This window comes from Rhipicephalus microplus, chromosome X (assembly GCF_043290135.1).
Source record: "Rhipicephalus microplus isolate Deutch F79 chromosome X, USDA_Rmic, whole genome shotgun sequence".
In the NCBI taxonomy this organism is placed as follows: Eukaryota; Metazoa; Arthropoda; class Arachnida; order Ixodida; family Ixodidae; genus Rhipicephalus; species Rhipicephalus microplus.
Window position 1 is genome coordinate 103,238,646 of NC_134710.1, and position 72,089 is coordinate 103,310,734.

The following is a 72,089-nucleotide window of genomic DNA, read 5'->3' on the forward strand; positions in this document are numbered from 1 at the left end:
ATTTATCAATGAGGCTCGCTCACAGAGGCAGCATTGTGGAGCCGAGCTCGTTGTCGCCGAGCCCCGCTGGAGCCAGCCGTCGTCATTAGGCCTCTGGCGACGAAGGACACGGTTCGAGCATCAAAAGAGCGCCGCCCGACGGCCGCCGCCGCCGACCCGGAACAGGCGACGGCGTCCGTTATCTCCTCGTCGGCGAGAGCCGCCGGTCCGATGGCCGAGCCCCAGGACTCAAGCGCGAACACTACGGCACTGCTCGACTGAGGGGGCGGGTTCGAATCGCACTCCACAGGGTGCCGTTGTCGTACTCGGTATAGCACCGCTAATCACCGAAGATATGATATACTGGTCTACTTATGCCCCTCCGCGGTGGTCTAGTAATTATGGTATACTGGATTGCTGGCCCGCAGGTAGCGAGATCGAATACCGGCCGCAGCGGCCACGTTTTCGATGGCGGCGAAAACGCTTCAGGCCCATGCACCTTATAGATTTAAGTGCACATTTAAGAACCCCAGGAGGTCAAAATTTCCGGTGAGCTTCACTACGGCGTCTTTTATAATTATATATCATGGTTTTGGGACGTTAAACCCCTGATATTGATTATTAACCGGTCTGCTCATGCATGCCTCGTCCCTTTCTCAAACGACTGACTTCAATCAGACAAGGCTGCTGTGGTGGTGGTGAAACCTTATAAGCAAGGCTGCAGTGCTCATGGATGTTTAATTAATGTGAAAGAGCATAATGGAAAACTTTGACATCGGTTCGAAAACGACAAGGAAGAGTCCGTGTTCAGAAATATATACATGCAACTCGCAATAAAGCACAAGCGCACGGCTCGGGGCAGTTGTTGGATGTCCGTGCACCGAAGATAATAAAGTGGTTGTGACGAAGTCCTCTGATTTACCTTGAGAAGAAAATGTCTTGCTGGAATGAAGTTACCTTGGAAACACCGAAGCTATTGCGCGTCATCACACATGCATCACTTTGTGCTACGAAATCACACATTGAATGAAAATTAGCGTCATCCACACATTTTAAGCGCTAAGCAACAGCCATAATTCATGCAGATTTCTCGCAAAGAAATCCAATACATTTGAAAGAAAGTTCGTCTGGACCCGGTAGACCAATGCTTTTCGGCGACGTTTTTTTTTTTTCCTTTCGTGGACGTTCCTTCCCCTCGCAGGCTGTGGTGATATAGAAACACCACGCGCGGCAAAGCAGCCTGTCTCAGTTCTTAAGTAGGCAGTATGATTTTGCTGGCAGCTTCGCTCAAGCAGAAAGTATGTTGCGCGGCATCAGATGCATTTGTCAACCTTTACAATGCAACTAAATAAAACATGTTGGGCTCGTTGGTTCATTCTGGGCAAAATGTAAAGGCGAGGATAACCAGAGCACAGGAAAAAGCTTTACCAGTCCCTCGCACAAGACACATGCTGTTTCCTGTCCTCTTGTTTTCTTTTTCTTCACCGTGAGTATATAGCATCAAGCAATTTGACCAATAAGATATATGGTTCCTCATCCACCGCAATGGTCTAGTCGATATGGTGCTTGAATGCGGAGCCGCTGGTCACAGGATCGAATCCCAGTCGCGGCGGCCACGCTTTCGGTGGAGGCGAAAATACCTCGGGCCCATGCACTCAAATTTAGCGGCAGGTTAAAGAAGTCCAGGTGGCTAAAATTCCCGGAACCCTCCACAGTGGCGTCTCTCATAATGATATGGTGATTTTGGGACGTTATAAGCCAACTATTATTTGACACATGCCACACGGCTCGGTTAATACGTGACTGTACAGCTGCGTACAATCTGTTTTGTCGAATTGCAGCTACAAAAATTACCACAGATACCTGACCACTGTAAGAATCACATTTTCATGGATATTTGGTGTGGTATTACTATCCAGTAATGGTAGACATCGGACATGAACCTGCTACAGATCTGTGGACGTATACTATATAGACTACACGCTCACGTATGAAACACAGACATCCCCACAGGATGCATTGTCATCAATACACGTTTTTACTAATCACACGTCATGTTTTTGCTTCGATGAGGTATGAGTAAACGGAAATTTCAGGCGTTTTCGCTCGCTCGACAATTTCGTAAGTTCCTATTTGCATAATTGAAAAAGAAAGCAAAAAAACTGCTGCGCAAGTAATAGCTGTCTGCATGGTTTGTTCCGGCATCGCCCTTTTCTCATTGTCTCTAATGGGATGCATGCTACTCAGTGTGTGCACTTTGGAAGCCACACACCATGCATGATCCAGGAAACGGGAAACTCACACTTGGTTAACATCTCTGCTTTTCTGGAATTTCAATATATTTTTCTCTTGTCTCATTAATTATTTATTACAGACTCGGTAGGAGAGGATATGCCAGTTTCTCATTAGGTGCAGTAGTAAAGCCTTTATCGAATAGCTTCCTTTATCGCTGGCTCTGCGCGCCGCACCGTCATGCCCAAGCATGGAAGGGGGAAGTGATTCTTAAATGAGAGAAAAGAAGATAAAAGTGAGCCCCGTAGCTGTCTGCATTATAGTGCGACACCTCAATAGTGGCTCACGACGAGAAGGAGATAAAGAGGGATTAAAAGGAATAGAGTGAGCACACCCACTTACGGAAGTAAAGATAAGATAGAGAAAGATGGGGACACGCTCGAAGGAGTCCGAGGATGAGGTACCACTCAGCAAGAGCTTCACGGTGTCATGAGATGGTGGAGGGCGAGCCGGTCAGCCAGAGTTCTGTCGTCGGAGATCGTGGGGGCACAACCGTTCAGCACGGAATCCAGCGAGCGAGTCATGTAGGGTTCCCACGTTTCGCCCATGCATACAAGTACATATATGCATTTTCAATTCGCCCATACATGAAAAAATAAATATACACTTGAAACCATCTGATAATACAAGATACCAATTATTTTTTCCAGCTGTTTTACACGGAGTATATGTCCTCAATTTCAATTATATTGATCAAGAAGCGTTTGATTAAAGGTGCTTCAAGCTGATGGAAAATATTAAACACAGTTCAGGCAGCGCAAGCCGCAGATGGGAAGGCAGCGATATTCGTATGGGACCACTTGAGGCACATACTTGGGTCTGGTACAAGCTTCTCACGCGAGCCTTCATTGCGAGCTAAGTGTCAATTGACCGTCAACCCGTGGCTGGCACTAGTCTCGAAACGGTGCCTCTATCTTAAAGCGGCGCTTCTCTGGAAGAGTCTTCAGTCCTTCTCATTCCCACACGAGATGATGCGCGCCTCTCTTGCACGTGTATGACATTTCGCTTGCGCATGTGAATGCTGGCTCTGGGGGCCATTGAGTTTTCGTCGCGACTGCCATATGGCGATTATGCGATGTCATATCATACGCTTCCCTGACCTCAGTTGAGAATAGTTTGACTTCTCTGCAGGGAAAACCATTCGGAAAGACAGCCGTCGGGATGGTCTTCGCAGTGAGAAATATTCACGGTCAATTTAGTATCTGGAGTCTGCACTAGTCTTCAGAGTCTTGATATAGAACACGGGTCCGCTTGCGACCCGGTTTCCCAGCATGGCCTACCATTCGTTATTATTACGGCCCGTCTCTCTTTAAATTCGCCCGCATGCACACTTGAAATTCGCCCGCAGCAATGGCACTGCTTCGCCTGCAGGTTTTTTAGGTCACACAAGGACTTGATATTTCCCGACTAAATAGTGACACCCCTCGTTCGAAGACACAAACAGTTCCGATGATTGTTCGAGCCTGATAAGCGTCAAACCGAATAGAACACAACTTTGCCAGCTTGTTTCGAATTCTTACGGTCGTTGCGAGATGTAGCGCTCCTGTGTGGTCATAAGTGCCACACTTTTCGGGTAATAAAAAAAACGAGTATAGTCGAAATTTAAAGAAATGCAAACGCTAGATATGTTAATGATGGATAAAGCCTTGACAAAAGCAAAAATTTAAAGCAGACAGGAATGAAATAGTACGTAGATTGAGAGCGAGAAAAAGAGAGGAAAGGCAGGGAAGTTAACCAAGCTTGGCTCGGTTGGCTACCCTTCACTTGAGGTGGGTAAAAGGGGGAATAATAGAAAGGAAAGAGATAGAAAAGAAGAGGAGTAAGAAAGAGATAGATATTAGTCAGCTCGAGACTACGCAGCATGGTCTCACGCTGTTCTTTCACAAGTGCTCATGAAGTCCGGTGGTCCTTAAGAAGCACAAGAGGGCTTTGTGGCTTTACGCGTATGTGAAACCATCGGCCAAGGTCCTAGAATATTTTCTGTAAGCGGTCGTGAATCCAACTGACGGAACTTGGCTTCCATAATACGTCGTTCAGACTGGTACGCTGGGAATTGGCATGGAATCCGCTCCAGCGTCCCCTCGCAGGCGCCAATGTTGCATGCCGAACTGCTCGCCGTTCCAAGGAGACAAGAATACGCATTCGTAAATTCCACGCCCAGCCTCATGCAACACAGCAAAGTTTCAGCGCGTCGTGGGAGCCCAGATGGCAAACTAAGTTGCAAGTTTGGGTCGATCGAATACAGGTGCGCGTGGGAGAAACCCGGCGTATTCCATCGTGGGAGATTTATACGGCGAGCAAGTGATTACAGTCGCGTTGCAGCGTCCGTTCTCAAGCGTGGTATGACCATCGGCAGGTCTTGATCTTGAGCTGATTGAGAAGCTTCATTGATATTGATAAGTACTTCATTGAGATTGATGAGGTCTATGGGGTATATAAGGTTGCTGGTAATTTCGAAAATTCGAATTTGGTTAGACACTGTGATTCGAACGAAAATTTACTCGTAGAGTATTCGTTTTGTTTTGTTTCTCTGGTAGACAATAAATGAAAAACGCTTCGAGCATACGACAGATTGGTGCAAGAGATTATTATTCTAAACTCAGGCGCCAAGCTTCACTATAAACTGATGGGAGAAACGCCTTCGTCTAGATATATTGCGGTCATTTTTTATAGATATATTGGGTAATTAGGCCGCGTATATAAAAATTCTTTTTTAAATCTGCTACGGCTACCGCGTTTTTAACTCTTTAAAGTACGTGTGAAGCTTTTGTACAAAACATTTTACTGTAAACGAAGCAACAATGCGCCTACTTTCAGTCAGGAATGCTTCCTTGATTAGTTAGTGTTCTTACAGCCGTGCTCCGGGTAGACTAATACAGGTGTTTGTTTGCCAAATAACACATTCAGATCAAATGGCTTTTACACATCATCTCATATTTATTTTTGGTAGAAGAATAAACATTTGCGATATTAATTTTGAAGTTCGGAATTCTCTTTCTCGAATATTCACATTTCATTCCACTCAGAAGCTACACTACACGAATATTCTCTCCTCAAAGCTAAAGCGTATTAGAAAACATCTGATCAAAACTTCGAACTTTCTTACATATGCCTAAAAATGCAAGTTATCTGTCACTCAAAAATACCGAATACCTATTTCAAAGCCTGCTATCACTCAAGGACTGCTATCATCCTCCATGTATTTGAACACGCTAAGATTACGTGTTATTCGCCATTGTTAATTACAGTGAACTAAGTGGTGATTCGCATTCACATTTTCTTCTATAGGAGTAACATTTAGTTTGAGTCATTCACACAGGTCCCCGAATCGTCTACGGCGAACCGTGCTCGAAAGATTGTAGGACCAGCGAGAAAAACATATGTACATATCGCATTCTTTTTTTTAAAAAGATAGGCGGAAAACCAGATAGCAGGTGGGAGGTGATGTGAAACCTGTCGCTGATGGGCTTTCGTTGCAGCTGTTTTTTTGTTTTTTGTTTCGCTTCATTGATTGATTGATTGATTTGTGGGGTTTAACGTCCCAAAACCACGATATGATTATGTTGAGACGCCGTAGTGGAGGGCTCCGGAAATTTTGACCACCTGGGGTTCTTTAACGTGCACCAAAATCTGAGCACACGGGCCTACAACATTTCTGCCTCCATCGGAAATGCAGCCGCCGCAGCCGGGATTCGAACCCGCGCCCTGCCGGTCAGCAGCCGAGTACCTTAGCCACTAGACCACCGCGGCGGGGCATTGTTTCGCTTCATTAGCACTGAAAAAAAAAAAGGTAGAGGATTCTCAGAGGCAACAGCATCAAACAGCCTATTCACTCGAAGCTGCTCACGATGACGGTTTTATGATCGCCGTGCCCCACCGTCCCGTATAGCCGTGCAATTTGGCAGGGGGCTCGTGCCGCAGTTCCCCAGGGCTCGTCGCACGCGACTGCTCGTGCCCCCCCGTCTGTTGGAGCCTCTGTCGGAGCGCGCCGCGGGCGGCGGTGCGCAAGGGTTGTGCCGTCGGCTGGCGGCAGGAATTTGCCTGCCCGGCGGCGTCCTGGCTGGCTGAGGAGGCCGCCGGCAGCCGATGCGCGCGCGCGCAGTGGTTTTTCTCCTTCGAGGTGGCTTCTTTACGAGCAACCGGGCCGCTTTCGGAGTCACGCATTCCAGCAACGGGTGGAGGCGCCAAGGGGCGCAATTGGCACCCCCGGCCGGCATTCAGGGATGACAAGCAGTCGTCGTAAATTCTGTCATAAGGAGCCTGGAGATTATAGAACGAGCCGCGCACTCGCATTGCCCGTTGTATAACGCGGCCGTCGGCAACTTCAAAGCCACCGCGCCTCAGCGCAGGGCTCCGAGTGAGGAGGAATGGGAGAGAGAAAGGGCGGCTTGAGAGGAGGGCGCCGCTTTCGCTTTTGCTGGCGGCAAACTTCTTTCTGTCGACCCCCCCCTCTTCCCCCATCCCGTCCTTCACCAGCCACTTCCACGTTTCGGCTATCTCCCTAGCGTTGAGTTCAAGAACAATGCTGACTTTTTGAGCTTTGCGCCGCGCACACACACGACTTGTGTGGACAGCCATGCGCGAATGTTCACCGCTGTTACGAGTGGCTCTCAAGTGCCCCTCGGCAGCACACACGGCTCGACAGGTGGCTCGGGAGGGTGCGCCGGCTAACTGCCTTGCAGGAGACTACTCGCGCGCCGCTCGGCTGCAGCGCCTCTTTTGGCTCGTTTCCTCGCACTTGCTTCACGTAATTTCACATGTCGCTTCAGCGTAGAAGACTTCACCTCGAACCATCTCTCGCTCCCATAAAGCGTTTGTGTTAAATCATTCCTGTCGTTAAAATGACGCCTCAACGTATTTTTTTTATGTTATGCTGACCACGCTAGGTTTCATTCTTCCGAAATATGGATGATCACTCACGCATGAAAGTGTTGGACCAGGTTAAGAATTACAGAGGCTTCCGACAGACAGGTTAGCAATACCTTCCAATAAACGCACATGCGTATAAAAAATTATTTTTCCTTTTCTTTTCCGCAGCGTTTTGAACGCGCGTAAAATTTCCAAGCGTACATCCAATTCCACTCTACAAGATGCCGGGATGATTTCCTTCTCGACTGGGGGAAACGGGTCTTCAAGTTTACTACCTTAGCATTCGAAAACCGCCCATATTTGGAAAGGGGCCCTGCCCAGAGCGAGGCACCTAAGTGGGGCCTCTTCCTGACAAGGAATCATAGCGGCCAGATCGCGCTCTCTGCCCAGAGAGCACCATCAACGTGAAAAGCTGAGAAAAGGCTGGCCGAACACTGGCGGAGATGTCAGGCGATCATGCTACTACAACGCTGGTCGGCGAAGACGCGGCGCGCGCCGCCGCATACTGATGGCGACGGGGCAGCCTAGGGAGGAGCAGGGGGCGCCTTTATGGATGGGCCCGGCGGCGCAGGAGCGACGTGCAGCACGCCCGAGCACTTCCGTTCCTGTCGTGGACAATCTTGACGACATTCGGAAGCCACCCTCTGTTTGCGGCGCTTGTACACGAGTGACATTTTCGGTGCCGCGCCGTTGAGCCAGCGCACAGGGCGGCGTTGTTCCCGAAGGAGCGACGCGGAATCCAGCGACGCCGCTATTTAGAGAAGTCGCGCGTTAGAAAAACGGCCGAGGTAAAAAATAAAATAGTAAAAGAGAGCAGGCGGAGCGCATGTGTGCCAGGCGGGTCATGGAAATGATACGGCGCGGCTGCCGTTATACGTGCCCGGACCGTCGGTGGCTACACGCGCCCGATGACACGATAAGCGTCGCATGCCTTGTTCAGCGCCACAAACTAGGCGTAATTCAAGGAGAATCCCAGCCGCGGTCGGCAACGTGCCTCTCATACCTGGCCTCTGCTTCGGATGGCGATGGAAATGCTTCCCTTAACTTTTCTCTCTTGTTTCTTTCAGCACGTTGTAAGCGATCTAGCGTTCACGGTAGGAATCCAAAGCTGCCATTCTGACGGAGGCAGAGCTTTTTTAACCCCGAGTCAGCGGAGATCTCAAAAGGGCGAAGATAGGATTGCACAGAAAGAGCCAGTAATCGAAAAAAAAATGAAGACAAAAGAAAGAGAAAAGGAGGGGGGACGCTGAGGAGAAGGCAGAGGAGCACTCGACGAGGGTAATAAATGCGTGCATTTAAAAGTTTATCTTAAGTTTCTGTTACGCATTCTACTGCAGATTTTTTTGTTTTTCGGATGTTCATACAACGAGTGAATGTTACGTAGTAAAAGACACTAATTCAACAAAAGCCTCTTCCACTTCTCTCTGTTTGAAAACAATACCGCTCCTTCAAGTTTTTCCATGTTCTTGAAATTTTTCCCACTTAAGATTATTTCATTAGTTATCGAATGAGTGAATGTTTGCCATAAAGTAGGTGAGACGTGTTCATGTTGGTCTTGTAGTTTTTTTTCTACCATTTGTTTTGTAGTTTAACCACTATGAGAAAAAGAAAGCCTATTCTTTTCAGCGCCTTCCCATCGGGCTCCTGTTACGATCGAAATATCCCTCACGCATTGTGCACAAATAATTATGGCAGAACACGATCAGTTGCATTGCGAGAACCGAAGAGGACAGGTAACAGAAAAATAAAGGAAGTGTTATGCGGTGCATGGAAAGACTGCAACGTGATCCTTTTTTATATATATAAACAGAAATAAATATAGCCATTTCGGTGAAAAACCTGTGGTGCTTTCTTTTGTTAACTGTTTTTCACTTTTGCTGTAGTTTTTCTTTTATTGGGCTTTTATCTGTAATCTTATGAAAAATAATTTCATGCTGTTTTCTGCGTTGTAGTGACCCGTTTTAATTATATTCTGAACAGCCTTGAAGAAGCAGAAAAAAAAATTGAATGTTACACCGGAATTCGTATAGGTTAGCTCCTTACATAAATGGCAAAACATATCAAAAGCTAGAAAACATCCGGTGCTACGCAATGCATGCAAGGATCAACTCTACTATTGAATACACAGCCATAATTTGAGTGCGGGGGTGGCTTACCATGAAGGAGCAATTTTTAAATAACTTAAAACGTATTGTGCCAACCTAAGATATCACTCTGGTTTCGCTTGACTTGGCGGCGAATCTGCGCCTAATTGTCCACTGAGAATATAAGACTGGCCGAAAACAATTTAGTTTGCTTTTTTAATGCACAAATTGTCACTTACAGCGGTGTTGACGTTATTATTATAGAGAAAAATGCGTTTTTCAGAAAAACTAAAAATAGGTCACTTTATTTCAATGCAAGTTGTTATAAAAATTAAAAATTGTCTGTATAGTACTTTTTCTGGCAATATCTTGCTTGTTGGACTAACAATACATGAAAAAAATAGACTGAAGAAGAATAGAAATCTAATGGTGTAGCTTCAAATATTAGAAGCGATTCCACACATTAAGCTGGCAAACTGTAAGTGATACAATTTTCTCCCGTGATTGAGGCTTGGAAATAGCGGACTCACAGTCCGGGGCCGACAGTAATCTACAACATAGCTCCGATATAGTCAGCAAAAAAAAAAAAAGGAGTATTACAACAGAGTTTCAATTTTCATTTTCTGTTATGTGTATTGAATGTTTCTGAACCTCCTGAACACGTTTATATATATTTAGTACTGTCAGAAACACAACATCCTACCTTGTTACCTGTGCTTGGTCATTTCAGAGCCAATATGAGTAATCCGGTCTACTTTCCTTAAGCTAACTTATTTATTTATTTATTTTATTTATTCAATACTGTGGGCCTTTTCAGGCCTATACAGGAGAGGGCATACAAAGCCAATAAGACTTCATATTTCGTAGATAAAAACAAAGTAAAAATATGCAACACAAAGGAACGATAACCACGATATAACGCATGAAAGCAATAAACGAACAATGCATTTGTTTCACTTGAAAGGAAAAAAGGGCTAGTTAGCATGATAATATTGTAACGGTAGGATGAAAACGACGAAGAAGACAAAGAGGAGGACGATGTTGTCAGATCTGTGAGCCAACTGGGCGCCATCTTGTCCACCACCGAGTTTATTCCTCGTTTTATAAAGTAAAGTTATTCTCCCGTAACATCATTGGTGGGAGGTGCGGGGTACTCACTTCACGCAAAACGGAGCTTCGTAGCGGGCGCCTAGTGGTCTCCCCCATGGCGACTGCAGTCAACAATGCCGACCCTTCCCCGTCTACCGTGCCTTCTCCAACTACGTCCGTGCTTTCTCCAACTGGACCGTCAACCCTCATCTTGGAGCCCCCGAGAGATCCAGGTACCTTTTCTGGCACTGATGGCATTGACGTAGAAGCCTGGCTGAAGTCATACGAACGAGTGGGTGTACGTATGCGATGGGATCCAACGCTCATGCTGGCCAACGTGATTTTTTATCTCAGAGGTACCGCAAAGGTCTGGTACGAGACGCACGAGGAAGAACTGACTAGCTGGGAGTTATGCAAGCAAAAGCTCCGGGAGCTATTTGGCAGGCCTGTGGGAAGTCAACGCGCCGCCCAAAACGAGCTCGCACGTCGAGTTCAGACGTGCACCGAATCATACCTCACGTACATTCAGGACGTGCTCGCTTTGTGCCGCAAGGTAGACTCGCAGATGTCCGAAGCCGATAAGGTTGGCCATATTATTAAGGGCATAGCAGATGACGCCTTTCACCTTCTTGTGTTCAAGAATTCATCTACGGTCCACGACATTATTTCTGAATGCCGGCGCTTTGAAGAAGCGAAGAGCCGCCGTGTTCTCCACCAGTTTGCCCGGCTTCCAAACACGGCTGCAACGTCCACATGCGAAGACCCTCGCCTGCCTTCTACGGAAAGTCCCGGTGACGTTGTCCGTATTGTCCGTCGGGAAATAGAAGCCGCAGCTCCACTCGTGTCAGCTTCCCCCAACTCCGAAAGCTATCACGCCACCGTCTCTCTCATACAGACCGTCGTGAGGCAAGAACTGGCCAACGCCGGCTTAAACGTCTGCTCCATTCATCGTCCAGACTACGCCACACCAAATCCACCCGTGACTGTCCCGCCCAACCGACGTTTTTCTGCCAGCCCACATTATCGCGACCCGGCGGTATGGCGCACCCCAGACGACCGGCCGATATGCTTCAATTGCGGTCGTATAGGCCACATTTCGCGTCACTGCCGTGCTTGGTCCAGCTCTGCTCCGTGGCCTCACCCTCCGCCCCATCGCCCACCTGTCTGGAATTCACGCTCATCACCGAAAACAGAGCCGCTAACGCCTGAGAATTCCTCGCGCCCCCGATCCAGCCGCTCCCCTTCGCCACAACGCCGTTTCTCCCGCTCGCCCCCATCTCGCCGATCGCCGTCCCCAAGCTCGTTCCGGCGTTCACCTCCGGAAAACTGACGGGAGCAGCTCTTGGAGGTGATGCTGCAGTACCGACCCGATCCCAAAATCCTCTACTGACCTTGCCCGCACATCAGAACCTTATCAATGTTGACGTCGACGGTGTACCTACTACAGCCCTCATTGACACTGGCGCACACGTGTCTATCATGAACGCTGACCTTAGAGCACGGCTGAAGAAAGTCCTTACTCCTGGCCCAACTCCTGTGGTCCGAACGGCCGATGGTGGAAAAGTCGCCGTAATTGGTGTGTGCTCAGCTCGCGTCAGCGTCGCCGGACACCACACATCAGTTCTGTTTTATGTTTTAGAACACTGCCCTAATGACATAATTTTGGGCCAAGACTTTTTGTCTGAACATTCGGCCTTGATAGACTGCTCTGCCGGTATAGTGCAACTCGCTCTACCTAATGTTGTTGATCCTCCAAGTTGCCCTCCAAGTCGGCTTTGTTCTACAGAACACCTGCGTCTCCCTCAACGAACAGTAGCTTACATAGGCGTCTCCCCTGTTCCACCTGTCCCAGACGGTGTTTATATTGTGTCCCCCAATGTTGACGTCCTGCTTTCGCACAACGTTGCGTTTCCTCACACCATCATCACTATTACGGCCAATGCATCCTGCCTACCCTTAGTGAATTTTTCACTATGTACACAAGTCCTCCCTCGTGGTATATCTCTAGCCGAGATCGTGCCGGCGGCAGAGTGCCATATTTGCACTCTAAGTTATGACAGCATCCCGAGTGCCGAAAAAACTTCGTCTACTCCTCCATCAGACCAAAGTGTGTTAACCAAGATGATTGCCCCCGACTTGCCGAAAGAACAAGCTAACGACCTGCGTTCCCTGCTTGCATCTTTTTGGGACATCTTCGACCTTGGCGACCGCCCACTCGGCCAGACGTCCGTTGTTAAGCACCGGATTGATACAGGCGATACGAGTCCAATCCATCGGAGACCCTACCGTGTTTCCCATGCAGAGCGGCGCATCATCCAACAGGAGGTCGACAAAATGCTTTCTCGGAATATCATCGAGCCTTCATGCAGTCCCTGGGCGTCCCCTGTTGTACTTGTAAAGAAGAAGGACAACAGCTGGAGATTTTGCGTCGATTATCGCCATTTAAACAAAATAACGAAGAAGGACGTCTACCCTTTACCACGCATAGACGATGCCCTGGATTGCCTTCACGGCGCAAAATATTTTTCCTCCATTGACCTCCGCTCTGGGTACTGGCAGATTGCCGTTGATGACATGGACCGTGAGAAAACGGCGTTTATCACTCCCGACGGCCTTTACGAGTTTAAAGTGATGCCATTCGGTTTATGTAATGCGCCCGCCACATTCGAACGTATGATGGACGCTCTGTTGCACGGCTTCAAGTGGTCCATCTGCCTGTGCTACCTGGACGACGTTATCGTTTTTTCGCCTTCTTTTGCGACGCACCTTGAAAGGCTATCGAAAATCTTATCTGTCTTTCGTAAGGCGGGCCTGCAACTCAATTCGGCAAAGTGCCACTTCGGCCGTCGTGAAATTTCTGTCCTCGGACACCTCGTTGATTCCGTGGGGGTTCGCCCTGATCAAGATAAAATACGCGCAGTAAGAGATTTCCCTGTACCAACCTGTACCAAAGACGTTCGCAGTTTCGTTGGCCTCTGTTCTTACTTCCGCCGCTTTGTTAAAAACTTCGCCGACGTAGCACGCCCTCTCACTCAACTTCTCAAAAAAGACGCTGGCTTCATTTGGGGCCCTGAGCAAGCAGATGCGTTTCAAAATCTAGTGTGTCTGCTTACGTCTCCGCCTATCCTCGCCCACTTTGATATTTCATCTCCAACAGAAGTTCGTACAGACGCAAGTGGCTATGGCATCGGTGCAGTCCTCGCCCAGAAACAACAAGGACGAGACCGTGTTGTTGCTTATGCCAGCCGCCTTCTTTCGCCTGCTGAAAGAAAATATTCAATAACCGAACGGGAATGTTTGGCACTTGTTTGGGCAGTCGGTAAATTTCGTCCCTATTTGTACGGCCGGCCATTCACAGTAATCACAGATCACCACGCCTTGTGCTGGCTTTCGTCCCTTAAAGACCCTTCAGGCCGTCTTGGCCGTTGGGCGCTGCGCCTTCAAGAATTTGATTACTCAGTCCTGTATAAAACCGGCCGCCTGCATCAAGATGCGGACTGCTTGTCCCGGTATCCTGTCGACCCTCCAGACGGCGACTCCTCTAAAACCACCCTTCCTATCGACGTTTTCTCTCTATCCGCGTTTCATGACATTGGAATCGAGCAGCGACGAGATACTTTCTTGGACGGTATTATCCGAAGGCTCACATCGGAGAGGCCCGACCCTTCCCTTCGAATGTTTGAAATACATGATGGTGTATTGTACCGTTGCAATATGCGTCCTGACGGCCCCGAAAGACTACTCGTCGTTCCCATTCAATTGCGTCACACTGTTCTCGCCCAGCTTCATGATGCACCTACAGCGGGTCACCTCGGCGTGTCACGGACCTACGACAGAGTTCGCCGGCGCTTCTTCTGGCCTGGCATGTACCGCGACGTCTGCCGTTATATTGCAGCCTGCGACCCTTGTCAACGACGGAAAAAACCAAATGCCCCTCCGGCCGGACGTCTTCAGCCACTGCACATCCCACAAGACCCATTCTACCGTGTTGGCGTGGACCTGCTTGGCCCTTTTCCTACGTCAGCTGCGGGTAATCGGTGGATTGCAGTAGCAACCGATTATGCTACCCGATACGCGATCACACGGGCCCTTCCAACCAGCTGTGCAACTGACGTGGCCGATTTCCTTTTGGAGGACGTCATCTTACATCATGGCGCCCCTCGACAACTCCTTACCGACCGAGGCAGCTACTTCCTTTCCAAAGTGGTTGATGACCTCCTCCGCTCCTGCGCCACTAAACACAAGCTCTCGACTGCTTACCATCCACAAACAAATGGTCTAACGGAGCGCCTCAATCGCACTCTCACCGACATGCTCTCCATGTATGTCTCCGCCGATCACCGCGACTGGGACACTACGTTACCGTTTGTAACATTCGCGTACAATTCTTCCAGACACGACACCGCTGGGTTCTCTCCTTTTTTTTCTGTTGTTCGGCCGTGACCCTGCGCTACCTTTCGACACCCTCCTGCCGGCCGGACTAAATGACAAGTCTCAGTACGCTCGTGATGCAATAATGAAGGCCCAAGCGGCACGCCAAGTTGCTCGACGACGCTTACTGGACTCCCAGGACAATCAGAAGAGCGTATACGACGCCCGCCATCGTGACGTCCACTTCACACCCGGAGATCTCGTTCTGTTATGGTTCCCCTCGCGCCGCGTTGGACTTTCGGAGAAGTTACTCCCACGCTATTCAGGTCCCTACCGTATCTTACGCCAAGTAACTGACGTCACATACGAAATCACCCCTACGGACCCCGCCATCCTTCACCCTCACACTGACGTAGTGCATGTTACGCGACTCAAACCGTATTACTCCAGTGCCTCCTGATTAGCACCGGGTCGGTGCTCCAGCCGCCGGGGAAATCATGTAACGGTAGGATGAAAACGACGAAGAAGACAAAGAGGAGGACGATGTTGTCAGATCTGTGAGCCAACTGGGCGCCATCTTGTCCACCACCGAGTTTATTCCTCGTTTTATAAAGTAAAGTTATTCTCCCGTAACAATATCAAATGAAAAAATAATTGATACACAGATGCAGACGTTAAGCACGCGTAGCAATGTGCGAGTACATGCTTGATGCATCGTTTCTACCTTTATTTTGCGCACAGATACCACAGAACCTATTGCAATCCCTCTCAGTGAACTTCCAGCAGCGATGAAAATGATTCAAGTGATTGAGCACTGGCGACGCCATTCGGCAAGTCATTTCACATTTCTATAACTGCGAGAAAAAAAGAATACTTAATACATTTAAACAATTGCATTGAAGACGACGAGTTTTTTTTTTCAATAGAATGAAATCATTCTTATTAGCACCTATTTTTACAGAACCCTTAAATTAATCTCAGAATACCTAAAAAACAAGACTTTTTATTGCAAACAGGTCACGGGATCGAATCCCAGCTGCGGCGGCTGCATTTTCGATGGAGGCGAAAATGCTGAGGCCCGTGTGCTCAGATTTGGGTGCAGGTAAAGAACCCCAGGTGGTCGAAATTTCGGAGCCCTCCACTATGGCGTCTCTCATAATCACATGCTGGTTTTGGGACGTTAAACCCCACATATCAATTAATGTTTTATTAGGAATAACAAGATTGTCTCTCCGATATGGTAATTTTGCTGACATACATTTTTTTATTCTTTTTTTCTCTTGCTTCAGGTCCATCCGAGGTCGATCCCCACAAAGTGGAATGAGCCATCCCACCAAAGCCTGACCAATCGGCCAACCAAAATGTATCCCATGTGCATGCCCTATTATCCTTGTTTCTTTTTTTAAACTAAAGGACTAATGAAAGAGCATGAACGATTTTATACCTACTTCCAGCTACTGTTAGAGTATAGAGGGGCTTCATCGGCCAGTCAAAGATGAAGACGAAGAAGCGTTGCGAGTGAGGTGTCGAGTGGGCTCGCAAGCAAGCAAGTGGGCTCCCATTGCAGGCTTCTCGGCGCCGAAAACGCCATGGACGTCTTCGCCCGGTTGTCTACCTGACGGACACGTCGGGGAATGAGCACCAAAGGAGCCGCCTCAAGCACTTCGTTCGGCGCAGGTAGGCGTTGGAGGGCCACTTTTCTTGCCATTTCTTTCGACTGCATCACGCTGAATGACATTTATATACGCTCGTCATGGACGACGCGCAGAGCTGCTTTTGCCTCAGTGATGGGGAAAATGTGAGTTCTTGGAATGGATTTCCGTTCAATTAATCTACGGCTAGGCTGGCAATCAGCGTGAAGGAGTCACTGACTCGCTGACGTCACGTGTCGCGGGCCCGATTCGTAAAGCTTTCGGTTCGTAACTGCTGTTCGAAATTGCACGGCCGCCTCAGCTAATATGAGGAACGACATAACGTTTTCAGAGCGCCCGCTTAGTATACCAGCGTAAGAAAAACTTTTGTGTGTGTGTGTGTGTGAATACTGGTACAGTTATTGTGGCTCAGTTGTTTTTCGTATGAAAACATGAGCCACATTACGGCGCCCCCGTGACCTGCATGTAAACGCGTTAAGGGGAAGATGCGGGACTTTAACTTATCTTTAGTTAATAAAGCGCACTGAATGAAATTTAACAAACGTATTCAATTTTTTCCTAGGACTCCAAGTGTCCTAGTAGATTTCTATTAGGTCCTTTGTAAAAAAATATATGCAATTTCCAACACATGATCAAGCATATTTCTTATGGGGATTTCTCACAACTTTGCTTTGTGACACACAAAACAAAGTATATGGCAAGCCTGCTAGAAAACTGGTCTAGCTGGGAACTCTGTTTATTTTTTTTTTTGAAACATTGTTGACCAAATTACAATTATCGAGTAACAAAAGTCGCAAAATGATTTCGTTTTTGTGTCTACTTTTTTGTGCATACAGAGTTCATTGAAAACAATGACATTAGCATTAGCAGCTAAAGCAGCTCTCACCATCTTGACATAGAATTTGTACATGTGTTTGACAAAGCCAAGTTACTGAAAAGCACCATAAAAATTGGGCTTCTTAAAAGCGAATATTTTTTGTCCTAATACAGCTACTAAAAATCTAATAGGTGACTTGGAATCCGCAAAAAAATGAACAAGTTTGTTCAAATTCATTCAGTGCGCCCAATCAAAATAGATGAAAGTCACAGGTCTCCCCTTAAATATACATATCCCTGTTGTACTTACCCGCGTACTCACACGCCACTTGCACCCCATCGCAGAATCCATTTTACAGGCCGAATTCAGAAATGTCTTATTTCAATAAATGGTCTTTACCATTCGCTTACACACCCTTGCAAATATTTTCGGCATCATAATAGCATGAAATGGGACTATGGTGCAGTGGTTCTTGCTTGCTTTGAAGGATCTATCTTTTTTCCCTTTTTAAGAAAATTGGCTTCATTTTAGTCTTCTGTTGGGACAGCATCGTTCAAGTTGGCGTTTTTTTTTCCCACAGTTACAGAGCCATGCAACATGAGTGAATACCAAACAGACGAGCGCAATGACGAACAAACTTACAGGGTCACGAAAAAGTAAGCCCCAGTTTACAGCCTCTCTGCATTCTCTATTCAACTACCTGGTAACAATCATATAGACAATTTCAAGGTCACGAGCGTTGTACCAAAAAAAAAATCTTCCGGTCACCTCATTTAGTAGCTCCTAACGTCAAAACTGAAAGCATGTGTTCAAGGTGTTTTCAAGGGAAAGGAATGTCTCTCATTAGTTTTTCACATAAAGGAACGCGCTTATCTATAGGTTCAACGGAATCTGCTATAGTGTTTATGTAGCTGAAAAGAACATCTGTTGGAATGTATTTTGCCAAATAGGGAAAGAAAGGTGTAGAAAGTGGGCGGGCGATTTTCTTAAGCTCTTCTTGCCCACCGATGCTATTAAGGCACATCAGTGGAAGAAACCGGATGTCATCAAGGGTCTCTGTTTGTAAACAGCGAAAGTGTCTATAGAGCTGTGACTCCCTATACGAGCCTCGGCTAACCCAAATCTTGGTACTCAGATGATCTTGTGAAACAACTGTCTGAAAAATTCTGAGAAAATGAAGAGCATGATTATTTGCAAAATATGTTTCACATAACGTCTACGGCAGACGGTCACATCGTTAATCGTACATGTTTCCTATATCACGAATTGCGTGCACGTGAGCGCCAGCCTTTCATGAAGCACTCTTGCGCAAAAAGCGAATAGCGGCTCCGAATATGTTGCTCACCAACGTAAAATTTAGCATTTTTTCGAGACTTTTCTTTTATTTCTTTTCAGTCGTAGTAAATACCGCAGCCACGGTGGCCATTCGAGCGGTAACTGTATAGTGACTAAGATTTCGCTTGTGAGCACAGAACTTGGTTAGAAATTTTGCTTACGTTTATGCCCGAGTTCCAGTAAGTTATACTGTAGGTCATTAGCTCGCTCAATACGTTAACAATCACTATGGTTATTTTGGTGCCTTTTTTTTCTCACTCTTTTTTCAGAGCGGACATTCGTTTTAACATGGTGACTTTCAGGTACAAAAAGCGGTAAGTTCGAGGAGCGCAAGCATATATGACATGCTCATGCTAACTTTGACCTTCTTGATACTGCAAATCGCGCAAGCATAGTCGTAAGATAGCTTCACATTGCGAGACTGGGGTAACAAACGTAGCTTCATTTCAACCACACTGCGAGAGTAAAAAGCAAACAATCTCCTTCAAGATGCTACTCAGAACGCTTCGTTTATGTGGCCGCGCATCGTTCAATACTTTTTTTTCTCCATATCAGCGTGGTGGTATACATGGCAAAGTTTCTGTAGTAGCTCTGCTAAATGTCTTTAGTGTGGTATGCGTATGAAACAAAATTACTCCTCCTCGTACGCACCCAGACAGCGCAGGAGGGGGGGGGGGGGGTCTCCTCGGAGTTGTTACTCTTTCTTGTTACTCTTTCCCATCATATAGAAGCACACACACATACACACACACGCAGCACAAACCTGAGAATATACGTGCATAAAAGGGCGCGGGGCCCTCCCCTTCCGTCGAGATAAAATCCTAGGCGCCGGTTCGTCGTAGTAACTCATTCTCTGAAGGAAGTAAAACTGAGTAGAAGTACAGGCACTAAATAAGTTGAATTTTAACGTACGTGACACACGTCAGCGTACTGGAAAGTCGTGCTATAGCACGACGACTTTCCAGAATAAAAGAATAAAAGAAAACAGTATACTGTTTTCTTTTATTCTTTGTGGAGCCCCCCACTGAGCTATGCTTTTCTGGAGGTTACCAGCCTTTACTTCTGTGTCATTTATGTTATAGCATTGTGTAACTAGCCTTGCTCTGTTGTGTATCGCACTATAGTGTTCTTCTGCCAACTGCTCGTTGCGGTCGCTTCGCGAAGCAACAACTCTGACAAAGCTCGTCAGTTCAGTAGACTCTTTGTGACATGGTCCTTCTCTCTACCAGAGACGAACATTAAATAGAAAACTTTAAACACAGTCGCTTTTCGTTGCAAGCGAAACCCAATAATGAGTAAGGTGTGCGCGTTGCCGGATGTTTTCAGGAACGAGGTGGAAGGCCCACCCAACCAAACGATACCCCCGGCCAGTCAGGTCCAGGCTCAGCTGGAGAATGACGCCGAACCATCGCGGTTCTCTTGGCTGCGGTCGCCGGCACAGCTGCTTCTCTTCCTCGTCTCAGGCCTGCTCCACTTCGCCATGGGACTCGTCGTGGCACGCTCGCTCCTCATGCCGCCCTTCGACGACGGTACGTGCCCTGCTCCGTCGCTCCGCAATTCCACCAGCATGTCTCCCTGGAACGGATGGTCAGCTTCTCGCCTCGGAGCGCTGCACTATAGCCATCTGCACCACTTCGTACCAGAATGAGTTCTTTGTAAGGTGCATGAAGACTCGCACATAAACTAAATGGACGCGAAGTCGTGTTATTTCCTCTTTAGAGCTACCACAACAAGAGTTACTGGATGCTACTTGTTCCCACTGGCATGCAAAAGGTTCTCCATTAGCGGGGGGGGGGGGGTCAAGTTTCATCGCACGGCACTACCCCCTCGCTCACTATATTAGCCTATATTATTCAAGTCCAAAAGAAAGTTTTTACACAATAAATGAAAAAAATGGAAATAAAACAGCCACGTGCTCCTCACAATGACCTGTCTTTGGTCCCCGCCTTTCGGATGTTAAAGGTGGCACGTATAAGCAGCTCTTGAATGCACAGAAGTCCTCGACTACCGTTATCTCCAAAAATCTACAAGATCTTGAACCAGAACGTTACTGGATAGCTCCGATTCAGTGTAGGTATGGGCACACTTGGCACCACTCTTGAGGATTACATAATGCAGTCGCCCCCTCCCCCTATGCTCCCCTCCTTGAGCACACATATGTGTGCCGAAGCCTTTCTAGAGATTAGGAGTCATAGATTAAAACAAAACATCAGACTGACGTTACTCTGCGCAGGTCAGGAATCCAGTGGGCCAGATTTTGAAGCAGGTGCCATGGTAGGAACTATATATGCCATGGTAGGAATTACATCGCGGTGTTTGGACGTTGAACTCCAACAGTCATGATTGATGTGCATATTCTTGAAATTAAAAGTTCGGGGCGTGAGGGATTGATAAGGAAATAAGTTTCGACTTGAACAAACTATCCCTCCTGCGAAACAAAAACGTCGCGAAGACAGACCAACCAGTTTAAATTGATGAAATTGTGATAAAGTTGGTAAAGATGCCGAATTATTCAATATATTCCTGGCTGTCCATCTGCTCCGTGCAGCGTCCTGTAAGGGTAACCTTAAAATTGTCTAGCTGCGGAAATACGATTGCAGCTCATTCATATGTTTCCGGAGCTAAATAAATGTGCTATTTTTCTCGCAGTGATAACTTGAAGTACCTTTTTTTTTGCGTTTCTGATTCTAGCTACATCGAAGCTGACTTCTTCACAAGACGGTCCGCCGCCTAACGGATGACACCTGAACGGGCGAGAGTGTGCCGAATGGCACCTTGCATGGTGCAAATTCTTCATATGACTGAAAAGGAAAAAAAAGACAGCTGCGAAGTCAGTATGAACAAATAAAGTAGCGCTCGCAGTCACTTCTTGAATAAGTCGTGTTCCAGCACGACATCGCGCAGAAGTTGCAAATGACATTAGTGTATGTAGAGATAAATTTAAATTAGTTTGTAGTTCTCATTATAGGCGTTATGTACGTTAGCTTCAGCTGCAGAGCCCCAATGCATAGGACGCTGTGCGCGGTAATTGCACCATGACACTCAGCTGCGTAGTTTGGATCGCGAGCATTTATCCATTTTCTCACGCGGAAGAGTTAGGTTTTGTGTTGTAACCAGAAAAAAATTTAGAAAACATCTTTAGTGCATATCACGTTCTCTAAGAAAACTGTTCATGCTACACTGTCAAGTGTGCTCTGGGAACTCGAGCGCAGATGCTTCCAGCGTCTGAAGCGTTTTATAGATAGAGCTAAAACTGCAGATATCTACTTCTACCGCCACACATTCTCAGTTTCCCTCAACATATTGTTGGAGGCATGACTACAAGATTTAAGTTAATAAGAAGAGGGGTAGGTCAAGGCCTCAGGACTATCTGGCGCGCAGTGTCCAGCATGCAAGACCACCAATATGAAGCGGGCTTAGAACATGTATAAGTATGCTCTTCGGCTTGTTATTACGCATTCTTCTACCCGACCCCGCTACCTGCAGATAGCAGGATCGAATCTCAGCCATGATAGCCGCATTTTCGATGGAGATGAGAATGATGAAGGCGTGTGTACTTTGATTTAGGTGCACGTTGAAAAGCCACAGGAAGATCGAAATTTTCGGAGCCCCTAGCTACGTACGGCGTCTTTCATAATGATGTCGTAGTTTTGGGACGTTAAACCTGAGCAGTAATCAGAATGAAAAAAAAAACGACTGTTTTGAGTGTCGTCTTTTCTATAACTAGATCATCATTCTTTGCGAATGCTAAATGCTGACGCAACGTAGGAAAAAAAAAAGGATGAGCACTACATGTTCATGCATCTCGAAGAACGTTGCAGTGAATGGTGCCTATAGGCAGCGCACAACCACTGCAGCGTTTGATTAGGATGAAAATGATGATATATTTCTTCATGGCCGCCCATCCACTTGGTGTTACCTGAAGAAGATCTTGGGTAAAGGTCTCTATTAGGGAAGTTATGTGAAGAATGAAGTAACGAAATCTATTTTGAGCAAATTAAAGGAGTCAATAAGAAAGGAACACGGCAATATTTTTGTTACATTCACGTAATATAACCCAAAGTAACAGACATCTCTGGGACTGTGACCTAATGTGATGACGCCAAATAACAAAATCACTGAAACACTGAAGTAAAGCTTCGAGATACCGTTTTTTCTGTCTGGAGTATCACTGACATAATATGAAGAAATTGTCTATAGTTTCACTTTCCTTGCGGGGTCGGCAAAAGGGGGACGCCTTGAGACGAGTTTAATGTCAGCAAAAATTTAGTTGTAGAAATTTACTGTGTAATCTGATGAGACTCCTATAGTTATCGAGGTGCACACGGCTGTCCGTTCCAAGAAAGCCTTAGGCGTAGGAAGTGCTCCTTTATTCAGTAATCGTTTGCTAGAGTCGCTTTGTAAACAAGCAATTGTATGCAAAGCTGTCATATAAGACATCGCTAAAGTAGCACTAGAAGTCAGTTTGGAGATAATGTGGCTAATGAGGTCACCATATTTTATTCAGAAACCATTCGCGGTGGCCACATAGCAATCTGATTTTTTGTAAGCTTCTAGGTATTAGATGACGAAACATAATAAGGAGTGTTGAGTTTGTTGCCGCACATGGTCCTGAACATAACGAGAGAGAATCTGTAAGTGTAACCGCTGAACTTCTGATTCATTTGCAAGACGTTAGCGTTTATAACTAAAACATCCAATAATTTTGCCATCAATATATAGGTGTATAGGGTCTATGTATATTAGTGTCCCTACGTAGGAGCGGCCCGTGGTGTCGCCCTAAGGGGTGGTAGTTCTCCGGATCTTTAAAAAAGTATTCGTACCGTAAGTGTATAAGTTGTCACTAGAACACAGTCAATTGAGTGGAGATAAAATGTCTTCACCAGCCTTCCCCTTACATACCGATGCATGCGCGTCTTTTATATTACTGACTGCCAGCTGGGCAAGGTAAACTTTAACTGTTCATTTCAATACAACATTTATTGTAATGGTGGTGTTAGAATACGTTCAAAAACGATGTTCCCTGTACGATACTTCAAAATATTATTTTTTTATTTTTCCTTCAATATTTGGTTGATTTCCCTAAACCAGAGCCGCTTAGCTTTATGTACGCAAGGGAAGATTTCAGGAGAAATTGTACTGAGTGGAGTTACGCTGTCTGATTTCAACTATATACTACTGTTCTGCTCAAGAAAGACTTGAGAAGAACCACGCCTAATTTCTTAATTCCCATGACAATACGCAAGACTCTCTTAGTGATATTTATTCAGCGCACTATTCCACCGGTCGTTATGTGAACTTCATCAACGTGTCTCGGAGATATTTCCGCTAAAACTACGCTGATAAGTTTTGCCTAATCAGTGAATTCGAGATATGCCCATATTAGGCCAGAGAGCTTGTATCGCTGTCACGAGGTGCTGATTAGGCTTTTGTGGACGTGTTATGCAGTCGGCGACGACTTTCTGAGGCTTTCATGTTTCACTCAATCGCTGATAGACTCAAAAGCAGGAGAGCGAGGCTGTTTGCCCACACAGTGGGCGCCCATGTTTTCTGCGCCTGATTGTGTTCTCGTCTGTCAGGTGATTTATTTGTCATAACAGAAACAAGAAAACAAATAATTAAATAGAGATTGTTCCACCATCACGAACAACCAAATGCTCTATAGCATACCGTGGCAACACAGCTTCCAAACAGACGTCACGACTACAGCCTGCACAGTGCCATAAGAGGTCATATTCGTTCGTATTTTTAAGAAGAGTTGTAAAATTCATTGTGGGAAGAACGAGTCCTCGAGAAAGCCTGGCTTCATACTTACGTTGCGTATATTTTTATTTATTTAATGAGTCCTTGCCGCGGAGTTTCACAATGCAAATAAAAAATTAATTTGTAGCATTGGATAAGCTTTTTTAGGCCGGCCACGCAGAAGTAACCTGCCGCACCATGCAAGTCCCTGAGAACGACTGGTCCTATAGAGGGATGAAACCGTACTGAATTTGGTGAAGAAATGTTTCTACCTGCCTAACGTTTAGAATTATTTATTGTGGCTATCTGTCCAACGTGTTGGATTGCGAGAAGTACCTCTCAGCAAACCGGATATATTAGAGCAATGAGAGTTTCATGTACATACATGTGTGTGCTATACGCGTGAAAATAAGACGCAGAAGTATGGAAAATGATGTCGAACCTAATACTAAGTTAAGAACGCAAGACAGACGCAGCTCAGGCATACGTGGTCCAACGTCGTGGTCGAACGTGGTCGAAGGTCGATACCTAAGCCCATGGTAAACAGTATTACTAAAAATCCCGAAGGAAGCAGCATGGCCCTCCGAGTCAGTGTTATGGCTTGTGCTTCAGGGTCACCGCAGCAAAATTTCTTCGAATGCACAAGTATGTGTGTCTGTGCATGTGAGGCAACTTCAGGGGGATTCACAAATGCGTGTAGCGTGCAGTGGTAAATCAAGTGGCGCTTTCTTTCTTTCTTTCTCTCTTTCTTTCTTTCTTTCTTTTTTGTTTTTGTCATTGCCACGTCCCTCAAGGAAAGTGGTGTCGTGAGAGCCAGTTAGCGTGGCAGTGGAGAATGTCGGCAGCTGCCCAAGCGAAATGCAGCCGTCGAAGAGGCGACGTGGTTGCCGGGTGGCGCGGCCTGCGGCGGCGTAGACACACCTGAGAGCGCGCGCGAGTTCGCCGAGCGCAATGTGAGCGCAGCCGGTTCGTGCAGGCGTACATTTCGCCCAGCAAGACAATTCCCGGGGCGTCTCAGCAGTCGGCTTGAAGGGGGGGAGCTCACGCTTTTGCTTCCACACGCGGGGCCCGGCGACTCGGGCCTCGTCTATTAATGCCCGTTTGCGGCTCCATTTAGGCTCACGGCGGCGGCGGCTTTTCAAAGCGCGCTTCGAGAGGGAGAAAGAGCGCGCCTCGGACCACCTAATTACTGACACGTGGTAAATATACCACACAAGACACGTCGGTGCCATTTGGAGAGCGCCATTCTCCTCCTCTTTTCAACACTCCGGGCGGAGCCTCGAACGGCACAAGTGGCCATTCAGGGAAATAGGCAATTCCGCCGCGCGATGCGCACCGACGCTGGCGCGGCGCGAGAAGCATGTGTGTCGCGGGCAATGGCTGCTGCGTCTTGCTTTGCTCGGCCTCTCCATTCTTGATGCTGCCGGTCGACCGAGCGGGCCACCGCCGACGCCACTCGTTTATGCAGCTTCAAGAGCCCATCGCTCCCACTTTCTCATTTTTCTTTCTTTCTCCGGACTTCCGAGTATCAACTTTCCGTGTGACAGACCTGGAAGTCTACACCAGCGTTGCGACAGTGTCGATCTGCCCCTTTCTCAGACACGCACCATAAACTGCCCGGCTATCCTAACTCGAAAGCATCTGCTGAAGCGTACTGGCACTAAACGAAAGCTAAGAGAAATATGCGCATCTTGGCTTTTTTTACTGCGACCACCAATTGTGGGATCTTGTCGCAGCGCTTTTGTTAGGGCAAGGCACGGCGCAATGATAAAGAAAAAGCAGAAAATGTATTCGACAAATGGTATGGTGCGACTTCCGAAGCATCGCGTAATCACTGGCTCACATGGGATATCGGCGGGCAATGATGGCAAATGATTTACCTTCAGGATCATCTCGCACACTATAACACAGAGTTAATGTATATACAATGTTCGTTCGATCACACTGTGACGCACTTTTTCTTACTGTTACGGTGTTAACGTTAATGTGCATGTTATTGCCAGAGAGGCTTTCTGGTTGATGAAACAACGTGTCCCTGGTAACCCTGTGTTTGTGGTAACAATAGCCATAGCTCTACACTAAACGAGAGTAAATGGTAGCTTTCGCAAGACTGAAAAATCGATCCGTGGCCATTTATAATGTACAGATATATAGCGCAGGCAGACAGACTGTCCTGTGCGCTAAAGATCTCGAACTACTATACGTAATGAGAGATAGCGCTCCTTTCGACGTGGTGTGGGACTTCGTTGACGCAAATTCTAAAAGTGGCTTCGTAACATTATTATGTAGGAACAAAGGACCGACAACAGATTGCGTTTCGTTAAACCCAGCGGCTTCGTGGACGCGCAGTTCAATGTTGCTTGTGTTGTGTTGTGTCACCTTCATTTCTCCGGCCTGTTTTTGCGCTGTCGCCTTCTGTTTATTATATATTTTAAATAGCTAAATAAAAATGTATAAAAATGGCTCACGCCGGCTGACACGTCCTCAACCAAGACAACAGCCAAGACAGCGATATTGCTATCGTACGCTTCAGAGCACTCTACAAAATAGCCAGAGAAGTGAAAACATGTAGGTGCGAGGCCACTATATGTTCATAAATTATAGGGTAATTGCAAGGAAACCAAATATGAATAAAATGTTAATACAATTATACGCTTTTGACGATGTTATGAGCATAGCTATAGACAACACTGGCACGTTGTCATTCTGTTAATTATGATTTAAATGGTGCTGCTATCTGAACGGCACACGTAAATGATTCCTAATATGTACAGTTTCGGAGAACGGGCTTCACACGTGGGTTGTCACTCACGCTGCTAAGTATCGCAGGCTTATTACAGTTACGCTTGATAAGTCTATAAAAAATAAAAAAGCAGATATGTCATTCAGAATTAATGTGTGCTTCCCGCTATAATGTCTTAATGCCAAAGCGTCACGACACAAGTCTATAGTAAATACAACAGTAGCGTATGTTGGAACTGCCTAGAGAAAGTAGCTGTAGCGGAGGACGATAACTTAGTAGACTTGAAACGGAGCGGCTGTCGCCTCGAAGCGTATCGCCATGCCTTTCCCGCTACCAAAACATGTTTGTGAGTGTTAGCGTCTTAAATTAAGTTCTAGAAACGGCCATCACGCGCTTTCCGGAAAGCCTAAATGGTATTTATTTCGGAAAAGAAGTGTGGCCACGGGAAGCGTGTTTTACATAATATACTGCTTTTACGCAAATCAGCACTGGTCATTACACCGTTATTTATTTACTAATATATGGTCAATATTACCGGCTGATTATCGACATATATGCTGCATCAAATGTAGATCGAGCTCATTTGTCTTATTTTCAGCTAACGTTGAGTGAACAGTGCCATTGAAGACGTGAGTGAGGGCCGACGTATATTATGAAAAAAAGCCCTATAGGTGCCTCATCAAGTGCGAAAACTGACCGCCGGTGGCAGTGGATTCCGGCAGCGTCCCGCGGCGTCAATACGAGTGATGCAAAAAGAAAAAAAAACACGCGATAGGACGTCATGACGACGTCACAGATAACCAACAATAGGGACGTCATTGTACAGTCTTTATGACGTCTCTATGGGTAATGACACTCCTCGTCGCCATCACACAAACAACGCTTGGTCAAATTTTTCAAAGGTGTGATCACGGAGGCAGTGCAAAACCAGGTGAAGAGCAGAAAGCTTGAAATGAATGCCTCCGAGCCTCAAGGCTCGGCAGGACTACGTCAGGCGCAGATATATCCTGGAGAAGGCGAGGCAGGATCAACAGATTGACAAAGAAGAAAAAGAAGGTGACTGCTGTCGCCTGGCAGTCGTCTTAGGTGGATTCATAAGGAACCCTGTGTGTGTTTTTTTCCTCGTTACCACACTGACAACCAGTGAAGATCGGAGACACTCCTCGCACCCTCATTTTTCCCAATCGAATTAACGCGCATTTCATATGAGGTCATGGAGGTCACCAACCCTGACGAGAGTAGTGAGTGCAGAATGGACCCTTGGTGCAAGGCAGAGAGAGAGAGCGTTGAGCATACGAAGCGTTTAAGTGCACCCTATGTTTATGCGTCTGACGTGAGACAGCCGAGCGCTTCCTTAGGAATTCATATGGTCGAGAAACTTGTGTTACCCACTTCGTCATTTTTCATCTCGACGACTAGTCTTCGCAAAGGGTTTGTTGGCCGCCCACCTTTCCGAATACCATGCAAGCGCAGTGGTAGAGGCGCCCACTCACCAGTATAAGTATTATACGCGCTCAGCGATGCGCACACGTCTGAGCCTGTGCTCGCCCTCACTTATTCGAGCACGTTAACGAGCCCTTCAGTGGCGAGACGGCACTACGCTGCGTAGGAAGACGCGTCCAGATGCGTCCAGGTCCGCAAAGTGAGCGTGCTGCTAAATCTTGCGCGGCGCACGCTAAGTGCTCCGTTACGAATGCTGCTCATGTAGAAGTCGCTGAGTGGTCGTCCCACGGGTGCCTTGAAGAATCACCGTCGCCAGAGAAAAGAGCCCTAAAAGAAGGAAGAGTGGCTGCCACACACTCCAAAGACACAGTACGTTATTCTGGCTGTTTAGAATTCGTCGGACGATGACGTGACGTCAGCAATGTCAGTCACCCGGGCGCTGCCTTCCTTCCTTACGTATGCTGATGGCAAGTAAAACTCTCTGCTGAGTTTGATTTTATCACCCTGCAAATTTCGCAAATCTCTAACGTGAGCCTTCTTCGATTTTTAATTTGGGACCCGCCATGGTGCTCCAGTTGGTAAAGCATTCATAAGCCTCAAATGCAAACGACAAAATAGAGCCAGTGGAGATTTCGAAGTCATTCAATAGGTGTAAGGTAGCCGACATCAGAAGGTATAACATGGAGAGAATTGAGCAAGCTGCGAAAATTGGCAGAAACCTATATCTGCGAAGGCAAACTTGTGCATAGGCAGAAATCGAATATATACATGAAGGTTGATAGATTGATTGATATGTGGGGTTTAACGTCCCAAAACCAACATAAGAGATTATGAGAGACGCCGTAGTGGAGGGCTCCGGAAATTTTGACCACCTGTGGTTTTTTAACGTGCACCCAAGTCTGAGCACACGGGCCTACAACATTTCTGCCTCCATAGCAAATACAGCCAACACAGCTGGGATTGGAACCCACGACCAGCGGGTCAGCAGGCGAGTACCTTAGCCACTAGACCACCGCGGCGGGGCTATATGCATGAAGGGACATTGAAAACAATGGCATATCCAATATGGGTAGGATAGTTGAGGTGGTAGAGGAGTTCTACGGAGAGCTATACAGAAGCCGAAACAACCAGGATGATATCGTAAGAGACAATAATAATTCAGAGGAATTCGACATCCTACCAGTAAGGCAAGCCCTAGATGGAATGCAAAGAGGCAAAGCCACTGGTAAGGATAAAGTGACAACGAATCGGCTGAAAGATGGCGGAGCGATTCTGTTATAAAAACTGGCCACCTTACTACGTGGTGTCTCTAGTCGCGAAGGGTACCGGAATCTTTAAATACCATCATTCAAATTTATAAAAAAAAGAAGGACTTAAAAAATTACAAACCGATCAGCTTACTGTCAGTTATGTACAAAATATTTACAAACTTAATAGCTAATAGAATTATGGCGACATTAGAGTTCAATCAACCAAGGGATGAAGCAGGATTTCATACAGGCAATACACAATACACCATATTCATACTATCATATAGGTAATGCAGAAATGCGCAGAATACCACCAATCCCAGTACATAGCTTTCATAGATTACGAGAAGGCGTTTCACTCAGTCGAGATATCAGCAGTAATGCAGGCTACGGAATCAGGCCATCGACAAACCCTATACATAAACACACTGGAGGAAATCCACAGGGAATTCAAAGGCACCATAGTTCTTCATAAAGAAAGCGCCAGAATCCCAATGAAGAAGGGTGTAAGGTCTCGCTATTCACCGCGTGTTTACAGCAGGTATTCAGATACTCTATACATTGGGAAGAGTTAGGAATAAGAGTTAATGGAGAGTATCTTAGTAACTCAGGGGACAAATTACAGCTCATGATTACTGAACTGGACACATAGAGCAGAAAAGAAGGTCTGAAAATTGCAGTAATGTGCTACAGTCTCGGCACAAAACAGCACTTTGCGATAGGTGGAGAGACGCTGGGTGTCGTAAAGAAATATGTCTGCTTAGGACAGGTAGTAACCACGGAGCCGCACCATGAAAGCGAAATAACTAGAAGAATAAGGATGGGGTGGATCACATTTGGCAACCATTTTCAAACTATTAATGTTAATTTGCTACTAAACCTCAAAAGAAAAGTATATAACAGCTGCATCTTGCCAGTACTTACGTATACGGAGCAGAAACTTGGAGGCTTACAAAGGGGGTTCAGCTTAAATTGAGGATGACGCAGCGAGCGATGAAAAAAAAATGGTAGGTGTAATTTTAAGCGACAAGAAGAGAAAGCAGAGTGGGTCAGGGAACAAACCGGAGTTAAGGACATCATAATTGAAATCAAGAAGAAATGGTCATGGGTCGCGCACGTAGCACGTATAGGCCGGATAACCGCTCGTCATTAAGGGTAACTGAGTGAATTCCAAGAGAAGGCAAATGCATGAAGGGGAGACAGAAAATTAGGTGGGCGGATGAAATTAAAAAGTTCGCAGGTATAACGTGGCAGCAGAAAGTACAGGACCGGTTTTGATTGGCATATCATAGAAGAGGCATTTCCCCTGCAGTGGGCGTATGGTCAGGCTGATGATGGGCTTTCTTTAAACGGCAGAAAAAAATTACCAAGCAGCATTTACGTATGTGAACACAAAAAAATGTATCGGTAAATTTATAATTTCTCCTACAATCATAACAAAACGCCTTTACAGCGCGTAACAAACGCAGTACAAAAACCGGGGAAGCTTGCAATAAGCCATGCAAGGCTTGAAACATCCAAAAATGAGCAAGTCTGAAGACTAATATAGTAAATTAATTTATTTATTTATATGCGGGGCTTAACGTCCCAAACCCACCATATGATTATGTGAGCCGCTGTGTGGAGAGCTCCGGAAATTTCGACCACCTGAGGTTCTTTAACGTGCACCCAAATCTGAGCACACGGGCCTACAACATTTCCGACCTCCAGACTAATCTAGTTGATTTTAGGTTGTTTCTAGTCCTTAGCTGGGTGATGCAGGCTTTGTCTATGTTGATTTTAGGGTGTTGCTAGCGTAGAGCTAGGAGATGCTATAAATTGTTCATGCATCGATTCTCAGCGCAGAGGGGTTTGAGTTAAACGACGGACAGTAAACGGAAAACGGCACGGACGTCCAATTTCGAGAGAGAGAAACTCGTGCTTACACCAAGCTTTCGCACCTCTCATTGACGTATGTGGCACGTCATCGTTGGTGTAGGCCTACCATTGCTTCGGTGTCTTCTCGGAGCCGCCGTCATTTTTCCTGTTTGTATTTTCTCGTTGTACGATAGTATTCATTCGGCTCACCGCCATCGCTTCGCAGCCGTTTGTGGTTCAGCTAACTGCTGAAAGTTTATTGCGATATCAATTTTATGAAAACTCTCTGCTGAACTTTGCCGCCGGCGTCGACGTCACTGTCATTCACCGTATATGTATACGTATCTATGTACATATATTAAAACGCAAGAAAGAAAAATAATCCAGAAAAAAGACTCCGGCGCGCGCAATTAAACGTCTGACCTCTGAATTGTGAGTGCGAGGCGTTAGCCACTGAGCCAGGAAGGAGCACCTGCTTCAACGTTCAAACGACAAGCTATTTATTTCTAACACTTACCGCTTCCAATGGGCCTCTTGGGGTCGCTATAGTGTTTTCAGCAAAACCAGCAAGATGGCGCTATGAGCGCGCGTCGCCAGATCGTCACGACGCAGCGGTGCGTGCTCTCATCTCCCATGCGTACTTGGGTCCGTGGAAAGGGAACGCTGACGTGTTCGCTCGCTTATCTCTCGGTGGGGACAATCATACGCCTTGTGCTATTACCCGGAACAACTGCGCTGTAGTCACCGGGCGCACAATGGTCACTGCACTCATTGCACAGTGTCCATTCGCGAAAAAAACGCACTTTTCAGACACAGCGAAATAACAACTCAGACGCTTATTTGCGTTCATCTGCACCTGTGAGTACATTTCGTGCGTCACTTGTGCACTCGCGGGGCACGTTTCGATCTGCTTGCCATTCTTCGTGTGACCTTCCAGTTCGTTGCTATCACGTTCTTTGCTTCGCCTTCGCGGCAAAGCTGTGACTTTTATTTGTACTGAACCAGAGGTGAGTAAAGTAATTTATCGAATTTATAGGGCACATACCCAATTATGATGGTGATAGTGATTTGGTTCGTCGTGCCTAGAACGATTCACTAAACAGCTTCTTTGTTCAAAACTTTGCTGTCAAGCGAACATGACGGCAAGCCGTATGTCACTGGTTCCATGCAGTTGCGGTTAGTCCCTTTATGTTTGATTCTAGTTACGTGAAACACCTGGTATATAAAGAAAAAAAGAAGTGGAAATTTAAGGGCCAGTTTTTTGTTAGACCCAATATTAATTAGATTTATTGATTGACTGATACGTGGGGCTTAACGTCCCGAAACCACCAATTGATTATGAAAGACGCCGTAGTGGAGGGCTCCGGAAATCGGAGTACACGGTTCTGAGTACCCAAATCTGAGTACCCAATCTGAGTACCCAAATCTGAGTAGACGGGCCTACAACATTTCCGCCTCAATTGGAAGTGCAGCCGCCGCAGCCGGGATTTCATCCCGCGACCTGCGGGTCAGCAGCCGAGTACCTTAGCCACTAGACCACCACGGCAGGGCCAATATTAATTAGAACTAAGAGACAATGCTGCCAAGAAAAGTATAGGTGATATTATTACAAGTAACCGTAAAGTAAATGCGAAACAAGAAACGTGCATGAAAGGTTGACGTCTACTTTTCTTTCTTCACGTTTACATTACAATTACTTGTAATATCATCCCCAATACTTTCTTAGGCATTGTTGTCTGTTAGTTCTCATTGATATTGGTATATACAGGGTGCTTCAAGAATTGTGTCTGAAAATCCTAAAAAAATGCAATATTTCCTCGCTACCTTCCTGATTATTTTGTCTTCGGTGGTGGATATATTATGACTAGAGGCATCAATTGCTGCTGTAACTAAATATTTATTTTTTTACTTAGAAGAAACCGGTGGTCTGATCAAATGTAAAAATTGAAGCCCTTTTTTGCGAGGAGCCCACTGCCGCTTAGATATTTAAAAAAAATGGACGCTGGTAATTATTAGGGGCCAATCAAGTTTGACTACGTTCACAGGTGAAACCAGAAGAAAAACTTCAATGATCGCAATCAGCAGAGGACCAGAAGGGTGTCGCTGTTCGTGACAACGATTGCGATACAGTTATTTCTTCTGGATTCGTGCCCCACGCGGGCTATAATACCAAGCTCATCCCACAATCAGTAATGATTCTTGCGGTTCAACGTCCCAACACTACCACATGATTCTGAGAGACGCCGCAGTGGAGGGCTCCGTAATTTTCGACCACCTCAGGTTTTTTAACGTGCACCTAATCTAAGCACAAGGGCCTCAATTATTTTTGCCTCCATCGAAAATGCGGCCGCCGCGGCCGGGATTCGGTCCCTTTGCCACTATATATAGGTGACCATGGCGCGTTATCTCCCAATCAGACGAAGCCAAGTCAAGCAGTGGTTAATATAATGACGCTAGTTCATGCCACACGTCTTGGAAGAATATCGCAACAGTGCTCTCTTGCATTTCGGTTTCGCCGGTGGAATCTGGACTGTACGAGCCTTTTTCTGCATGAACATTTTTGGCACACACAATGAATGTCACCCTTAAGGCGGTCAGACAGTTTCCGCCATATAATATAGTACTTCGAACGAAGAAAAAAAATTAAAACGACGCTTGATTGGAAAGATTATTCGTTGACCTTTGCACAACGCCCCCGGAACGTAAATATTAGGCACAACAACACTGATTTCTGTCCCTAGCAATAACATACACGAAAGACTAAGCAACGTGACAGCGCTGCAAACGACGTTTATAAAAAGCAAGAGGGCGATACTTTATTAGAGTTCTGCCACTGCCTTTTAACAAAAACAAAAAAAACGTTTGGTGATATTGCGTCACGGAAGCTTGAAACACTATATACTCAACAGAGTCGTAAGAATGTTTGAAGGCGCGAGTGCGAAAACAAAGCAGCCCGCTTGCCTTGGGCTGCCATCTTCTTTTAAAGGGAACTGTAGGTCAGTTGGAATGGGTGAAAACGACAGCGTCCAGCATCTCCTTATCGCATGGTATAGACAACGACCAACCAGCCCAATCAAGCATGCACTGTTGAAATCCTTATCGCATGCTTACTACCCGTTCGCTTTCGATCACTCCTTGCGTCGCTGAACTGGCTATTCCTGTGCGTGAAGACCGGGCTTACAGGTGATAACTGCCGCCAAAGTTATATGTGCTTGCTGCAAGCACGGGGGCGAGTTTGAAAAGAAATGTGGTCCGAGGAAGCTGAGAAAAACGCCCCAGTGTTTCTGCAGATTGACAGAAGATGACCGACCGCTTCACGGAACGTCCTGCCCTATGCGCTGGCAACCAGGAAAATTTACAAACAGAAGGTGCTGTACGAATAGTTAGTGGCGTCAACATTACGAAGTTATGCGTCGTAACCTGGAACTCGGTTCAAAACTGGCGTGATCTGGTGCTTCATGCATGCCGGACACCGTTGCTGTAATCCCTGCCATCTCACCATGTTGCTGAAAGCAGAACGAACACAGTGCCTAAAGGCCGTCGTCTCTACTGCTTCCCGACCAAAAAGATACGCTCAATGTTAAACCGATCCGGTGTAAAAACCGCAAGTGGAGCTATTTCTTTGCGGCAAAGGCGTGCAGTTGATTGAACCTTTTATGTGTTGTGTCCATTATAGCCAGTATAAAGCATCCAGCTGTCTGCGGAAGTATCTGTAAATTGTTGCGCAGCTAGCTCTATGGTCTGGTTGTAAAGTGCACCTTTATTTGAAATATCTAATTATGGTATGTGAATTTCTTACGAATCCACGCTATTTTAGTTCTATCATGATATACGTGGCATATTTTATTCTCTTCTACATGCATGGGCAGCTCACGACGTACTCCAAGAGATTGTATCAATGAGCTCAATGAAGCAGTCGTTTTTGTGAACATTAGCTTCGTAACAGCGATGGTTTTTAGAGCTCCTGAGCTCTAAAGAGCATTTACGCTACATTCATGACTCTTATTTTTGTTCGGGTGGAGAAGGTTGTGGCCCTTTCGACCACGTTAATGTAATCCAGATATTCAGGAAAAGTGCTTTAAACTTGTTTTTGCGCGCAAGCTTCCAAGAAACTATAGGTTGTGAGATTACTGAATTTTCGAATCGAATACAAATATAATTCGAGTACTATTAGGATAGTTTTCGAATAGCTAGGCAACTAATATCAACATAGTCTTGCAATTCCACAATATTTGACACAAGTATTCACAACTTTACAAAAGAGTAATGCGAACACCGTTAATCAATAACAAAAAATGCAATTATGAAAGTTATGAAATGAAATTATGATAACTTTTTTAATGCAATGTCTAGAGCATGTGAGGTATTTAATAAATTTAGGTTGAAATACAGGAGTGACTATCGCATTAAAGGTTTAACTTTGTCTATAGCTTCTACACGAAAATAACACATAAGCGTTAAGCAATGTTCAACCGAGCACCATTCATATAGCTAAATATATAATGAAGTAGATAAACCACCTATTTCATTTGCCTTCGAACCAAAGACAGCAAACCATCAGTGCTAAATACTATATTTTCAGGAACAATGTACACGGAGAAAACACCTGCACGCGTGCGAAAATTACACTTCTGAAGCGGAGTGCTGCCGTATCATATACCTTCAGTTACTGCATCAAATGATCACCACTCACTAGAACGTTTTGTTCCTTCAGGGTTTCCCTGTCGGTGATTCACAGTCAAAAATTATTCGAAAAACGTGCGACATTTTTATTATGCGTTATTCGATCTGAGTACCGAATAGAAAGAAACGCTATTCGATTCATTATTAGAAATTTTCGCGTATTCTCACACCGCTACAAAAAAACACTACAAAAGAACACGGTGTTGTCGCCGGAGACGACGTTTCGACCAATGAGCCATAGTCTTCTTCAAAGTTGCAGCGTTGAAGACAAGTCCACTTCCCAAACTTTAGCTCTGGCCATATTCCATGACCACGGATTTTTCATGTCTACGATTTCATCTTCTCGTAAACGTCTGCCAGAGGGCACTTTATTTTTATTCTGTTTCTATAGACATCACCTTCATTTCAATTGAGCTCACCTGTAATGTTCGTTCTATCGTTCTGAAAAATCACTCTTTAATAATTCGTCGGCTCCTTTTAGAATATTTTGACACCCATAGCAATACATTTCCTGCTTTACCGCACTCTCACCAAGTGTGCCGCAAAGTTTAACGACGCTGTAATACACATAAAAAACTTATAGCGCCCCGCGCATGCATGCTGCTTTATCTGCGTCTGATGGACTTATCAAAGAGATTACATCTCTTTAAGCTGTCGTAACATGAAAAAGGAGAAAAAAGGCAGTAACGAAAATGCAGTCATGCCATACGTTCTCGAGCTGTCTCATCGTTTCGCGAAAGGTATTGAAGCGGGCGTTTTCCTTTCGCTCGAACGAAAAGATTAAAAGGTTCGGACCTCAATTGAGAAGACGGTATATACTAAATATAGTTTCGCTTAGAAGTGGTCGGTTGCTCTGTAAGACATCGGGGCCTTCTTATTTGATTCATTTCTTTCTCTTGAGGGAGAGAAGCCTACGTTGGGCAGACGGGTAACTGTGTAAGCGAATTGTTGTTTCGGGGTTTGCTGTGGCCGCGACGCCGACGAAGAAGAAGAACGAAGGCCGCAGCAGACCGACACTGCCGGCGGCAACCACCCACGACTTCGGCGCGCAGTGCCGAGAGCAGAAGCACGTCCGCCTCCGAGAACAGCAAGTCACCAACTCCTTTATTTACAGACATATACATTTGACACAAGACACTGCCACACTAGGCGCCACATAACATTTGAAACAGAAACCGAAAATGAAACTGCGAGCTCGTTCGTCAGCGTAACAGTGCTTTTAAAGAATACGCCTGCCTCCCATTCCGAGTACACTGTTAAGCATGCGGCTGTTATATATAAGAGTTCTTTCAATTAAACCAACGACACTATCAATCACACCAATGAAAAGTGTCCGTGAGGTCAGTGAAGCCTTCGCCATGTAATAACTCTACACATATGAAAACCCATCGGATGCTGTCTAAACCCTACTTTATTTATTTATTGTTTTTGTGAAGTTATTTATTAACAAATATTGCCAGCCTCGAGCCGCTGGTGCTGTTTCAGAAGGGGGTATCACGCATCATACTTCAATTAAAAGCGAAATGTCCGGACGTAATGGTCGAAGAAAATGTCCAGGTAAAAAATTCCGATTTTCGATTGTCGAGAAAAAACAACAACAACGCATTGTGTCCGTTAGGTATCGCAAACTCCGCCTCATTTTTCTCTTTGTGTTCGTCATTTTCTGCGTTAATTAAATAGCGGTAAAAATGTGGTCTTGTTCAATAAACCAACATTTGGACTGCTATACTGTATAAGCTCGTTACCGTTTCTGTCACGAGACGGAACCCTTTCTTTAAACGCGTATTTACATCCAGTTTTCTCCATACCAATGTTCGCCAGTACGAAAAATAAGGGGACACTAAACCTTCGCCTCTAGAAGTTGAACGCGATAGCGACATCCCGTTCCTATAGTGCGTATTTCAAACACTTAGTGCATGAAACCTTTTCGAATTGGCTATGCACCTACTTTACGTGGAAGGGAATAGGCGCAGTAGCGTGTGTGCCTTTTGTAGGGGGGGGGGGGGGGGGGGGGGTACCGACTTTTAACCATGGAACCATTAAGATACTCACATACTCTGACGCCTGTTGGCAATGAATGCTTGTACCATGCTTTACGACAGCAATATTTCATGTTGAATTCTGAAAAATGTATACAAGACGAGTGTGTTTGTGAAACATGAACACTACTTTCGCTGCATTTCTAAGCAAATGGAGTTCATTTCATGGTTTGCACAAGCAGAGGTGTGCCCTCATCAAGTAGAAAGCCTTCTACAGCTGAAGGAATTTTAAAAAGCCTGTTCAGTTTGATGCTTTTTACCTCTTTTATTTTGTTCATCTTTGTTCTTTGTGTGATGTACATTTGTTTGTCAATGTTGTATGTACAAAGGCAATAAAGAAAAAAAAAGAGGCGTGGCCCTGTGGTAGAACATCCGCTTGCCACGCAAACAAACCGGGTTCAATCCTCACTTAGACTGAAATAACCCTGGTTCAGTCTCCACTCAGCTCCAGGTTTTCTCATAATTTATTTATTCTATTTGCATCGTTCTCGATTTTTCGGTCATGCATAAGATGGTGATCTTTCGCTCACAACCAACGACGCCGATGCCGACACCGGAATTTTTGCGAAACGAGCTCTTTAACGTTATCGCGTTCAAATTGCGGTGGGTGCGCCTTTAGCAATGTAACATACCTAAACACGGAACACTCTACGTGCGTAGGGTTGCCGGCAGAACGTCGCAGCAGCTATCAACATGGCGTAAAGGTTATGGTTATGTTTCAAGGTCGTGACATAACTCTGCGATGCACCGCCTCACGTGAGATCAAGGCACAGCCGCCACTTTCTCATAGTAAAGAGCACACGAGCACGGCCCTTAACATACTCGTTTATGGACTGTCGATGGCAGAGCTGCTCTCTCAACGAAAATGCGAGTGTCGACGAAACTGCGAGGCACAGCCACTTAAGTCCGGACGATTAGCGCCGTGAGATGGGGGTGGGTGCACCACGTTCTTTGTAGCGCCAGCATCGCGCCACTTGATGGGTGCATCAGAGCGCACTGCGGATTATTCGCCGCGGGATCAGTAGTGGAAGGCGATCCCGTTTTGGGGGCGAACCTTAATCGCGACGGCTGAGTGGAGGGTAGCGCTCATCGAGGCAGCATTCCTCCCTGCAGAGCATCCCGTTAGGAAGCAGGCGCTTCGCTCGAGCGCTGCGCACCTGGCTGGCAAGGCGCTGGCGGCGTCACGGCGGTCAACCAGACAATAGCTCCCCGATCCCTGGCCGCCGGTGCAAATCAAACAGCCGGGCTGCAGCAGCTGGGTCCCATTTCTCCCTCGCCGCCACCACCACAGCGGCTCTCCCCGAAGGCTTCCCCAAAAGAGCGCGCTTGATAGATGTGACCCGGCTCCCGGAGGCGTCCCTCGCCGGCTCCGCCACCAACGCCTATTTATTGCGCCCCGGGAAAGGTGGCTGCCGGCGCGCCTTCGGGCCTCCTCGTCGGCTGCCGGCAGAAGCTATCACGACTTCTTACGCTCCGCTGCGCACCGCCCACCTTTACCCTCCCCGCCGACTTGTGCTTCTTCTCGCGCAAGAGGAGGACACCTCCTCACTTTTTCCTGCCGCCTTTTCGGAAAGCGACAATAAAGATTCATCGTGCCATTCGCCAAATTTAATTATTTTTCTGGTCGGCTGAGCACGCGGCCTGTCATTTGGGACCTGCGCGCCGCTTGAGCAAAGCGCGTCTCGGAACGGTAGTCGGCGGCGCAGTTTTATTCGATTTCGAGTAAATTTACGACTCTTGCGCGGCGGCCGCCTGTTTGGCTTGTCAGCGAAGGACGGCTTGTGTCCGTGTGTTCTGCGAAGGCCACCGCTTATTAGGCGGCCGCCGCCCTCTCATCCAAAAGTTCACACGAGCGTCAAAACCTGCGGCTGTTTGGAACGCGCACGATATTAATTTGTTCGACGCCGTTTTTGCGCTCCCAATCGACACGACGCTACTGTATCCAGACAATAGCTGAAAACGTCTCAGGAGGAGTAGGGGGAAATGAAGCGTGTCATTACGCAGGGACTGCCCGCAGCCGTGTCTTATTCACAGCGCCTGCTTTTCTTTTTCTTCCTTCCTTTCCTCTGGCTATACAGACAGTGAAAGGAAGTGATGGTGGTGAAAACTGAGACTGACACCTGAATGAACGCTTTCTGCTTGTTTCGTAATGTATAGTGCGCCCCGCGCGTCAAGATCCCACTTCACACCGCTGGGGTCTCTGCCGGTAAAATTACAACGACGCTCTTCCTAGTTATCATTTCTTGGTACTTGTCTTCGCACCGGTGCTTGACCGTGTGCGTGATCAGTAGGAAATCACTCCGCGAAAGTCGTGACTGACCTGGCAGTAAGAGTTGGCGAATAGTGAAAATGACAAACCAATCGGAAGAGTTTCAAAAAAATATTGCTCCACGAGCAAGTAACGTTTTGCTCTTTCTGGCAAAACTCGGTGTTTTCGAGCTTGACGCGGACTATATATTAAAAGCAGAGTCTCGCATGTTCAGAGTAGTCAGCACGCACTAGTTCTGATAAATTATGCGTATTGGTAGTGTTTTCGTTACAGCAAATTATAAGCGTAACACTTGTCATCTTCCCGAACTTAACTGGGAGAACTGCTGTTCACTTTTTTAGAAGAAAGGAGCAAATGAACACACGAAAAGGGACACAAACATTTCAGGAGGCCGTCTCTATCTACTCTGAGAATTTGCTTCTAAGGTACAGCTTCTTAATCAGCCGTGCAAGATAAGCGCGCCTAAATAACAGCGCATGTATATCTAAGCTCCCGTCACCGCAGTTTAATAGACCATCATCGTTACCACTGGTTTACTTGATTACCCTGGAAAATATATGTGGCAAATGATATACATTCGGAGAAAGAGAGAGCGGTAAAAAGCGACCGGTTGATAAGAAATTGAAAATAAAGATACTTTGCTAGTTAACTCGGTAAGGAAGTCGCAGCACTTTTACATAAAAGTAGAAAGAAGCGGCAATAAACTCATTTGAACGAAGAATAAATGACTGAATGATGGGAGGCAATCAATATTAAAAAAAGAAATAAATCCTGTTGAGACTACTAACACTGCATTACAAAAGGAGCACTCTTTTTCGCTGACTCATTGCCCCTCCCTTCCGCTCCCTCGAAAAAGCATCCTTGTACGCTCTAATTTTTGAAAACAATATATATATATATATATACGGCTCTCAAGTTGCTCAAAAGCAAGACAGTAAATACGAAAAGATAATAGCTGCGAGACGTTCTATATAGTGTCTAGGTCACTTCGAACGTATGCAGTATCCAGCTTTCCTTCTGCAAGGCTACTAGTAATGGGGAAATCAACTACAGATGTGATGCCCATATTCAATTTCGGCAGGTGCACAATGCGTCTGTATGTATGGGCTTGTGTTTGGTATGTGTACGTGTCTTTGTACACATAATGAAACTGAAAAGTCTCAGACGAGCTGCGAGTTCCTCCCCCCCCAACCCCACCTTCGCTTCGCCTATGATGGGATCCAAATTCGCTCCGCTCATGACGATGCAAGGAAAGTTTGAAGGGTGCGGTAGAGGGGACACATAATGTGCAATTTTTGAGGAAGAAACATTTATTTTGAAGCAGTATATCAGGACAAGCCCCACTTCTACTTTTGGTGGCAGGCTTCAATCCAGGAACCCTATGGTCTTCGCTGCCTCCTCAGACCTGGCACAGACCTGGAAACACGAGAAATTTGCAAAAAATATTTAGCTTCCACATTTCCCTTACGAAAACCTGATAAAAAAAATCACCACCGTATCAACAAAATGATTGATGTTAGCGGAGCTTGCTCGGAGGTGCAAGGGGCGTTTCTTGGCGAGACCATTTCTGAGAAAGGCTCGTTAACGAGCCGGCGCATGATGTGTACGTCAAAGGCAGCGTTGTCGGGCATGTTCCGCAGCCGGCACTGCACAGTGTTGGCCACGTTGATCGGCACAATAACCACCTTCCCCTTAATGCCATACTGGCCGCTTCCGTGAGGCAAATGCCTAACGCTCATAAATGACAAACGCGGAGCTATCAGGCGTTTTTCAACGGCGTTGAAAGCAGGCAGGTGAGAGGGCTTGGGGAATATTGGTACCCGTGCGTAAGACTCATCGTAGGAACTTGTCCTGCGCTGCAGTGCCTACGAAGCGACAACAACGAAGTGGACGTAGTCGCGAGGGGGTAAGCGTGCGCGCCACTGAAAACCGACGCCTTGGCTGGTGGCGCACCATATAATGAGCAATGTTGGAATCTGCGTAGACACGACCGGAGCGTCGACCTTGAGCGCCGACCAGAGAAGTGTACACTGGCAGCACTGGTGTACACGCCGGCGACGCCAGACAGGGCGCGAGCATAAGAAGCTTTCCAAGCACGCTTCTAAAGAAATCCCTCAAGCAGTGTCAATATTTCGCACATTACCCCGTGAGAATCATTTTAGAAAGTGAAAGCCTGAGATGCCTCAGTAAACGCAACAATGGATCGGCGTCTCGCGTGGACTTTCCCCGTTGGTGGCTTCAACAAGTGATAAAAAATCAACACGTGATGATGCCACTATATGATGTCACCATGACGTCACTGATCACCAAAATTTGTGGAGTCATTATGATGGCACTGTGACGCCACGTGGCGACGTCATCACATATGATGTTGCTTGAATGAAGGTGGCTGATCACGGAGGCAGTGCAAAGGAAGGTGACGTGCAAAGATCCCACAATGCCTCCGATCCTGGAAGCATTTCAGAACCAGGGGCAGAAAGTTAGCGGAGGAGGGCACGCAAGGCTCAACACATTGACTTGCAGGAATAATAGTACGATGCTTTCGCCTTTGAAATGACTGAGACGGGGTATAGGACACCTTGTGAGTTTTTATTGGTTTTTTTTTTATTCCTTAGTCACAACCCATGCTTACAGAGTTGTTTGTCTTGTTATATCATATGTTTAAAGTTCGACAGCGTTCGTAAGGCAGTTATCACGCGATGTGCGTTTTGTTGCGTATCGGAATAGCACCCCAATAATTCATGACAGAGGTCTCCCGCATTTTGACTCCACAGCGCAGTGCATATACGGAAGCGGTTCATGCGTCTCACACACAAACATAAGCCAACGTGGAATGTATTGCACATAGTTCACGAAGCACGCAAGTTGCACCGTGAACGCTTGGGGGCAAACTTCGCGTCCCCCGTAAAGCACTTTCACTAAAGACTACGTGCGGTGCACAATAATTAAGTATATTATTAAGCACGTTAAGCATATTTTTACGAGAAGCGCCAGTCTATCTGCTTTGTCTTCTTCAACTCCATGCACTGGCACGTAGCAATATTAAGCAATAAGCAATCATATTAAGTATGCACACTATTTATCCTTGGATGATGTGTTATTAACCCGTGAGACTCACCTGAAGTGAGTTGAAACCTGAGAAGTAGTGCAGTGTATTACCAACTTGTGCACAGAAGGGTGTTACATTCTATAAGTGCAGAACGCTTTAGGGGCCCCTAGGCTACGTTCGTGTGATGTCGTCGTGGCTTGACGTAGCACCGCACATTAAATGGATAGCATTTCCCTATACCATAGCTTTAGTGCGAGTACAAGAAAGAAGTCTTCTTCCATTTTCCCCTTTGTTCTTCCAGCGTCTTGATGATGATAGTAAGGCAGGCAAAACCGCATACAATATATCCAATTTAGCGAGCACTCACGCTAAAGATTTTTTTTCCGCTTGTTCTTTGAGTGCCTTGATGATGCTACTAAGTATAGAGCACTTTAGGCCCGGGCTATCATTGCTTGGCGCAGCGTGGGCAATTAAACCACTTATGAAAGCTGATGAAAAAAACTAAGCAAGTGATAAATAAGAAGAAAGAGAAAGAAAGGATAAAAAATCACAGCTTTGCCGCAAAGACAAAGCAATGAACGTGATATCAACAAATTGGAAGGTTACGTGCGGATTTGCCAGCACATCGAAACGTGCCCCGCGTTTTTCACTCTCAAAGAACGCACAAAACGTACTCACAGGCTCAGATTAACACGAATAAGCGTCTCAGTTAATACTTCGCTGTGTCTGAAAAGCGTGACCTTCTTGCAAACGGAGGCTGTGCAACAACTGCGGTGACCTTTGTGCGGCCGGTAACTACAGCAGAATCTTTCCGACAAAATCAAAAGGTTAGCCAAGACGTACGATTCTCCCCACTGCAAGATAAGGGCGCTCGATCGAGCGTACACCCCGTTATTCTCTACGCGGGCCAAAGTACGCGTGAGAGATGAGAGCCACAACGCGCTCAATGCGCCATCTTGCTGATGATGCTGAAAACACGATAGCCCCCCCCCCCCCCTTAGAGATGCCCGCCAACAGTGGTAAGTGGTAGATTTGAATAGCTTGCCGTTTGAACGTTGAAGGAGGTACCTCTCAATGGCTCAGTGGTTAAAGAGGCCCTGCAACACTTTTTAGCATGGTCAGTAAACTCTGCTGATTCGTAGTAGAGGCTCCCGAAAACACTTGAGCCAAATATTATGGCGCAGCACACTACCTGGAATTCACAATCAATTACCGAAGTCGGCTCAAAATTGCTTTCTCTTTTCTCGACATATCACGGCATATACACGGAAATCACACGCAGCAAGCCCATATATCAGCCATTGGCTGATTTGAACATGGTGCGCTCGCTCGTTGAGAGATCGCCACGGGAGGCCGCTACTTGTCCGAGCATGCACGCGCGTTCATGACTGAAAAGCCGCGCATTCGAAGAAAAAAAAGTGCTCAAGGTCACGAAGCACGCGTGACGTTTTTCTGTGGCCCTGCCACCCCTCCCTGCTTAGCTTCCAGCGCTTTCGTAAGGACGAGAGAAGAGAGAATGCAACTGCAGCATGCGACTCGACACTCCCACTAGGCGGAATCACAAAATTTTTGAGGCTTTGAATTCGTAAGGCAATAAGCTGTTCCAGCGAATTCATTCCATGGTTACTTGAAAAAGTGTTCCAGGGCGCCTTTAACGCCCCGCATTCACGACGCGAAGGTCCCACGTTTGATTCCGCGCGCCGGAGTCTTTTTTCTAGAATTTTTTTCTTTGTTGCGTTTTCATATATATAGATACGTATACATATACGGTGCATGACATCGACGCCGACGCCCTCGTCGACGCCGGCGGCATAATCCAGCCGAAAGTGTCCATATAATTGATATCGCAATAAAGGGAAGGAAATCGCAATAAGTAGAAAAACATAAAAAACTGGAAAAGAGAACAACAAAGAAATAGAGGAGTAAATAAAGAGATTAGCGAAGAGAAAAGAAGACGGCTGCCCAGATCCACACTTCCTTCAGGCTTGGCTCCAATAGTGCGAAGCTGCCTCGTATTTCGTTTTATGACTCATTTGTTTAGATTTAACATTCACGCTATTGATTATTTCGGTCGTCTGTTATAGGGCTTTATGAAATTTTCAAACGTGATTAATCCGTGGCGCGTTCTACTCGGTTTTCTCTCTCTGCGTGAGAAGATAGCCTGGCATACTGGAAAATTATCTACCAGAACGTGCGTTTCGTACGTTGCCACAACCGTGCACTCAAGGTGAATACGCGAATAAAGGCAACCTGTTGCAATCATGCAAGTATATCCTACTGCAGGGCGTGCCACGTGACGCTGCAAAAGTAAGCGACGAGGATGCCATGGCCACAGGTATATTCAGTATGTCGGAATCAAGACGTTGTGAGGCATAGTGATTGTGGACTCGCGGAAACTAAGGGTTCCAAAACAACGTCTGAACATACAAAGTACGAGGGCGTTAAGGCCTGACCACACGCAAGTGTTGTAGTGCGTGAACGCGTGGTTTTTTGACTCGGCACCACTCCGTCTCCCTGTTGGGAGAGGGGGTGTGCGGCTACGCGGAGCTGCATGTCCTCTCATTCCAATGAAGAGAGAAGGCGCGGCGCCGAGCCATAAAGCCACACGCTGCAATGCGTAACCTTCATTCCATCTTGGCATCCCCCGTCTTTACGGCGGAATTCGCGACTCCAGCAGTCCGTTCACGTGGTGTCAAGAGGAGATAAGCTCTCGGTTGGTCCATATGCGAGGGATGTCAGTTTTGAATTGTATCTTACCCCGCTTTTTCATGGAGTAGCAGGACCGGTCTGCCTGCATGGTCTCGCATAAGAATTATACGAGGTGGAAAAGAGAAAAAGTAGCCGAATACGTAGAAAATTTAGTCAAAAAGCAACCAGCTTAACGGTGGGCAGAAAAAGTAGCTAAATGTTGCCATGCGTGTGGGAGATCACCTTCAGCAAGTTTTTATTTATATGGCTAAATTTACAAGCCATTTGGCTAAAGTGCAAATAGGCACCGGGCGAATACTTCAAAATTCAAGTTTCTGAGATTTCAGAATTAATTGTCAAGTCATTTTGTTCAGCATAATGAAGTGTCTTTTGCCGTATCAAAAGTTGCATTATTTTTTACGAATTTTTCCCGAGTTCTCTACACAGTGCTGGAAGTAACAGCCCTTTAGATACAATGAAAATGACTACATAAGCGTGATAAAAATCTGTTACTGTGATTTTATCATATACTGTAGTAATTTTTATGTGAAAACCACGCGCATTGACTAGGGCGCTGCCACTCACCAAAAGCTGCTGCTGCGGCGGCTCCTGGGCTTCGCAGCCCGGGTTCGCAGCGTCCAAACTTCGGGGAAGCCACAGAACCAGTACCTGGGACAGAACTCTGGCCGCCTCTTTTAAATCACACAAGTTGGCACCACGCACCGACAGAACGCGGTACTTTCTCAAGATATAGGCGACAAGTGGTTCGTACAATTAACTTTCATTTTCGTTTCTTGCCTGATGACAAAATCCGAGTAAGGCTTTCGATGGTCTCGTTCGCATACAACATCGGTTTAATGTCACGTTCAGCAATAGGCGGTGTGAAAACTTTGAGCCCATGGCAAGCAACAGTTTTCCTCGAATTACAGCCATGCATCCGAAAGCTTTCTCTTTTGTATACTGCAAGCGACAAATTTAATTTTAGGAGCAGGAAACGTATTGTACCCACAATGTCACCACATACTGGAATGCGTGCAGCTGTGGTGTCACTGCATATAAATAATTTGGCTCTACTGAAGGGAACAAAAATGTAGCCAAGAAGTAGCCAATCAGCCGGAGTTATTTTTTGTTTGTCCCACCACTGAACTTGAAAAGTAGTCATTGTTATTCAAAGTAGCCAGACCAGGCAATCCTGTCTCGCATGGGCACCGTCAGCGATCAACTTATTTCCCTTGGCTGTCTGCGTTTTCTACTGCGCAATCGGAGATACCAGCATACAACAGAAAAACGCGAAATTCTGGTGGGCTCAACGCTTGCTGATATTGTCTGTGTGTTTTATGAAGCAATAAGCGGGGATGCGGAAATAGCGCCTGGAAGAAGGGTAGTGACGACTAGAAAGAAACCACTCTCTTGCCTTTAAGCACCGAGTTGTTTAGGGGCCCTGTAAACGATGCAGAACTTCCAAGGCAGGGGCAGAATACAACACTGCAGCACAGTGATGTTCCGTGCAGAGAATTTTCCCTTTTAGAGACTTTTTGCCTGTAATTTTTAACAAAAGCGAGAAAGGAAATCTTCTTGATATTGCAGGGAATTTCGGGAATAGTGAATTCCCCTATGACAACCAATAATTAGCGATCCCAGTGCACTTTCATCTGCTGTAATTGGTTCGGACAAATGCAGCACGCAAGCATGGCCTTTGAGATTTGTTTCTGATATTTACGCGGAGCGATATTTAGTTCACTAGTGGTGTTAGATTTGAAGCCCACAATAACAGTATATAAATGAATAAAGTCATGCTTTTGTGAGGCAGTGTAGGGGCTAGTCATGATTTCAAAAGTCGTCAGTACGTGAGACACGTGTAATTATGGTATGTGTGCGTGGACGGGGGTGGAAATTAGCACTGTTGTTCAGTGAATTTTACTTAGAATTCTGTCAATGTTCGCAGAGAAAAATCTCTGAAATAGGGAATTTTTATGTCTCAGAATGAGAATTCTTCGGCGTATAGTACGTAACATCACTGCTGCAGCATGGCCTGCGCATGATAGAGGGGGGGGGGGGGGGCACCTTCCTAGTTATCAAAGAGGGTGGTGCAAAGTCACCCCTCTACATTGACGTAATAGGGAGGGGGCGCTGCGACAAATCTTCGCTTCCCCAGAGGGGTAACCCTGCACATGCCTACGCACTGCAATACGCATCGCAATCATCACAGATCGAACAGACCATCCCATGGATTATAAATTCATGGGTTGTAAAGATCTAGAAGGACCGGTTGCGTCTCCTGGAACATGTGAAAATGGGAATCAAGAAACCTGATAGATACAGTGCATGTTTGATATGTTACTGACAATTAATCAGGCCAGGCTGGGTCAGGCCTGCAATTACTTTTTTTTATTGGAGGCCTTCAGAAGACTTACCAGCCCGAACTACATGATTTATCTTAACCGAAATAAGAATTCTTACTCAAGCATTTCACTGCCCTTGTAACGCTGCTAGAGTTCTGAAACATACATGAAAGGTATTTATCGCAAGCTACTCAGTGTTGCACGAAAAAAAAAACATTTACAATGAAACGGTGTAGTCCGAAGGAAAGCTTTATTGGCCGCAAGATGAACTGCCTCTCGAAGTTCTCGTGTGAGAGTATGCGCTTGTGTTTTACTTGAGAACATGGCGTCAAATGCTAACAAGGCGATGATTGGAACGGCTACATCATACCCCAGAAAAAGTGTGTGAAGCACAGCGTGTGCTATTTCAATACAGATGAAACTTCATTTGTCTTGTTTATTCAATGGTACAGAGGTAGTAAATGCTTCCACTCCCCTTTTTCAGCAAAGGGAATCGTTCAACTCTGCTCACATACCATGTCAAGCGTCAATCATATGCAGCCCAATAACCCCAAAGGGATATACATCCGATGTTCCTGACAGGGACAGTGTGCCCGATGGTGCAGCTTTTCAACCCTATCCAGAATGATTACCCTGTCTTAATCTGTCTTAATCAGCAAACGCGGCAGTCTTAGTAGCACACGACACTGCAGCTGTCCTCATCCTTCGTGCTGCATCCGTTATTGCGGCGCATCGTGAGTACACAGCGAGCCACAATTGGTGACGGCAAGAACAGGCCCATCTTGGGCACGCCCTGCAGCTTATGAATCACCAGCAATGACATTGTAAGAGCGGCCCGATATACGAGCACGGCCCTTTCCGAGAAAAGGCGGGCGGCAAAACGTTGCCCGGGACGCGTACAGCTGAGCGGTCGGACGGCGGTAGACGCCGTTCCCAGGAATGAATTCGGCTCACTCGGCGGCGCCGCGGCTCACTGTCGGGCCCAGGAATCGTGATTCCAGGGGCGATACCTCGCGGAAGACATGTGTGCTCTTCGCGGAGTGAGGATGGCAGGGGCGAGCCGCCGGCTGCCGCCGCGCGAAACTCGAGCCGGCCGCGCACAGCCGCTCTTGTGTCAGCGGAGGAAGGAGCCGCAGAAGTGGTGACAAGCGGCCGCAGCCGGGACATCCATTTTGCCACGCTTCGCGGGGTGAACCTATGGCGTAGGGGGTGAGGAGAAGGAGAGTACTCCGCCAAAAGCGAGCGGCCAGCGCACCACATACGCACACTTACGGCGTTCACACACGCACACATACACGGGCGAGTTGCCGCCGTAACGTTGACTCGACAAATGGCCGCTCGTCGCGCTCCCAGCGGAAGCGGAGCGCGCCCGAAGACAATGTCATCTCGGCGGGCCGCCTGCGACGACTACCTGACACCAGGATGCGCCGCCACTCGGGAACTGCGGGGCTGGCCCTGTACACGAAGTTGTTTTGGTTCTCTGCACTAGCCCTCCTACACCCCCCCTTCCTCCATCCAGTTCCCTCGCCGTATCGTCTAGCGTCCCTAATTGGGGAAATGAAGACGGCTGTGTAAACGACGATCTGGCAAAAAGCGCCGCACGCCCTCTTCGCTAACCGAAAAAGGCCGCCGCTTTTACTTTCCAAGATCACCGAGCTTCCAGGCGAAGATTTAGCAGATGGAGCAGTTTCCTTCAGGCTGTCTTTGCCGCCTTTTCAAGGAATCAACCATGAATCGCAGTGTGGAGGTAATTACGTGGTCATGGCTCGTTTTCGGAGGGTTGCTGTCTAGGTGCTTGAGCTTTTGACGTGTAAAACATTGTTCTACCAACACGCAAATGAAGGGTTATTGTGAAATGGAACAATTGAAGATGTGGCCCTGGTTAAAACATGTAATCCATGCACAGGTATGCACGCACCCCCTCCCCCCACCCCCTTACACACACACACTGATCTGTCGAGTTACTCGGCAAACTTATTTACCTAGACTTCAATTATTAGTTTGGTCCCCTTAACAAACTTGGTTTGCCATTGTGAAACACTAGAAAATTGACTTCACACCACACCACGCTGTATCACACAAATCTTTTCTTTATTGTCAGGTCAATTTAAACCGGCGCACCTTACAGGTACAGGCCATGTCTGCTACAGCACTATCTAACTAGCACACAATCAAGTTGCGAATCGACTTACCGGCCATATTTTCGAGGATTGGTATAATTATTCACTAAAGCAAAGCACGACAGTACCGCTATACAACTAAGTGGTGGTTGTAGAAACCTGCTATGGTTATTACCTAGATAGTAATGATTATATCATCCAAAAAAAGTGTTCAGCTGAGATAAATGACTATTTTTTGCAATTACAAGCAGTTCACTCATCCGCATTTGTTAGCAGGATTATCGACTACAATTCCATCATTAACATTTATCTGGTTCATTTCATAACATACAATGGTTTTGTTTATCCCTGTATGATTTTATTGATCTTTTCAAGACTTTCCGGCCGCTACTCGATACCATAGCACCTTGATCTCTTGCACGAGCATGCTCAATGAGTCACCTAGTAATGCTGGGAAGCTTGTCGTAATTACTGAATTGAAATAGAGCATAAGAAAAGGCAAGCAGTAATTAAAGATGACTTTAAATTACTTTAAATCACTTTAAAGTTGCACATAGAGACCTGATATATCAGCAGTGCCTGCGATCACTGTCATTTGAAACAAATATAGTGTTCGAGAGGTGAAGAAGCTATAGTCCCACCACTTAACAAATACTGTAACGCGGCTTGCTGAATAGTCAGGCCATAAGTACGGCAATCTTGGTGGCAGTGGCCTTTTCTTTCTTTGTCGCTCTCAATAGCAGGCCCATGTGCTCAGCTTTGGGCCCGCGTTAAAGAACCCCAGATGGCGGAAATGTCCGGAGCCCTTCACTACGGCATCTGTCTGAATCATATGGCGGTTTTGGGACGTTAAACCCTACATGTCAATCAATCATCGATAGCAGAAATATTGACCTTATTTTTAGGTCTAGTTTTGAACTCGACGCTTAACAAATGAGACAACTAAATTGACGTGTTTGCTGCCAAATAAGGATTTTGCGCACATCAAGCAGTGTTGTTTGCACATACACTTTGTCATGTATAGTATATGAATTGTATGCTGAAAAGAAACTCGCATGCTACGTGGTGGCTTGCACGAGTACCCTTTTTTATTTGAGCAACAGCAATGTGAATTCTCACATTAACAGAACTGGTGTATAAGTACGCCTTTTCATCATTACTTACACCTTCCCGGTGTTTCAAGCTTGAGGTTTAAAATCATGTCTTCAGCTTTCAAATCTGTCGCGTCAAGAAGATAACATATATCAAAATGACGCGAACTATTCCTATCGGCATGTTCACAAGGGGTGGTATTATCATGACATCTTTTAAAAGGGCCCTGAAACACTTTTTGAGTATAGTCAGAAAACGCTGCCGATCGTAGAGGCTGCCGACAACACGCGAGCCAAATATTATAGCGCAGCATGTGGGCTGGAATGCACAATAAATTGTCAAAGTCAACTGAAAATTGCTTTCTCTTCTCTCGACAAATTACGCAATAAGCATAAAAATCACTCGTAGCAAGCCCATCTATCAGCCATTGGCTGATTTGAACATGGTGTACTCGTAGTCGTTACAAGGATCGCCGCGGGAGGCCATCACTTGTCCACGCGTGCGCGCGCGATGGCATTAAAAAAGCCACGTATTCGAAAAAAAGAAAAAAAATGCTCAAGGTCATAAGGTGTGCGTGACGTTTTTTGTTTGCTCCTCCCATCCCTTCCTGCTTAGCTTCCAGCGCTTTCGTCGGGACGAGAGAAGAGAGAATGCGATTGCAGCGTGCGGCAAATCTTTGTAACTCTGCTCGTACTGGACGGATTCTTAAAATGTTTGCGGTGGTGAATTTGTGAGGCAATACGCTTTTGCAGTGAATTAATTTCATCATTACCAAAAAAAAGTGTTTTAGGACCTCTCCACAGGTGTAATATATCTGCCGCTAGGGCACGTTGATGGTTACAGTGATCGGCTAGGGAGCCTTTATGTGCGCGCGTCTTCGTGTTTTAGGGCAGTGACTACTTCGATCATGGTTACTTACCACTAGATAAAACGGCCACCATACGTGACGGGCAGCCATGTTGGTTCTGAGCAGTCGCTTATTTACATTGAAGGCAGTATGAGTTTCAACGAAAAGGGGGTAGTTCATATATATATATATATATATATATATATATATATATATATATATATATATATATATATATATATATATATATATATATATATATATATATATATATATATATATATATATATATATATATATATATATATATGTGTGTGTGTGTGTGTGTGTGTGCGTGTAGCAAGTTCAGAGAGCTGAGAGGTTGTTTTCTGTAGTTAGCCGCGGTATCGTAGAACAGAAAGGACATGTTCATCACTCGAGCTTGTATAAAATATTGTTAAAACAGTTCGTTCCTCCCACCTGGAAGACCCACCACATTGGCGGAGGATGTTTAGGGAGCCTATATTTGCGAGGGGGAGAACGTCGATGTCACTGTGAATGGACTTCAATGTCTGTGCGGCATTCCTGAAGCAAATTCACCTTAGCACTGCAGACACCTCAAAGGCCTTCTAATGCAAGGCTCGAAATTGTGCTGTTTATATGATGGTACCCGTAACAACAGGGAAGGCAGATCAAACAACCGGGTAGCTTGAAATGTTTTCTGTAAACCGCATAACTCCACTATCCTGTTTCTCATAGCCTAAATATTGCTTTTGTTCGTAATATAATTTTCTGCGGCAAGTTTAGTTCCTGCAAACGAATCTGTACAATGAACTGCTTAAAAACCTTACAAGCTGTAAGCATCGCCAAAAATTAGTAGGGCACTCAGTCATATTACACCAATCCTCCCCCTCCCTCAACAAGCCTGTATATTGGGCTAGAAGAAAAGCAAAGGGGGACAACAAGGGACAAACGAAGTTTTTCGAGGTTCGCTTTATTGCAAACAGCATCCAAACGGTATCTGGTCCTAATTTCTTCAGACCGCCGTGCCACCTTTGCTGGAAGCCTGTGTCCTCGCAGTGGGCCTACAATAAAGCAATAAGACGAAAAGTCATACACGGCGCCGACCACATATACGAAGTCCATACACATTTTCTCTACAAGCACTAAATAAAAACTGAGTTTACGATATCAAATCATCTGTGTGGCCAGTTATGAAACAAAAGGACGACAAAGGAGACATAAATAAATAAAAGGAAGCGAGAGAGAGAGTAACAAAAATAACGATGCAGCACGTATGGCATATTTGAGTTATGGGCCAACAACTAACTTGCTTAGTGCACTTACACTGCACCGTTCAGGACCGATAGAAAAGACAGGACGGATGGCCACGAACAGTAAATCTGTAGCATTCTGTGCTATTAAAGAGAAATCTTTTTTGCTGTTATTGAGCGAATTTCGGTGTGGTTGTGCGTGTCATTGAAGGGAAGAACGAATGCCTCATGACAAGCCGCATAAAATTCAGTTGTGTTGCAACTATGCCATACTCCAAGAGTTTACAGGGAACGCGTTCTTCGGCTCGTCTGTCTACCTTTCCAATTGACCTTCATCTGCGACCGAGGTGAAACTGCATGAACGCGAACATCTGCCAGCAAAGGAAGACGCGAACGCGAGCGTATATGTGGTTTACGGGCCTGGCGTTTTCCGCGACGAATACGGCGACAGCTTCCGAAACCGATAAAGCGCAGATGGTGAATTCATGCAACCACACATTCGACTAGTCATATCATTCGATTGGTGAACTGCGCTTCGGCTACGAGGATGAACAAGCTTACTCATCAAGCTTTCGCTCGCATAGCCCGGCGTAGCCGAACAAAGCCCAGTTCATTTTTATACTGTGCACGTTGTCAAGTTTACTTTGCTCAAACTGCTTTTCGTAACATGGCTAAGTAAGCCATTTTACGAACTGTGCGGCGATATACTCAACCCACTCGCAATACAACGGGTTCTCACCCCACAAACACGAGGAGAAGTAGTCGGCTCCAAGCTATCTCACTTCACTTGTGTAATCCAGCGTTTCCATTGGCTAGAGCAAGTCGGGAAGCGGGAAGGTCTCCAGATGGTTTTGCATTGCTTCACGCAGCATCCTGGCATTTACACTTCAAAGTTATTGTAGGTGCGCTTAGCGCGAGGATGGTGTCGTAGCGGAAGCTACGTCTACGGTGTAGTCAAACGCAGCTCATACCGAAGAATTGCGCACCTGCGCCAACATGCAGCTGGTGAAGTACGGCGGAGCAGCAACGCCTGGCCTCAAAACCAACATGGCGCTTGTTGCCATGGAAACCGGGACTGGTAACATTGTGTTCTAGCGGGCGGCGGCAAGTGGTGGGTCAAAGGCTGACACAACGTAAAACACGAAGACGCGCGCACATGAAAGCTCTCTATGCTCGGCTATAGACTGAGCCGAACGGCGCGGGTTCAATCGTGGCCACGGCGGACGCAAATCGAGCAAGGCGAAATGCTAGAGGATACGTTGCGATTTCAGTGCACTCCTTGTGAGGCTGAAATCACGCGGATCCCTCGCGTATACCGCTTTCGAACGTTGAACCCGTGTTCAGGGAATAACGGTTAGTATTGCCACTTGTCGTCGCAATGTCATCATGTCAAGCGTTATGACGATGCTAAATTATTAAATTTTTTTGTACAGAGGACCTATAAGGTGTAATGGGAAATTTCAGGGAGATTCTGGAACTGCCTCCCAATCTGAGTATCCTTGTTGAGATCCAAGAGCCAGTCGAGCATAACATTGTCAGCAACCTCGGAGGCCAGCCTACATAATTTATAGCTCGTAAACAAGGTTCGCACCGCTTCGATGGAGCACTCCAGGCGCTACCAGGAAACCCCGATGGTACTTCCAGAAGAGTCTGACTTCAGTTGGCCTGAAAAATAAACAGTGCCCGTTTATTTCTCGAAGAGAGTAAAACTTTAATAACTCCTCAATCTTTGCGATAAAGCGTAACAAAACTGAAGTATTAGAGAAATCTCGTGACACAATGGGGGCCCTATATATAGACATCGCAGCACACAGCTCAACGAATATTGCAACAGGAGAACGAAGTAAGAGCAACGAAGCGCACGATCATCTATAACACGAGTGTGGCGTTTTTGTTCCTCCTGGTCGATGCCTCTTGTATACCTTGGCAACATACGGGATGCTCGTTAAATTCGCTCCACGAGAACCAGCAATAATAATAATGTTACGCCACATAATGGCCGAAAAATAACATGGCATTTCATCCCCGAGCACTTTCCCGGGCAACAGCAGCGTTATGGGGAACGAACACGCCAGCGATGTCGCTCGGTCAACTCATGAAGGCACGGCATAGTAACGAATTCATTTGTCTATAGCGCTATGTTCACCTTGCCAAGTTTTCAAAATAGCCAACTACTTCATTTCAGCCATTCGAGTCCCGTATAAACTTTCCGGACCGGGATGATACCTATCATTAGTCAACTGTGGCTATAAGATAATGTTAAGGATAGTTCTAAGTAACGTATCCAGATATTTTTTCGTGGCTTTTAAACCATGATTTATGTATGTATGTGTGTGCATTTATATGTGCGCGTGTATATATACAGACGCAAATTTAAAAAAAATTGAGGGCAGGGGCTGACCCCCCCCCCCTCCCCTTTAAGCTACGCCACTGGATACTCGCTGACAAGCGAATGCTTAAAGTACATACAGCCATCAGCCACTTTCGCTGCGCATCATAACAAGGCAATATAAAAAATATGCGCTTAAAGGCCGACCATAAAAGTGGTCATATTGTGAAACTGGTCAAACCAATTGTCCCATTTGATTTGTTTAGTTTCAGTGAACGTGTGTATATGTGCATTGCGCACAGTGGCATCTAATTCTTTTTTTCTGCAGTATCCTCTCCCCCTCTTCTATAGATAACCGCATATCCTTCCACTTGGCATACTAAAGTGTCTTTTCGTATCGCCAACTTCCACAATGAACGAAATACAATTCTCTCTTTAGAGAACAACATTAGCTGATTCTCTTAACCTTTACGTCACCTTTACTAGATGTAATATTCGGCTCAAGGTATTCATTTCGACTCCTGCAGTATGATGGCAGGTCGGCGCAGTGAACGTTATGCATGTCAACGCAAAAAGTATCTCTCTGCAGGTGGGGCCAAGCGGAGCATCTGCTTCATTGCTGCTCTATTTAGGGCTCGCGTATCACTCCCGAAGCCGGGCGCACTGCAGGGGCCTGTTTAGCGGTACGCCGAGTGTTTAACAGGCCTCTCGAGCGTGGGCGCTTCAAAAGCCAGGGCTCGGGTTTCGCGTTCCTTTTATAAACGCGCCTGTCTCATATTTTTCTACCTCTCTCTCTCTCTCACCATGGTTCTTCAAAAAGCCTGGCGTTGTCATGTGGCTGCTTGAGCGTGGAGTGCGGCTTCCCATTTGACAGCGCACCGAAGGCCGGGAGAGAAACGTAGGAGTGAGTGCGCTCGTCTTATTAGTAAACGGGCATAAAAAAAAGCGTCCTAATTGGCGCAACCGGATACGCACGTCAAGCGAAGACACGCGGCTCGCGTGCTCGGCACGGTCGGTTAGTCGCCCCGGTAGTTAGCTTCCGTCTAATGAGGCCGCTTGCGTTACCTGGCCGTAATCGGAAGCTCACCTGTTCGCCCGATCGACTGCCCAATAATTGGGGAGGCCTGGCTGGGCTGCCGCCGCCAGTTCCATGCTACAGGCTCGCTACACACAATCGATGCTGACGAGCGCTGGTCCACCGCAGCTCGTGTGCCGGCACCAATGGTGGACCATTCGTGGAGGTGCCGGCGATTGATCGGCGCAGATGTGATGCCACGGGAACGTCGCGCCTCGGAGGCAACGTCGTCGACACGTCGCGTGAAATAACACCCTTGACCGTGTCTAACTCCACTTGCCGGGAGTTCTGCATACCACGGTGGAAACCGTTGCGCTCTCGGAACCGACAAGTGTGAGGCTCAGCAGGCTCCCGTAAATTTGGAGTTGATGTAGCTTCAGAGTACCTACCTGTAAAACTGCTACATGTTATATGCCATCCGGTGAATGCTGTGCTGCGTTTTTATTACCAACCATGAACCACCTTGTGCACCTATATACGTGGTCGACTTTGCGATTGTTGGCAATCTGAGCATAAGCTCTCGACAAGATGCTGACACTGCTTATGCAAAACGTCGCTGTGGTAGAGTTCACTTATACAATTATGCGAAGATGCGTGAACAATGCACACGTTGCACATTTTATTGCCATAATAATTGATTTCGTTTATGGGGATTTAGACTGATCTTATTCACCGACTTTCTTGCGATACAGTGAAGTTGCTTACCATATTTGTTTTCCAACATGTCGGTTTTCAGCATGAATGCAATTCTATGCCCTGCAGCACATTTTAATAGTTTTCAAAGAAACCGAGCATCTATATCCTTGTTGCCTAAAGTGTTATGTCCTACGTAGCGCTTTGTCGTCCAGCAGCTTGCATATTGTCAAATGAAACTCGCGTGCACTCACTTCCAGGTTGCAGGGACAGTTTCGCGCAACTTACACCATGGTTTTCACTTAAGCGCAGAAAAGTAAAAAAAAACGCATTTATTCTTAGCTGTTCGTGTGCAGTATAGCTATATTAGAAAGTTTGAATCGGAGCTTTGAAAGCACGCACTATTTTCTGAAGTTGGACCACGTCATTTACTTGATTCGTAAGGCCCATTTTGCAACTTAGTTTCACGCTGCACGCGTCACATTACAAATACTCTACCGGGAATCAACACGCCCTTGTTTACCACGGATTTTCTTCCTGGAGGCCATGGCTTCTAAAGCTGTCGCCCTTCGCCCAGTGCGCACCTCCGCCCTTTTAATGGGAAGTGTTTGCAAAAGGTAGCTCTTGCACCTCTGTGACCGACTTTGACGCAACCTATCCGTCGTTTTAACTTGTTCATGTGTCCCACAATTACACTTGACACCTGGGCGCCAGAATGTTGTTTACGTCGCGGCGTTTAGTGACGAAGCTAAAATCATTTGTGACTCCTTGCAAAGCATATTCCGCATTTGCTTATAAAAGAGGTGCAGTAACTCAGCTTAAGCAACTTTACGTTATTTCACCTCCCACAGCTGAACTTAAACAATCGAAGCTTACTTTGGGTGACACACACACACACACACACACACACATACATACACACACGCACACGCACACACGCACACACGCACACACATACACACATACACACATACATACATACATACATACATACATACATACATACATACATACATACATATATACATACATACATACATACATACATACATACATACATACATACATACATACATACATACATACATACATACATACATACATACATACATACATACATACATACATACATACATACATACATACATACATACATACATACATACATACATACATACATATATACATACATATATATATTGTCACGTTACAGCGTAACTGTAAGCTGCAGATAATGGCACACAAAGACGTGAAACTGATTCGAACAACGGCAGTATGACTATTGTTTTTCTCTGCACGCGCATCTTTGTCCTCTTCTCAACAGCGGCACATGCAAGCATGCCAGCATCTGTGTAAATAATACTTGTAGAACTTGTACTAGTGGCATTACCCCCCTTCCCAAAGGACATCGTCCCGATGTCATAACATAATTGCCAGATGAAAAGACGTACGATAAGCAGTACAGAAGGGGGTGTTCACAATCACTGTAAGTCTACTCAAGGGAGTGTGACGAATAGTCAGCGTTGGTAAAATGGTTTCATCCTCGAAACATGGACGACGTGTCGCTGTTGTGAACGGCGGGATTGACGAGCGATGTCCTCGTCAAGAACCTCGTAGTTCACTTCGCTGAGACGACGGAGAACTCTATAGGGACCAAAATAGCGGCGTAACAACTTTTCCGACCGGCCCCGTTGTCAAATAGGAGTCCACAACCATACTCGTTCTCCGGGTTGGTAAGAGACATCGCGACGACGAGCGTTGTACCGCAGCGAGTCGATGCATTGTTGCTTATGGATTCGTTCGACTGCAAGCTTACGAGCCGCGTCTGCCAGTCTGATAAATTCGTTCGTCTTGACACTAATCTGGTGTCTGTCTGGTAGAAGTATGGCATCCAGCATTGTAGTGACCTCCCTGCCGTGAAGCGACCGGAATGGTGTGAATCCAGTTGTTTCTTGCACAGCGGTATTGTAAGCGAACGTGACGTAAGGGAGGATGTCATCCCAGTTTTTGTGGACTTGGTCAACGTACATGGATAGCATGTCGGCGATCGTCTTGTTTAGTCGCTCTGTAAGGCCGTTGCTTTGTGGGTGGTATGCAGTAGTTTTTTGATGTATTGTGTCGCTAAGCTGCATGACGTCTTGTATCATCCGGGCGGTAAAAGCTGTGCCACGATCAGTTATGACAACTGCTGGTGCTCCATGTCGGAGGACGATGTTTCTCATAAAAAAGTGGGCAGTCTCAATGGCGGTGCCACGTTGTAATGCCTTCGTTTCGCAGTAGCGCGTCATGTAATCAGTAGCGACTACAATCCAGCGGTTGCCGTCACAAGACTTGGGAAAAGGTCCGAGTAGATCCATGCCAATTTGTTGGAACGGTTGTGTCGGAGGAGCAACGGGCTTCAAAAAGCCGGCTGGGCGCGGATGTGGTGCTTTACGACGCTGGCACTCATGACACGTCTTCACGTAATGCTTCACGTCTCGACTGAGCTTAGGCCAGTAGTAGTGTTGGCGAATCCGGGCCAAGGTACGTGTGAATCCCAAGTGACCTGACGAAGGCTCATCGTGACAAGCGGACAAGACATCGGCTCGTAACGCTGGCGGGACAACGAGCAGGTACTCAGTCGCGTAAGGGTCGAAGTTTCTTTTATAGAGGATATTTCTGTAGACGCAGAACGATGATGACGAGCGGGCGAATGCTGGTGGTGGATGCAGCGTACGGCCTTCGAGATATTCGATGAATTGTCGAAGCTCGGAATCGTTCTTCTGCTGTTCGGCCAAGTCGGATACACTAACGGCGCAGAGAAAACGGCCGTCGAGATTGTGATCCCCTGACGCTGTCTTAAGAGGAGCTCGGGAAAGGCAGTCCGCGTCAGTATGCTTCCGGCCAGACTTGTACACGACTGTCAAATCGAACTCCTGAAGGCGTAAGCTCCACCTGGCCAGACGTCCGGAAGGGTCTTTAAGGTTCGCCAACCAGCAGAGCGCATGATGATCGGTAACAACTCTGAACGGGCGACCATACAGGTACGGTCTGAATTTAGCTATTGCCCAGACAACAGCTAGGCACTCCTTTTCAGTTGTTGTGTAATTCACCTCCGCAGATGATAAAATCCGACTCGCATAAGCAATCGTGATGCATAAGCAATCGTGGGCGTTCGACACCGCCTTGCCACTGGACGAGGACTGCACCAAGGCCGATGTTACTGGCGTCTGTGTGTAGTTCAGTGTCGGCATATTCGTCGTAGTGTCCGAGTAAGGGCTCAGACGGGAGACGCTGCTGGAGCTCGGAGAAAGCGCGTGTTTGCTCAAGGCCCCACACGAAGGGAACGTCGTCTTTTGTCAAACGAGTGAGGGGTTCGGCAATGTTTGCGAAATTTTGCACAAAGCGTCTGTAGTATGCGCAGATGCCTAAAAATCGACGCACATCACGTTTGTTGGTAGGTGGTGGAAAATCTGCGACAGCCAATGTTTTGTCTGGGTCAGGCCGAATACCATCAGGGCTAACAAGGTGACCGAGGAACTTTAATTCGTTGTAACCAAAATGACATTTTTCTGGTTTCAGTGATAGGCCTGCCGTGCGAATTGCAGCAAACACAGACCTAAGTCGCTGCAAATGCTGCTCAAACGTTTGGGAGAAGACAATGACGTCGTCTAAATAAACAAGGCATGCTTCCCACTTGAGACCGGAGAGCACTGTATCCATCATCCTCTGGAATGTCGCAGGGGCAGAACACAGACCGAAGGGCAGCACCTTGAATTCATACAGACCATCAGGCGTTATGAATGCTGTTTTCTCTCTGTCGCGTTCATCAACTTCGATCTGCCAGTAGCCACTGCGTAAATCCATAAAGGAGAAGTATAGGGCGCGTCGGAGGCGGTCTAGTGAGTCGTCGATGCGCGGAAGCGGATAAACGTCTTTCTTTGTGATTTTGTTGAGTTTGCGGTAATCGACGCAAAATCGGAGATTGCCATCCTTGTTTTTTACTAATACGACGGGGGACGACCATGGACTGTTCAAGGGTTTGATTACGCCATCTTCGAGCATCTGCTTCACTTGAGAACGTATAGCCTCTTGTTCCTTTTGTGATACTCGGCAGGCGTGCTAACGTATGGGTCGCTCAGCATGGTCAGTGACAATGCGGTGCTTTACGGTTGGCGTTTGTTTTATCTTGGATGTAGACGCGAAACAGTCGCTAAACATGCGGAGGATACAGCGGATTTGCTCTTTCTGCGCACATGACAGGTTCGGATTGACATCGACTGCATCGGCTACCGCGGTGTAACTTTCAACGGCTGCAGAAATTGGGGCTATCGTCGCACACGCTTCATCGTGAATAGATTCGAAATGAGCGACAGTTGTTCGCTTGGTCAAATATTGGTATGCTCCACTAAAATTGGTTACCAACAACTCAGTCATCTCACGTTTAAATTGAATTATTCCGCGGGCAACGCAGATTTGCTGAGACAAGAGCACCGAAAGGTTGGCTTCAGCAATACCACTACTGTCATGGTCTTTGTCGCCCTGTACTGTAACGAATATACTGGTGCGTGGCGGAAGTGTGACGGTGTCGTCGACAACGCGAAGCGCAGTCTTCTGCGGATTAGTATCTCTAGGCTTCAGGCTATAGTCGTCAGCAAACGTTACGAGGCAGTCTCGAAGATTTATAACAGCGCCGTGCTCACGAAGAAAATCCATGCCAAGGATAACTTTCCGGGAGCATTCGGGAAGCACAACGAAAGAAGCAATGAACGTCGACTCACAGATTTGCAGCCTTGCGGTGCATCTCTCGATTGGTGTCAAGAGATGACCACCGACTGTCCGAAGGTTCGGTCCATGAGTCGTGACTTTCCTGAGTTCAGCCACAAGTTCAGCGCTGATAACTGAGTAGTCGGGGCCGGTGTCGACCAGAGCAGTCACTGGATGGTTGTCGACACGAATGGCAATGTCAGCAGAAACGGGTTCGTCAGCGATGTGAGGTGTCGGCTGAAAGGAATCGTCGAAGGTCGGTGGATGGGTCGGAGGAGCCTGTTTTGATGATAGCTTAACAGCGGTCCCACCCCCGGAGGCCGCTGATTCTAGTTTCCCCGGCGTAGACTTGGGGACCTATAGCGGATCGTCCCGCAACAACATCGGCGAAAGTGGAGTATTGATTCACGGACGTAGAGCATCGAGGAGACGGAGAGCGTGATTGGCGTCGCTGAAGATTCGGAGACGGTAGACTTGCCAAGTATTCTGCGATGGCGGGGGGTCCTTCACCGTCCCTGGGCCGACGAGCGTCTGGCCGAAATCTAGGTAGGCCCATCTGTCTGTACGAGCACTCCCGGTACAAGTGACCTGGCTCACCACAGTGGTAGCATAGTGGCCGATTGTCGGAAGCGCGCCACACGCTACATTTCCGCAAATTAGGTCGCGGATTCTCCTAGTGTGGTGGGCCCGAGAAGTACTGCGGCATCTGCATGCAAGTCGGTCGTTGGTTTTCATAGCGTGGCCCGACCGAGAAGTGCTGTGGTGTCTGCAGGCTAGTCGGTCGGGGGAAATAGCTGGCTGCCGGTGCAGGAGTACGTACAGCTTCCGCATACGTTAGCAGAGGAGCTTCGGTTGAAGGTGGCGCTAATGGTCGTACCAGCTGCCGCACCTCTTCACGGACAACGTCTGTCAGAGCAGCCACTTGTTGCTGTGAAGGCACTGCGTGAAGCTTTTGCAGCTCGTCGCGTACAATGCTACGAACTAGCTCAGCAAGGTCTCTCATGCTCGTGACATCGGGTGTTACCAAGGGTGCTGACAGACATGCAAGGTTGTCGGACCGTTCATACTGCGAAGACCGCTGTCTTAGCATTCGCTCCATGGTCGTAGCTTAACGGAGGAATTCTGCCACGGTAGCTGGTGGGTTTCACACAAGTCCTGCAAACAGCTGCTCCATGACACCCCGCATCAGAATGCGCACCTTTTTGTCTTCCGTCATTGCAGAATCCGCTCGACGGAACAGACGAGACATTTCCTCAACGAACATGGCCACGCTTTCATTGGGTCTTTGATTGCGAGAATTGAGGAGACGTTCGGCTTGTTTTTTCCGGTCGGCGCTACCATACGTGTTCCGCAGCTGAGTGCAAAACACCGGCCAGGTTGACAGGGCGGCCTCGTGATTATCGAACCAAATACGCGCCGAAACCTCCAGGTAAAAATAGACATACCGCAGTTTCCGGTGCTCGTCCCACTCGTTGGCGATGGCGACTCGATCGTATTGATCCAGCCAGTCTTCAACGTCTTCGTAGGGCTCCCCATGGAAGGGCTTTGGCGTTCGAGAGGCTGGTAGCCATGGTGCTGGTGGAGTCGCGGTCGGTTCAGTCTGGCTTGCAGTTGTCGCATATGCCATGGTTCTGGAGCGTTCTGGAAGAGGGCTGAATTGGGGTGGTAGGCCTAGTTGCCGCCGACTGCGTCGAAGGTTGGCTGCTTCTACTAAGGCGTCGATGTTGGGACCGAGATCTTCCTCGTGGGAACAGTGCATAGACTATAACCCAGCACCTCCACCAGTGTCACGTTACAACGTAACTGTAAGCTGCAGATAATAGCACACAAAGACGTCAAACTGATTCGAATAACGGCAGTATGACTATTGTTTTTCTCTGCACGCGCATCTTTGTCCTCTTCTCAACAGCGGCACATACAAGCATGCCAGCATCTGTGTAAATAATACTTGTAAAACTTGTACTAGTGGATATATATATATATATATATATATATATATATATATATATATATATATATATATATATATATATATATATATATATATATTATGACAGCACTTAGCAATGGGGCTGCCTCGTTCGCAAGGCTTATGAGCACTGTATATATGGTCATTCATTATCAATGCCACACGTTTTCGTTTTGAATAAAGACGACATTATATGTACACGTGAACAGGGCACAAGCATAACTGTTTTCAGACGCAGTGCCCATACCTCGTTTTTTCCGAGGCCGCATAGGGACCCGCTGAAAATATCTGTGTTAAGCTACGTTAGCTGCGTCGTCGTGGTTTCATGCATCACAGGGGAAAGCTTCGTCGCGCGCATAGAGTCCTATATACAATACTTACTAGAGGGAACTCTGTCGATGGTGTCTGTGGGAGCTGCAAGGCGTGGTGCTTCAGAGAAAATAGGAATGACGGATAGTAGATAAATTTGTCTAATCTTTGTTCTTCTGACTCCATTGGGCTTCGCGTGGCCTGGAGCTGCTTTGTCACGAGACGACAATCAGCAAAGGCTAAGTAGTTGCACTTCACCACCTTAATCTTTTAGGCTCACCAATTCAAAACGGGTCACGGAAGTCACAACGGTCTGTTCTTTTATTTGGAACAAAAACAAAACACGGCAGTAAACAAAGCCATAAGTTTGTTCGGAGCCCGAAAACACGAAGACTAAGCAAAATATATGTACTACCCATCATCCCCATGGTGGCTGAACGATCGCAGCGCCAGAGTTCCCTATAGTTAGGTTTAGTAAACTCTATGGTCACACGTGGGAGAATGGTAAAGCCGATTTATATAGCCATATAGCTGTCGTCTGTAGCACAAACGGGAGTCTGTATGTCGGATCACAATGAGTCGCAGTGAACCGATGTGATAGTTTGCTACATCTATTGATGAAACTGAAAAGACACTGTGCTAAAGTATGGCCCAGTCAGAGCTTTCGCAACGCCGCCGCGCACCCCGGGTTCCAAAAGAGGCATATTTTGCGAAAACGATGCATGCAGCCACGCAGAGACTGACATGTGAGCCTAGTTCCAAAGCCATGTCTTTTGTATAGGAGACTCGGGATTGCATGGATAGGTTTCAGATAATAATGAGGTCGTCACTGTGGCTTCGTTGACTTTACTGAGTGCTGGTCTGAATTCTGATACCGCGTCGTCGGCAGGAGAGGCAAGCTATATATATGGTAAGCGCTTCGGCGATTTCTTTGGTCTGGTTCATTGAAACAGACCTTGCTCAGTAGGCCATGAAAGTCTCACCCCCGTAGTTTACACAAACGCTCCTTGACTCGACTTTCACCCTTAACTAGACAGAGTTGAGCACTGCGCCACCACTCGGCTGAAAATGACGCTGCGCTACTCTAGAATCGCAGCAGACTATCACTGATATGCAATGACTTGCCGTACCTAGAGATGGCGCTCCCATCGGCTTATTCAAGTGAAGGCGAAGCGTTGAGTGAAGGGAGGTTCTAGAATACGGGGGTCAGTGTAACGAAATCATAACTCTGGCATTTGCCAGAGTAATGACTATATATACTGTGAGACCTGATGATATCCTTAGTTTAGACGGGTCCAGAAACGTGTGTTTCCAGGATGGTAGCTTTATGTGGCAGAGGGTAAGATAAAAGGAGAGGGTATAAGGCTCTTCATGTGACAGAGCGTAAGATATATGAGTGTAGTCGTCTCATGCATACACAGATGATGGCGATCTTGGAGGCTGTTTCTCCAATAGTTTCGAATGGGAATGGTCTTGGCGGCATTTTAGCGTCAGAAACCGACATAGTCCGAGACATGCAGCGGAGTACAGCACGAGCGGCCGCTGTCTGCGGCGGGGCAGACCATAGAGCTCTTTGTCGAGGGGTACAGCTGCCGTGTGGAAAGGATGTATAGGGCTGGTTAAAAAGTTTCCAGGCCACTATTCCATTTATTTCTATGGCGGCGTGGCCTGGGAACTTTTGGCCGCCCCCCCCCCCCCCCCCTATCTCACGAGCACCACCCTCGCGAGATGGTCGGACTGGCTGCAGGATTTGCGAGCCCACAGAAGCAGCTATTAGCATGTCTTTCCATTCTGACCGTGACGGTAGAATGGAAAGACATGTTCATGTCCTTGCGCTTTCATACTCATGACATGCCGTGGCCCCACTTCAGAGGCGGTTCATGGTGATCAGCCATCGTTTATGATCCGGCTAAGCATGCCGAGTGCTTAGAGCGTTGTTTGTTTTATGCCCCAGGATGGCGTCATCCTAAAAAACACGCAACTCCAGTTGTTTCCAGCCAGCCTGAAATCGGGAGGCTCCAAGCGAGAAGCGGAAGTTCACCGAGGTGAAGTCATGTTTGTTTGACAGGTGTGAGATGGCACGTGTACGCTCGGGTGGCCCACCTGAACAGTAAAGTGCTGCGCCCGCACAGAAAAAATTGGGGGACCCATAAGCTTCGCCTTGAAGAGCTGAATGCGATGCCGAAATCCAGCCCCTAATGCGCGCTTCAACCGCTAAGTGTATACTTAATAATTTGTTTTGTTACACGCAAACACACGCACACAAACACGCGCGCGTGCAAGCGCGACGAATTTTAATAATGCAGTGACTGTGCAGTGTGGCCACTTCCCTCTGCTAGAACAGCACTCTGCTGTAGTCGAGACACGTTTTTCACAATGTCTCACAGATAGCACAAAGACAAACACAGACACGCGCGTGCGCGTGTGGTACATACAGGTTGTTGATCTACAGCGAGAGTCTTGTGGCCTCCAACATACACGCCGTGCGCTCGCCATCTCGGAGGCCATAAAGAGTCTCACAATTCGTCACAGATGGCAGCACATTATCTACCGTTTCCTGTTTGCTTGATCAATGCCTCTGGAAAGGCATTATATGTTTTCCGCTAGATGGGTATAGTTGTCCATTTTTAGAGCTATTTGAAAGTTTCTGCGTGTATTTAGCGGCGACGAAATTTTATTCTTTATTTTATTTGCTTCTTTCTCGGTTTTTCGCTCACAACCAATGGTGCCGACGCCAACGGCGAAATTTCTGCGACACGAGCTCTCTAACGCTATAGCGTTAATACGGTGGTCCTTGTAGTCAACAGATGGCGAACGCCATCTTTGATAGGCTCTGTTGTCCAAGTATCGAGTGAGAGTTTCGTATCATGGGGAACATGCATTATGTCCGCTGTAATTCGGTGAGATGGGAATGCAGCACCGGTGGAATTCTTCCCTCGGTCCACCAAGCAGGTAAGCTGTATAGGCACTTGCAACAGAGTGGCGAACTTCATAACCGAAAATGCCTGAACGACGCTTTTTGGCTGGAAGGATCCAAAACGCGAAAACCCCCAATTAAGGCTGGAACACCTTAATGTTGGTGCTTTGTGACTGCGTTATTGTAACGAAGACAGGTAGAAAAAAAACTGCTTTTTCTTAGCAGGCTCTTCTATACTGCTTACTTCTTCGCCCTTATATTTATTAGGGTGAAAGCCTTCATAAATAAAAATCCACACGAAATGGCACCAAAAGTTATTATCGAAGAAGACTATGACAATAATATCTGTCGCAGTTGATTATAATGATGGTGACGATCATCATCGGCATCTTCATTGTACCTCTAACTAACCGATTGTTCTTGTATGAGCACTCGAACTCCAAAGTCATCTGAAAGCCATCGTTGTCATCATCATGATCGAAGAACAAGAAGAGGAAGATTTAAAAGACAAAGGAAAAGACTACTAGAAGAACCCCTAAGAAAGTTGCACTTAATCTTGTCACTTCGGGGGATTCTTTCATTTATCGCAATCACATTTGGTTTTAGCCACCGGTGTGTTTTCAACGCTGTTAAAAATTTTTCACGAGAGTCTAAAAGAATCGAATACTAAACGTAGCTAAATTCAGTTATTTTAGGCATTTACGTTTTTTATGTGTTAATTATGCCATTTATTTGAAAGTTTTTGAACTCCTGCAAGTTTACCTGTAATTATCTGTAATACCTAATTACCTGTAATTACCTGTAATACCTAATGGATTCAACTCTTTCCTTCAAAAAGTGAATTAGGTTGACAAGCAATTAAGGCACTATTCGATTCATGCATGGTCTATCTCCCTGGGTTGGTTGCGCCAAGCTACTGAAGAACCAATCAACCAACCAACTACCGTTTGTAGCACGGCTAATATGTGTCTTCGTGTTGGCTTCGTACTACAAACGGGTGGTTGTCAATTTGCCTTCCTTAAACTCATCCCCCCCCCCAATATGCCACTTTGTAGGATTCTGCAGAACCGATTTGTGGCATCGAAGGGTATGACGATGACTGCACCACATGGTTTCGGCTTTCGAGTCGTATTACGCAAATTGATAAACGACCCTGTGAGTTTGTTTGCTCATTTATTTAATCCCCAGTACTCTCCAATATCAGTGTAATTTGGAAGCCATGTCGGGATTTCTTGGATGCACTCAAGGAGTCCATTTTACGATATGGATGGTTCCAAAGCTTATCTGACAGGCATTCAAGCGAATGCAACATTGATGGTGTGATTGTCCAATGGACTTTGTTGAACATTAAACTATCAGGACAGCACCGGTGCATTCCGTTTATTGCACCTTGCAGAATCTTCTTTGAAAACTCTACCTTCGCAATTATTGTAACAAATATTGGCTCATTTTCTTCGGTGTTTCCAAAACAAAGCTTAGAAACAAGGTGCAGCTGGAATTGCATGCTGATAGATTTTAATACATTTAGACGGCAGTTCTAAGTAGAAAGACGTCAACTGGCAAAGTGTTATATTTCTACCTTCGGCATGCCCACTAAGTTCTTGGAAAAAAGTAAAATTAGCCCAGCGTGCCTTATGTATCACAAGCACAGCAGAGCTGGTGGGCACGTCTCAGCTTCTTCCATTAAACACCAGCCCATAATGTTTGGGTGCTCATTGAGCTCGCGTCTGTTTATGATTATGATAACTTCATATCTACGACATACGGAAAGCCTCGGTCATAACAAGTCTGCTGTGAACACAAAATAGAAACACTGTATGCTAGCGATGTTGCAATGTTTCGCACCATGAAGCTGCCGAAAATTAATGAGGTTTTCCTCACTCCCTCTGATACGCGTTGTGTTAGTTGGTTTTCTGTCTATCATTTTTTTCTCATCTGGTCATGACCAAAGTTTGGTTAAAAATTAAGCTTGACTTCTCTTGGCTGCTTTTGACTTCAGGTCAAGCGCCCTATTTCGAATATCAACTTCATGGCCGCACAGGCACTCTCTAAAAACCACGTCTACATGCCATAACTAGGCACGTTAAACTTGATAGCGCGTGAATTCAGGTTTGTGTGTATGTGCACACCTAGCTTCAGTTCACAATACCGGTCGTGTTGCTTATTGCAAGTGCTGTCTTATACAAAATCGATACGCAGATTAATAGGTTCGGAAAAAAGGAAGGAAAGGAGAATATATCGCAAAGCATAACACCGATTCTCAGATCGTATATGTTCACCAGGATTCACCTCTACAGAGGAAGACGTTGTCTTAACCGATTTGGAGGCTAACAGACACTCCCGTGTTACCTTCATGGCCACTTTCAAGCTGCGCGCAAGCGGCATTCAGCAAGCGCCTCGGAGCGCGACTGCTCTTCAATTACGCTTCAAGCGACGGTCAACGACAAGAACAACAGGAAAAATACCGCCAAGAAAACACGCAAAGGGGACGGCGAAAAAAAAAAAGCGGCAAAGAGCAGCGCGAGTGCTCGGCTTGCACAATCGTGTCTGAAACCACGGTCGCCGACAGGTCCCAATGAGCACGAAATGGTCTAGTTGGACCTCCCGTTCTGATGTCGATATGGTGTGAAGAGGCGCGTCTGCTCGTTGGGGAAAACAGCGGCGAGGCCACAAGCTGCCCGCCCGAAAGCGCGAGGATCGGCAGCCGCGGCGCCGTAATAAGAGGGCCCCGACGGCCTGTTCTCGTGAGAAAGTGCTCGCCCCTTTTAGGCGCCGTGGTGGTCCCGACTGCTGTGCGCCGGCGGCGGCGGCCATTAGGCCCCGATCGCGGATGCCGCCGCCGCCGATCGCGCGGCCGACGGCTGGGATTGAGAGATCGCGGCCGCCTCTGTCTCTGGGCGGTCGTGGGGACATGACTCTTTTTATCAGCTGCCTCGTGCGACAGCATCTCTCGTGTGGTCGAAGCCGGCTTCCTGCTCTCCCTGTGATCGGGCAGGCAGGACGACAGCCCTCGCGCCGCCAATTCTGTCACTGTATATAATATACGACACTGGACACCTCCGTGAACTACCCATCTACGTTTGAACATCCGGTGGTCCATTGGGCCGTAGATAAGACGTCTAGCTTAGCTTACTCACCGTATATAGCGAGATCCTCAAGGTGGTAAGCATAAATGTCTAGGAATAGTGCATTCGTACGAATAAGTGAAAACGGAATGGTAACTGCGAATGCACAATGATACTAAACGTGTATATGGTCCAGAAATAGGAAGTAGTCCATTCATGGGCCGACATAGACACTTCGTACACCATTTTATATAGCTGTAAGAATAAAATGAAAGGCACAAATTCAGTTCCGTTCGAGAACGTTGAACGAGTAAAACGAGTTTTCTCATTCCTGTGTTGCAATATACTACACTGTCACACCTTGGCGCAGTCATAAAAAGTACATAATCATATAGTGGTTTTGGGACTTTAAACCCCACATATCAATCAAATCAAGTCATAAAAAGTAGAGAAATATAACCCAGAATTATCTAGAATGATTCAAACAAATCTCGTTGTAGGCTATTGGAGAAAAAAAAAGTCACATTGCCCAAGTTCATACTCATTTCAGGATACTTAACCAACAACGCACAAGAAAAATTTTAATGAGAAAGTTGTAGATTGTGTATTAGTTACACAATCCTTCTTTGTGTGTGTGTGTGTGTGTGTGTGTGTGTGTGTGTGTGTGTGTGTGTGTGTGTGTGTGTATGTGTGTGTGTGTGTAAACCGTTAACTATATACTAAGATATGTAGAAACGTTTTCAAGAATAAATAAAATATGACATGCATGTCTGCGCGCCTCATTTTCAGCGCTATAAAACGAGCCGCGAATCAATTAACAACGCAGTCAGGCTGTTGTATACTGTCGCCTAAAACGGGACAGGGCAGTTAAAAAGGCGCTGGCCTCATGATTTGCTTATTTGGCGGGCTTCACTTTTAGCTTTTTCTGGTAAAGTTAACCTAGGCCAAAATCGGCTGATCGGAATCTTAATACCTATATCATTTGCACTCTTAACAGTGATAGTGCCCTCCAAATGCCTGAGTTTTTGGCCACGTGTTGCCCTTCCATCTTTAATCTCTACGTACAGTTAGAAATATTTCGGTCGAACAACTCCTTTCCTAAGTTTTCCACAAAGGGGGGCATTACAGTTAACATTTTTGC

General features: G+C 46.5%; 1 protein-coding gene across 3 annotated transcripts; it reads left to right on the plus strand.

The window, feature by feature from the left end:
* Positions 1 to 15,968: 15,968 nt before the first annotated feature.
* On the plus strand, positions 15,969 to 21,338 carry LOC142776933 (uncharacterized). 3 transcript variants are annotated; one of them, XM_075881250.1, is made up of 6 exons: positions 15,969 to 16,047; positions 16,139 to 16,361; positions 17,734 to 17,809; positions 18,758 to 18,802; positions 19,815 to 20,017; positions 21,180 to 21,338. In XM_075881250.1, exons 2-6 carry the CDS (start codon positions 16,319 to 16,321, stop codon positions 21,227 to 21,229), a joined length of 417 nt encoding a protein of 138 aa, XP_075737365.1. In that variant the 5' UTR covers positions 15,969 to 16,047; positions 16,139 to 16,318; the 3' UTR covers positions 21,230 to 21,338. The 3 variants fall into 3 exon arrangements, with proteins under 3 accessions (XP_075737365.1, XP_075737363.1, XP_075737364.1); XM_075881248.1 differs by lacking the exon at positions 21,180 to 21,338 and having other exon boundaries at positions 19,815 to 20,959; XM_075881249.1 differs by lacking the exons at positions 15,969 to 16,047; positions 21,180 to 21,338 and having other exon boundaries at positions 16,075 to 16,361; positions 19,815 to 20,959.
* Positions 21,339 to 72,089: the final 50,751 nt, after the last annotated feature.

Excerpts from the sequence above, each read along its gene's own strand:
- LOC142776933 (XM_075881248.1), top strand. The coding sequence starts at position 16,319 with ATGAGCACCAAAGGAGCCGCCTCAAGCACTTCGTTCGGCGCAG. Across the intron at positions 17,810-18,757 it reads ACTTACAGGGTCACGAAAAA|AGCGGACATTCGTTTTAACA; the intron begins GTAAGCCCCAGT and ends CTCTTTTTTCAG. Across the intron at positions 18,803-19,814 it reads ACTTTCAGGTACAAAAAGCG|GAACGAGGTGGAAGGCCCAC; the intron begins GTAAGTTCGAGG and ends GGATGTTTTCAG.